At 40.8% G+C, this 72,089-nt stretch overlaps 3 protein-coding genes and 1 long non-coding RNA gene across 8 annotated transcripts; 1 reads left to right on the plus strand and 3 right to left on the minus strand.

Moving 5' to 3' along the window:
• Positions 1-6,236: 6,236 nt before the first annotated feature.
• On the minus strand, positions 6,237-20,570 carry gmeb1 (glucocorticoid modulatory element binding protein 1). 5 transcript variants are annotated; one of them, XM_084379050.1, is made up of 10 exons: positions 20,424-20,570; positions 18,014-18,206; positions 17,731-17,786; positions 17,510-17,625; positions 15,816-15,919; positions 14,536-14,684; positions 13,122-13,247; positions 12,859-12,996; positions 12,413-12,535; positions 6,237-9,637 (listed from the first exon to the last, which is right to left on the minus strand). In XM_084379050.1, exons 2-10 carry the CDS (start codon positions 18,139-18,141, stop codon positions 8,793-8,795), a joined length of 1,785 nt encoding a protein of 594 aa, XP_084235176.1. In that variant the 5' UTR covers positions 18,142-18,206; positions 20,424-20,570; the 3' UTR covers positions 6,237-8,792. The 5 variants fall into 5 exon arrangements, with proteins under 5 accessions (XP_084235176.1, XP_084235172.1, XP_084235173.1 ...); XM_084379046.1 differs by having other exon boundaries at positions 12,413-12,550; XM_084379047.1 differs by lacking the exon at positions 20,424-20,570 and adding an exon at positions 20,239-20,370 and having other exon boundaries at positions 12,413-12,550.
• Positions 20,571-25,811: 5,241 nt separating this feature from the next.
• Positions 25,812-31,296, minus strand: rab42a (RAB42, member RAS oncogene family a). The gene is made up of 2 exons (XM_084379044.1): positions 30,425-31,296; positions 25,812-27,867 (listed from the first exon to the last, which is right to left on the minus strand). Exons 1-2 carry the CDS (start codon positions 30,637-30,639, stop codon positions 27,426-27,428), a joined length of 657 nt encoding a protein of 218 aa, XP_084235170.1. The 5' UTR covers positions 30,640-31,296; the 3' UTR covers positions 25,812-27,425.
• Positions 31,297-31,517: 221 nt separating this feature from the next.
• Positions 31,518-33,724, plus strand: LOC311272468. The gene is made up of 6 exons (XR_014624567.1): positions 31,518-31,582; positions 32,361-32,419; positions 32,678-32,733; positions 32,913-32,967; positions 33,204-33,274; positions 33,457-33,724. It is a non-coding gene; the product is annotated as an uncharacterized lncRNA (long non-coding RNA).
• On the minus strand, positions 33,723-44,374 carry ctps1a (CTP synthase 1a). Its single transcript, XM_084378896.1, has 18 exons — positions 44,174-44,374; positions 42,853-43,034; positions 42,583-42,753; positions 42,387-42,487; positions 42,134-42,250; positions 40,665-40,748; positions 38,992-39,072; positions 38,747-38,898; positions 38,476-38,608; positions 37,290-37,378; positions 37,107-37,201; positions 36,902-36,964; positions 35,139-35,182; positions 34,950-35,046; positions 34,809-34,864; positions 34,617-34,713; positions 34,356-34,500; positions 33,723-34,159 (listed from the first exon to the last, which is right to left on the minus strand). Exons 2-18 carry the CDS (start codon positions 43,019-43,021, stop codon positions 34,075-34,077), a joined length of 1,779 nt encoding a protein of 592 aa, XP_084235022.1. The 5' UTR covers positions 43,022-43,034; positions 44,174-44,374; the 3' UTR covers positions 33,723-34,074.
• Between the last annotated feature and the right edge of the window lie 27,715 nt (positions 44,375-72,089).

Here is a 72,089-nt window from a genome sequence, read left to right on the forward strand (position 1 = left end):
TCTCTGCTGATCTCACCCCCTCAGTCCTTGAAATCTATATCTAGAATAACTGTCCATCACCACCGCAGTACATCCACGCTGCCTCTTCACGTCCTCAGGCTCTGTCAACCCTCCTTATGCATTGTGTGCTTCGTTTACTCCGGCGTGCCTCCTTAGTGCAGGGCTTTATTTTAATTCATGTTAACCTGTCTGGTGCATTCCTGTAGCCAGCTCACATTGTAGCTAACAAATGTTTTAATTGTCACACAATAGCCGTATTTCCTACCGGAGTGTTCAGTATCCTTCAGAACTTGTATCAATTAAACAATCAAGATCCATTATGCTGCTGTGAGAATATTCTCTGTGCAAGGTCGCAGCATTTAAACTGTCTAAATACTTCATAGAGATTAACAATCAGCACATTTTAATAGCAAAAAGGACATTTATGACATGGCTTGATGAATCGGCTGCACACTTCTCAACAAAGACCAAAAATGCTTATGACCCCAGTGTTGTAAGTTTTCATCTCACGGAGCAGCTTTTATGGAAATGTATACACTTCAGTGCCTCATGGGTGCACTGGGGCACAGGGTCATTGTCAAGCAATACTGGAGAGTGCATAAGAGGGGAAGCCATTTAAGGATAGTGGAGCAGTATCTGGAGTGGTGAAGGGAAAAATAACATGAAAAGCAACAATGGTATGGCTGAGGGAAATGATTTATGGTGATGTGAGGCTTCAGCTGATCTCCCCAACAGAGTAGCTGGCTGTCTCCCGCCGAGATAAGAGGAGGCAGATAGGATGTTTCCCTGACAGACAAGGTGACAATCCGGCCTCGGTGTGTGTAAACAAGAACGCCGCTATCTCCCCCTGCCCGACGATGGGGTTAACACCTCTGTCCATCAGGCGGGCTCCCTCCATCGCTCACAGGGGCCCTCCCCCTCCCCGTCTGCTTGTCAAGGCCCCGGAGAAGGGAAGTTGCACCTTCTGCTGCTGGCTCGCGAGCCAACATGGCTGGCAGAGCGAGGAGATGGGGTGGCACATGGTGGCACAGGCTGCCAGAGTTTTATTAGTTCTCTTCACAGACTCAGTTGCCCAAAAAAAATCAGACAAGGTCGACAATCCTCTTTGTCTGCGCTGTAAACACAGCGGTCCTCAGAGCCAGAAATCCCTTCAAGCAAGACCGACTGGAGTGTTTGGGATGATGCAGTAGTTTGGATTAGCGGCCCACCAACAGCTCAGCTTCTTGTGTCAGTAGTTTTAGTAGTGTCACGCTGGCACTGAGGGTCCCTTTTAGAATAAATGGATATTTATTTAAACATATATTTTGACTTTGGTCTCTTATGTTTCCGATTCAGTAGTTATTATTATTTAATGGCTATATCACCTTCACATTACTGTAGAAAATACTAAACAGGTGTTCAGACCAAAAACAGTACTGTGTGGGAGTGTGGTATTTCAGTACCAGTGTGACTTTGAGATACAATCCAGGAAGGCTGTTTGAGTCACAGATCCATGAGTTTGAAAGCTTCTCAGATGAAAAGACATGGCACAGGAGTTTATATAATACTGTGATGGATTTAGCACATCCTCGTGCCTAAACCACTGACTATAGGTTGATTGCCAGTAACTCCCAAAACGACATGAGCCCAAAATTTGCAGGTTGGTTAGGTTGAGGGGAAATCTCCACAGCCCTGTGTCGGCACTGGGGGAAAGGTCTGGCCAGGATGTGGCGACGGCGTCCCTGCAAAATAGCGTTGGGAACAAAACATTCAAATTAAAGTCGCTGCAATAGAAAAGGTAAGTGCAAATCAAATTATCTGTGTCCATACACATACTCAGAATGGGCGGGGCATAACCGGAAGTTGTTGATTCACGCCTGAAATTGATATGGGAGTAACAGAACTATTTACAGAACTTAGTCCACTAACAGGCTTTTATAAAATTGCATCTCCCTTTTTTATTTCTACACAAAGTAGAATACAATGTCAACCAATTATGTGGTTCTAAGCGCTATATTGTAGTTTAATTTTCTGGTATGTGTTATGTAATTATGTCTAGGCTATGTAACAGTTCAACAAATATCCATGACGTTTAAAAGTGCAGTACGTAAAATGGCAGCCCAACCTACCAACCCAAAGCATCATTTGATTATTATTATTATTATTTGATTATCTGCAAATGACACTCAACAGTTTAACAACAATCGAGCTGGAACTCGTGACTGCTCCACGGCCGATACCAGCCAAGTTCTCCAAGTTAGTCAGCTGAAGTTCTTCTAGAGACTGGAGAAGGAGCGTGCTGGTGGAAGAAGAAGTGACCTGGTGTAGAGGCAAAGGAGAGAGGATGGACTTTTTGCGGTGCTTTAGTCTTTCTGAATAACATCCCCTGCCTTACCAAGGTGTATATCAAGTTAAGCTCAGGTATTTGTGTTCCCCGCTGGATAAATCTGCTGACTATCTGTCCTCTTGTTTAGTGCCACCATCAGGTCCCCTTAATTGACATTTTAACGATTGAAATCTGACTTTATATTGAAAACATATGGCCTGACTTCCATTACATTCGGTGTGGATGGTCATGGTCGGCAAAGAAAGAATTATAATGCTTTTGGATTCTGAATCAAGCCAGAATATGCACTCATTCTCAGACTGGGCAGAGTGCCATGAAATACACTGATCTTTCCTCTAGCACAACCATCATGTCCACTTACATAGATGAAATGCCAACTGAGCACTTTGATGATTCTCAGAGGATGACCTCTTTCCATTTTGGTCTGCATGTGCCATCTTTGGGAGAAACGTTAAGGAAAAATCCACTGCTTGTGTCTTATTTCCATAGTTTTTGCCATTGTCCTATCAGTTATAATAACATTGTGGACAACGATAATTGCTGGGGTCGCCAGGTTGTACTCTGCACCGAAGGATTGATATTAATGTTTTGTCATTTCAGTTTTATTTATTTAAGTGGTTCATAATCTGGATAAACTGTTGTCGTGTTTCCGTGTTGTTGTTATAGCAACGTAGGCATGTAGAGTACAATGTCATCTTTACTGATAAATAATGGTCAGAAACACAAAACTAAACCCAAGTTGTTGTTTCACCAGAATTAACCTTTAACATTTTCATTTCGAGGCACTCCTGCAGGTTTCTGGTTCTAGCAAAATCTACAGCATATTTTTTAACTGGTATGTGGAACATTTCATTCTCTTGGGGCCACAAGTGACTTGTGTTATTTTACTTGACAGAGGCAAAGGTTTTTTATTCTTCAAATTCCATTTGCCTCGCTGTGCCCTACAGCTGCACCTGGCAACTTTGTGATCTGGCAACCCCGAGAGGCAGTGAGGAGCTGTCTATATATATTTTTTAAACCTGCAAGATTTTGTTACCCAGAAATGGTGTAATGTTACATCAGTAAATTGTATACCACAGGGAATAAAAGCGGGGTGAAGATGGTCCATAAAATCTATTGGCAGCAGCTCCAGCCATTACAGCTACTCTATAATTGCCATTTATGGCTGATAAGAAAGGTTTAAATCCTGCTTTGTTAAGCTTTAAAGAGCTGCTCGTGCACTGTTAAAAGAAAAACAGGCCTGGGTAACCACAGTTCTTGTTTCATGGGGTCTAAATTTGGGCAGGAGCTAATAATTATTAGCTTTCTTTGTTTGAAGATTATTTCTCGAACAAATCGAGCAAAAATCTTACATTTTTATGTTTATCTAAAATGTATTAAAAAACAGTGAACATTTTAAAAAACACTAGGTTCACAGTCCCAAGATGGTGCCTTCAGATCGCTTGTTTTCTCAGTCCAAAATTGGATAATCATGACATCGAAGAGTCTAGAGGTATTTTCGGGTTCTGCACCATAGAGAGCCGAAGTCACACCCCTTCCTGTCTGCTTCATGGGACTCTATTTCAGAAAATCTTTGTACGGTAGTGAATGCTGTAAGACAAATAATGTTTGGTCCCACTTGAACTGTGCCATGAACCACACGTATGATGTTTGTCAATTTAAAAGATAACTTTCCAAGTCAAGAAAGTAAAATATCATCTAGTATTGTGTGAAACCACTCAGTGGACTACATGGTTTCAGTATACGCCACCAACACCAACATGGCTGCCAACTCGACACAGAAAAAGCATTAACAAAGGTTCAAATCTATGGAACCCGGGAGGTGACATGGATGTGTGATTTTTTTTGTTTTGTTTTTCAAACACGCGTGCGCAAACTACTACATCACATGGGCAGTTTAGTAATTCACATGTGCAATTGTTATTTGCATGCTTGTTTTGTGCACATGATGCACTTGTGCTCCGCTCCATCAGTCGACTCTCGTCTGTCCACTGCAGTTTGGGGCTTCAGGACGAAGACTGAAGGAAGTTAACATGTGTTTAGTGCCACTGTGAGAGCCAAGATAATGTGGTCTGTGTGAGAATCTCCTGGAAGGTCATTTACTAAATGTACATTTTCTGTCACAACTTTCATATGGATATAATAAAATATGCACTTGCATCCATTGTTAATTGTTTGTCCTGATTGGCAGTAGTCACTGCTGCAACGTTATTTCATAAACCTATATTTAATCAACTGCTACTTTTTTGGCTTTCCACTCTCACATACGGATTTTAGGATATCCATACATTAGTATCCATAAGCATTTTAATAAAAAAACACATCCATGTCACCCCGGGCTCCGTAACAATCACAACAAATTTGGACATATTGACAACTGCAGTTATGTAAATGGGTATATTGTTAGTTCTGCGAGCAAGTTAACATACAGAACCAGTTCTACAAGGTTAAAGTTACGGGTTTTAGTCCCATGGGGCAAACCGGACGGGGCGTGACTTCGGCTCTTTATGATGTCAAATAATGATCCACAAAGTTATGGCTGTTTTGGTGACTTTGTAAACAGCAGCTACCTCACTCTACAACCACAACTAATCTGAAGACTCAGCTGCTAGCTGCGACCAAAGTGAGGCAGCAGAGACCAGAAACATGTGGAGCACTGTGGACCTTACTGACGGGTACCACACTCTCTTACCACATTCGAGTGAAATTGCTGGCCACACACTTCTGTGACAGTCTCGGCTCACTGTATCTCAGACTCACACATGGTCCGGGTTATTTTCTAATTAATTTGAACAAATGACATGTTCGTTCAAATTCGTCTGAACTTGTCTTTTTTGAAAAACTCACAGCAGTAGTGGATAACGCTTAAAGAGCCTCATTATGATGGGTTTAACAGTCCCAGTTCATTAGCAGACTTTCTTATCTTGTATAAATTATATACATATTGTATATACAGTATATGATCCTGGAAATTGGAAAAGAATATGATTTAAGACCAGATGAAACCCTTTGTTTACCCAACACATGGTTTGACACCGTCACTCCTTTTTTATGTCAAGCGTATGTGTTTAACCTGCTGGGATATGATGATATTCATGAGCCTGTTTTCCTGCTCTCATGCTATAGATATAGAGCTCAATGCCACCCTGCCTATAAGACATAGTACTGACTACAACATGTCATGCTCTTGCATCTATATTCTCAGCGAAAGGTTCCGTAGCCGAGGTGATACTGACAAACCTCAGCGTGTTGGCCTCTCTTTTAACAGCCTTCCAAACCCTCAGGAGTCTTTGAGACATGTAACCAATGCTTCTGCTGCTGCTCCTGTTGTTCTTTGTCTTGTGCGCAACATGTGAGGAAACACAATCCACAGTCTACGAAACTACCTCTGTAATTTACTCAGACAGCATATCCTCTCTTCCTACACCACACAATGACCCCTGCGGTTCAGTTTCCCAACCTTTTAGCACTCACCTGGCCCCCAGTGGCTTCGCATTCAGCTGCTGATGTCAGGATGTTTTTTCTTTTGTACTCCACAGCCACTCCTATGAATGTGCCTGTTTTTGTGCTTGTATAACCCAAATCCTCATGCCATTCCCCTCATACAGCCTGTCTCGGAGTATTAGGCGCTATGAGAAGAGCGAAATGTAATAACCAGCGAGCCCTGGTGCCCTGTCAGCACGGCTCAGCCTCCAGAGTAGGCCTGCCCATCACGGACAGCACCCATGACAGTGCAGATTATACCACAGACTGCAATAAGCCTGACACATGGAGAAGTCAGAGATTACAGCATTAGACTATTTCCACCATCTATAAATGCAGCTGTAAACCGTCCGTCTCCAGTTTCAGCCCGTAGTGGAGTGAGCACACAGCACTCTCTGGTGGACAAACACGGACATAACCACTCAAACTTGTTTTTTCAGTTTTAATCCGATATTAAAACACATTACAAAGTCAGTATGCAAATACCCTCATTTGTTAAATTAAATTACTGAAAATGCACAAGTCTTGAACAGGTCTTTGTCGATGTGAACTACAGCCAGGAGCATAAATTAATCCATGTTTGCACCTTTAACAGAGGCCCATCTCTTCGGTTTGGAAACTAATAAATATGACACTACTTTACAAGTGTAAAATACAGGCATACCAAGTTTGACATTAAGTTTATATATATATGGTTTTATATATTGACTTAAACAATCAGCCCAGCAGCTCACACTACCTATCATACTGAGATAAAGCAATAGATGAACACATTAAAGAAAATAAATGGAGTTTCTGAATAAAATCAGTAAGAAAACCACTGAGAAAATAAGTGCATGAGCGATGCATTTCCAGTGAGGAGTCTCCATTCAACTATGCACAGAAAAAAAACACTGCACAGCCAACAGTGTGGCCACATTCTTAAAGACATGTTAAGAGAGCAGGCATTGTTGCAAACATCTTCCTGTAGTCCTAAAAGGACGACGCACAGTGCAAAAACAATACAGCTTCGATGCGATACTACGACACAATAGACAGTGCAATTAATCCCAGCCCCGAGTGACGTCAACACTGTTACTGGTAATAAGTCGGATCAGCAGCCTGCTGCTGCTGGGTCCGTATGAGAGGACGTGAAGTGACGAACCGTCAGCACCATTAAAGCCCTGCATGTAGACTTTATTGTTACAGTGCATTCTCTTGTCCTCAGGTTGTTCACGGAGGCTTGAAGGATAAATACAGGTAATTACAGGTCAGGTATCTTTGTAGCTTTGGCCATCGTTTCTGTCGGTTTTAATGACAATGTACTGACCGAGGTCGTTGCTGGTATCTGGGATGACAGGGACGTCTCTTTAATGAAATCAGATTGGGTGAGATACACAAGCAGTCAGACAATCAGACAATGTGTACACTAGAGCTGCAGCAATGAGCCAATGAGCCAAAGAAGAAAAATAATTGCCAACTATGTTTTTTATCAATTAATCATGTCAGCCATTTTTCATGAAAGAATGTCAAATCTAGCAAATATTTGACATTCTTCAACATTCTACAAGTATTTGTTGTTTTTTTTCTTGACTTTTCTTTTGAGTCTTTGACTTTTGGACTGTAGGTTGGACAACAGAAGCAGTGTCACTAAGCAGGTTTTCTTTTTTAGACTGAACTGTGACGCTTCATAATAACCATAATCTAGTTAATTAACTTTAATTAATAGCTATTTCTGTTACCAAACAATAAAATGTTTTACAAACCATTTATTAAGCTATTGTTTTTTGTAACATTGCAACTGGTGTCTATAATACTTTGTAAATGGTTAATAAATACTGTATAGTTGGTCTATAAACATCGTTTGTATGATCATTGTAAAGTTGGAACTGATGTTTATAAACCTTACAATAACGTAATAAATGGTTTATAAGCATTTCATTGTATAACAGTGAAATAGTTTTTGACTGAAGTTGAATTAACTTTAAATTTACCATTTATAAATGATGGTTATTGTGAAGTGTTAATGACAAAATGATCAATCGAACAATTGTTAAATCATGGAAATAATCAGATGAATCAACAATAAAAATAATCGTTAGTTGCAGCCCTTTTGTAAACAAGGCAGAGTAGCTACAGCATGGGTTCTTAACGGTTTCTTTTGCACTACAGTTCATTTTATATTGACAACATTGTTATAAAGCACCACTGTGACCGGAAATGAAGGTTAGACTTGATGTATATTGAACATCTGAATTAAAAAAACATAACTATATCGAATTCATAGTATTTAAGATCAGAATCAGAATCAGAATCCTCAGACTCAAGGTTATTACACTTTAAAAGTTAAATAATCATTATATTTGGGGGTAACACCAAAAGTGAGTACACTTAAACTGTTAGTAATAATGCATCTTTGTACAGGAACACTGTGTGCACACGGTTATGTTAGGATCAAACTGTGATAGATGTTTATAATTGATGCTTTCTTTCCAAATAGATCTGGAGATATATAAAAACTGGTCCCATTGTCTGACTACTCTTATTTCAGGCACCGCCCAACTTTTTTATTTTTTTTAGAAACACTGACACATCCTCACATCACAGTAATTAACTCGGTGAATGCAATTTTATTACTACAGCTAGAAACGATAGCCAGCATTACAATTATTAATATTGACCCAAGTTGTAATAAACTGAATTTATCCTTTGTATACATAACAATCAGAAGCATACAGTGTGGTCTATGTTGTGATGCCTCTTTGTTTTAATGAAAATCATCAAGGACTTGACAGAGCATGTACACACACAGACACACACTCACACATACACACACACATACACACACACACACACCAAAAAAGGAAAAATGGCTACCCTAGTTCTTGGTCTTAGGCCAAGGCAATTTGTGGATTTGGAAATTCTGTGTATTTACAGTTTATGAGTCTGTGGCAGCTCAGTACGAGTCCATACCTGCTCTGCTGGATAAAACAGGAGGTGTGTCTCATTTCACCTTGGCTTCTTCCTGAGTTTCACCTATCACCACTATCTGTACACCTGCCAACTGTCCGCTTTCATCCAGCTGCAGCCCCTGAACCCCTTCAGTCTGCACCTCCTGCACTTGCGTCTCCTCCTCTCCTGAAGCCATCGTCACCTCCATTCCGCTCTGGACCATCATGGTGTCCCCGTCCCTGCCCGACTCCCCGGTCAGCTGCAGTTCCATCACACCCACCGTCTGCTCCATCGGAGCAGGGTTGATCTCAATGACCGTGTGCTCCTGGCCGGCCTCCACTTCACCCTGCATCACCTCCTGCTGCACCAGCATGGTGCCATCCACCACGTGGCCTTCTATGGGCACCACCTCTGCCCCGCCAGCCTGCTGGCTGAGGTGCACCAGCTCTAAGGGGCTCATCATCGTGCCCAGCTGGCTGGAGTCTTGCATGGCGGTGGTGCCCACTAACGTAAGGCCCGAGGAGGGGTGCAAGGTGATGGTGTCCGCCTTTCCGTCTCCAGTCACCATGTAGCGGGTGAAGAGCTGCGAGCCAGCGGGGAGCAGGGTGACCGTGTTGGAGGACTGGGCAAGGGTGGCCATTGGCAGGCCTGCCATGGTGAACGGCTGACCCACAGAGGACAGAGAGATGGGGGAAAGTACGGTGAACTGCTGGGGCTGCAGGGTGGCCTGCTGGTTGATGGGGGAGGTCAGGAGGGTGGTGGTGGAGGCTGGCCGCTGGAGACGAGGTCGCTTGGTCTGTCGCTTGGTGGGAGTTTTGTTTTTGGCAGGCTGCGGGCAGGACAGGAGAGCTCGCACCTGCTGCTGCTTCCTCTGTTCCTCCAACTGCACCTCCAGGTCTACACACAACACATAACACAGGATGAGGGCTGAGTGTGACCAACAACTGAGAACAACTATTTCACATTCATTTTTGTCTAGCTTCTTTCTTTTGTAAAATTACATTTTGCACGTTCTAATATTGACATGTTACATCAATATTTATCAGAGGTTTTTCATTCATTTTTCATACTTTCATGAGTCATTTCAGGTCATTGCGGCATACAGTGACGCATAATCACATTGAATATGACTAATTAACAGGAATTAAGACACTGAAAATAGTTTTTTTCTAAAAAGATATTCACAGATGATGCATGTCATGTGTATGTGTGTATGAATACCTCATGAGGTATACAAAATACATCTTATTTCAAGGCATCCTTAAAATGATGCATCCCAAATTTAAGAAGGTGGAACTTGTTAGAAATGGCCAGACTTTGAAGGTTTCTCCAAAACTATAGGGGGCAGCATAACTGCTATCTGCTCACTATACTCTTTGGTGTAGCTACTAGCTGCTATTAGCAAGTAGCTCAGTTAGCCGTGAGGCTGCCTGGACCATGACCTCAGATCATGGGGGGACTCGCTGTGGTTAACAAGGCTCAGCTCGACCACGCTCAGTCAACAGGCCTCCTAGTGAACACAGCTGGACACCAGACTGGCGCTGAACACAGCGTCTGAGACCGACAGATGCAGAGAGGATACATATCTGTGATATACAGAGGCTGATGTGGAGGTGGAATGTTTTCACATCTTACACGGTGAATTGAGGATTTTTTTTTTGTTTTATGTTGAGTTTGAATGGAGTGTGTTTAACGAGGCAATTGCTTTGTCTTTAATCGGTTAAAGAGAGAAACTTGACTTTAGGTACCAAAGTGGTATCATGAGACAGGACAGGCTAGCTGGTTAGCATGCTAACTTCAGTGGACATCTCTGCAACACAATACAGACATCTTTGACAGAACGTCAACAATGTTGTGTCTTCATACTCTGTTGATAATTTTAGTTAATTTTTTTAACCTTTCAAACTAAAATTCTGGCCATCTCCTACAAGTTGCTCCTCCAAGGCAAACTTTATGCACAGCAGTCTCACAGTGAGAATTGGGTTGAGAAGCTGGTTGGGAAAGTATTTTTCCCTATTTGTTATTTCCATTGGAGAGTTTTCTTAATGATATCCTCATTGGTACTTAACAATGTGGTATTCTAAATACTACAAATGCTACATATACTGCAATGCTCATGTGCCTCAGCCATTTAAGAAGCCAGTCAGAGAAGCAATTTTTTAGTTGTAGTGAATTTAAACTGCTTCACTGTTGAATTTGTGAACAAAACACCACAACGTAGTGGCTACAAAAGTAAATTGATTTTAAAAGTCAGTTTTCTCAACACTAATCTGTAGTTTCTTCCTGCTGTTACTGGTGCGTTTGGTGGTTTATTGCATAAATGAACCCTGGGAGTTGTAGTTAACTCCTCCCCCAAAGTTATTATGGTTTTGTAACTTATTTCCTGGTTTTAAATATCTTGGCAGCGTTTTGTCACACTGGGGGAAAAAAATGCTCTCACCTTTGATCTGTGACAGACAGTCATTAGTCTAGTGCTGACAGAAGGTGTTGATGAGTGCAGGAATATTAGAGGTGAAAAAAGAATATTAGGTGGACTTGTTTTTCATGAAATGAGGTAATTATGTGTGTGAAGCGCATATTATAACCAGAACTGAAGACAAAGCTAACTGGGCTGGTAAACAACAGGTGTGTTTTCTCCTGATTAACGGTGAGCTGGACGTGATACTGTATTTATTACTTACACTGTAGCGTCGACATTGTTACTGTAAATTATCGCATCCATCCGAATTTCTCTGCCTCAAATACACACACAGAAATACAGAGCCTATTTTACTTTGCAAGAGGTTGTTAAAAGTTTTTGGTGTGCATCGGACCTGTTCAGCTGGTGGTGCCAAATGCAACCCTTGAACAACCTCCTCTCAATTTGGGCCCTTTGATCATTTTATTAGGAGGCAAATTGGCCAATTCATTACTTCTGTCTGGTGGTGAGCACAAAAACTCTCAGAAGTTTTCACCCAGGCTGTTTAAGCAGAGGGCGTGTATGAGAATCAAACTGACAACCTACTTCTAAGGATAAAAAGGTGCTTTTTTCTTCTTCTTGCGATTTCATATAGATAATGTTTCTTTTTCAATTGTGAGAACTAATGAACAAAACAAGTACATTGTTTTAACACGTTTAAATGCTGAGCTTTACAGGAAATGTTAAAGTCCGGCCCCATGGCGCTTCAATTCTATATATGGCCCGTCTTAATAAGTAGCTGAAAAGGGCTGGTATACATGTTGCAGAAACCAGTCCTGTTCCTCAGGTCTTTCCATTACATCATTATTTATCATGCACTTCTCTGTTGCTTCTGAGCTGTGTGTCATGAGCACAAAAGTACATTATTTACACTGAAAAGAAAAAAGAAAAAGACCTCACACAAGAAGGCCATGAGTGGATGAGAGCTCCACAAAAAAAGCTAGTAAGTGGACCTTGATTTGAGATTTTCTTTGTAAAACTGTATGTCATGTTTGTATATTGCTGTGGAAACTAAAGCAACTTGTGTGACTTTTCATCATCATTACTTCTACGGTCATTAGTGATTTATAGCATCTAATTAAAAGCCCCCTGGCATTTAGACTTCCATTAGAAATAAAAAATAATAAAAATAAACGATAATGACAGTGATGATGATAATGTTTGCACATAAAAAGTCCAACCAAAGAAAGCTGACTGTGACTGTCTGTACTCACTGCTGATGGTGCTGAGGATCTGCTCCTGGCAGGGATCCGTCTGCTGCCTCCTCCTCTCCAGGATCCTCTTGACTGAGTCGAGCAGGCCGAACACCTGGGCGAGGTTACTGAGCACCGCCACCTCTACCAGACAGGAATCTGGGATCAGTGCGGCAATCAATCAAAGGGTCACTTGGTCAGTCAGAAAGGAGGAACAAATTCAGCTGTTGTAAAACAATCAATCATGAAGTATTCAGTCATTATTATTAGAGAAACCAACAGCAGCCATTTCTAAAAGCTTTCTCGTGTTGGTTTTTCAGCCATCAGCATCCAACAGCAGCTGAATTTGTTCTTTCTTTCCATTATTTTCTTGTTTATGCACCCTCAAGCGAGGCCTAAGTCTTGCATATGCTCTGCTTTGATGATGCATTTCCCAGCAGCCACTACACATTAGCGTTGTTCTGTACCTGTATCCTGTAAGGCAGCCGGCTCCCTGCGCTGCTGCACGCCGTTCAGCAGCTCCAGGAGCTCTGTGCTGATGTTGGTCACCACTTCACCCAGCAAACCCACGTCAGCAATGCCCTTCCAGAAGTTCAGCGTGTCCTCTGTGGACAGACAGACAGCACACACAAGTGTCAGTCACTGCTGTGCTGTGTGTGTATGATCTCCAATAAAAATCATCATTATTGTAAAAGTAATGATCTGTGTTGGGATGTGCGCTCTCTGTGACCTGAGATCTCATTAGATTCCTTCTTGTCTGCAGACTCCAGTGTGATTGAGCTCCAGTCCGCCTTCCCACTCAGAATGTCTGCCCGGTCCTCGCCCACCACCCCGCCATTACCCAGGACCACCTGAGCTGCAATTTACAGAGGAGAACACAAATTATGCCTGTTACATGGGCATTCCAACGACTGGGCTTTGGGGGTCAGCAGTCTATAGCACTGCACTGACACCCACGATCATGTGAATTTGGCAGCAAACTTTTGGCAGTTGACCCTTTAACTTTTGAAAGTCAGAGCGTCTTTTCAATGTAGAGTTTTGCCAACTTTGACTCCAACATAAGGTCAATGAAAGTTTCAGTATGATTGATTTCCCTTATTTCATGTCTCTGGAAACTGAATTTCTGAATTATGATCCACTATTAAGTCAAGGTTAGGATAGGATAGCATACTGTAGCTAAAGGGCTTGCAGCTAAGGTTGTTGTATGACAATATTATAAATACAATAAACAGCTGCTCGTTGAGAAACGTGAACATATTATTTCAAGTGTGATGATGCTTTTCGATCAAGGGAAGTACAGTTTGTTATTTTGGCTTGAATCAATGAGCTTGTGTAGTGTACAACATCATGAAAAAGGAGCTGGGGCTAACGTGAAGCTACACTTAAAGCTGGGATTGGTGAGATTGTAGAAACCAACAGGAGCAAGCTACATTTTGAAAGTATCCAACTGAAAAAAGATCCCACCTCCTCTCTCCAAGCCACTCCTTCAAAACACATGAACGCACACTGCCTGACACACCACCATCGACCGCACTGTAGCTCTTTCTTGCCAGCCAGGAGATATGTGTTAGCGGCTAGTTTGCTACATTCCAAAAGCGCTCTATTTATTAGACTAATAAATAAAACAACTCTGACAAATGCCACAATCATATAAACACAAGTGTTTGATTAGAGAGTGTGACAGCCACAGATGCTGGATGTTTTTCTTTTGTCAGAGCATTTTATTTATCGATTGCTGGGATCTTAAGAGATTTTCTACAAATATAACAAAAAATGCTTCTAGAATATCTTACAGACCCTATCTTTAAAGAAAGGCCGTAGTGATACAGGTACATGTGATCAAAGTGACAGAGGTTCATGCAGGGAGGGGATTTTTCTAACATGATGACGCCTGAATTCCTACTGCTGGCATAAGAATGCGGCATTTCTGAATCTCTAATTGTTGTCATAATGTCACCAAAATTACAATGAAGAATCACAAAGTACCTCATCATTCAGGACAGATGACTCATGACAAATTGTGGCACAAGCTTGATAAAGAAAAATCAGAATCACTCAAATCCAAACAATGCACAACCTGACAGTTTGACATCAGATTTGTAAAAACTGGCCTCTGTCGAGCCGTGACCTTACGGTGTTCTCACCTTGAGAGGACGTGGGCGTGGTGAGTCCAGTGCCGTCAGGAGGAAACCGCGCGTTGTTGATTAAAAGGTCAAACTTGGTGCTGCGACACGTGTTGGTGCACAGTGTGCTGTGCTGGTAGAAGTCCAGCTGACCTGAATCCATCATTTTTCTGAAGGGCAGAAATAAAGAGTACCAGACAGAACGGAAAGACAAAGAGAAGAAGAAAAGTTTAGTTTGATCGGCCATCATGGAACCCATCAGTGCTCACAAATATACGTGCATCCTTCATAACTGATATTCCACTTTATATATGTCAATTTCTGGCTGGACATGTAATGCCTTTATTTACTTGTTCATTTATTTGAAATGTTTTATTTCACTCTTTATATACTTGGTACAATTATTCTGTTTGCAACAATAAGTCAACGATAATTATTATATAAGACACATTTGCTGGTTCAGCTTTTCTTTGTCATGTCTGACGGTGAATGAAGAGTCTTTGGGGTTTGGACTGTGATAGAAGTGATGTGAGGACGTCACTTTGTGCTCTGGGACATTGCGATGAGCATTTTTCAACATTATTGACATTTTAAGACTAAATGATTCATCGTGAAAATAATTAGCAGATTAATCAATAATGAAAATGTTCATTAGTTGCAGCTCTAATGCCAGTTACATTAATCTTGAATTAATCTTAAAAGCTGTAGAGTGGTGTGATAATTCTCTGTGGGTTCGTCACTAAAAGAAACACCATTTACGTTTAATATAATCATTTTTTTACATTGTTTATATAAAATTGTTGAGTAGTGCACCTTTAAACTGGAGAGAAACTTGTTAGGTAGGGATAACTGTTCACCACTGTGTCTTTAATAGCTCCATTTCCATTTTTACAATATTCTGTTTAATAAAGAATGCATGAGTAGCTACACTATTTGTTGTATCCCTGATGTGATTAAACATTTCTTCCAGAATATTCCATATGTATTAGACTTTGACATCAGTCAAAGAGACAGGAGGTTTAATGAAAAGCCAAGCTTCATTATTATCATTGTGTTCACAGCTCAGCAGTGATGGAATAATGTCAGTTAGTTAGTTCACAGAATATGTAATTTTGTCATCACTTGGATATTTATTTAAAATGTGTGAGTCATATCCCTGCTCATTACTTCAGCAGCAATACATATGTATGTTTGCACGCAGAGTGCAATGATGACTAATTATAATGTTGTGTGTTGTGCAACAAAGCAGCATTCAGAATATTGAGATGTTGGCTCGCTGATCCAAACATACGTCCCCTCACCTTAGCATGACTCCACCCATCCTGATGGCTCTCTTCCAGTCCTTCAGAGTGGCTTTTCCAGAAATGTGCACAAACTGCTTTGGGCTGATCAGCTGGTCTTCATACTAGTGGAGAGAATTAGTAAAGTAACCACATTGACCACTCATTTTAAAATCATCAGAGTACCTTTATTCGTTCCATCATGTCTGCACACTGATTAGTGTTACACTGCCTACCAAACTTAGTCTACTATATTGAGGCATAATGGGGGCTGTGGGGGTCAGTTAAATGTATTGACTACTTTCTGCTCAATCACTTTCAGTTTCATTATAAATATTAAATGATGTTCAGAGCTAAATTAAAGTCACTCCCAGACTGTAAAAGAGTTTTAGTTTTTCAATACAGGAGAGCAAATATGATCGGAGAGGTGTTTGTAAGTTTGCCATATAAATAGATAAAAAGGTATTAAAAGGAGATGTATGTGTATTGTAAAATATACAATTCACTTTTAGTTTTTAATAGAATGGTTTCCAAAGCTATTGTTTAGGGTTACAAGTGTGATTAACTTTTCTACTGTTGTTTTTATTAAGACAGGCAAACTGTATAAAAGCAATTTGCCTCTGCCTCAGCCTATTCAGTCCCTTCTTCATACATAGACTGCTGTCTGTACTGTGTATATTCATTGTATTATGTGTGATGACTGGATACAAATACTACTATCACTACTACTACTACTACTACCACTACTACTTTTTTCAGTTACAAACACGGTCGAATTGTCAGACATGGGCCAATCAACATCAACAATTTTAAAATCAAGTGATATCCATGAGTCCAGAAGCCAGATGGTTCAGACACACACAATACAACAATATAACATTCCTGGTTAATTTCTGGCGCTCTTTGTGTCACGTCGTACCGCCTCTGTCTCCCTGCAATTCCTCTCTGTATCTCAACTGGTACTATTTATTAAAGACAAAATGACAGCAATTTCCAAAAGGTTTTTTGAGTCTATAGCCTACTGTCATTACAAATATGCTAAGAATGGAATTTAAGCTGTCAATGTCCAACATCCTGTTAGTCACACTTAGAGCAGCAATAATTAGCCAAATAATCCAAGAAGTTGATTGAAAGAAAACTGGTTGCCAACTATTTTGATAGTAATTATCTGTTTCAGTCAAATTCCAAACGAAAATGTCAGACATGTATAGTATGAATGTAAGAATTTGCTGCTTGTCTTTGTTAATGTTAATGAACACTCTCTGGGTTTGGTTGGACAAAATAAATAATAAGTAGTTTTTACATTTTGTTGACTGCACATTTAATCATGATATAATAGGCAGACTAATCAATAATACTCAGAATACTAGTGTATGTAAGCATTTGTGACACAGTTTAATATTTACTGTTGGTACTAACAGAGCAACAACAATTGACAATAAATAAAACAGGAAATGTCTGTAGTGTGGTATGTTCTGGTCCACCAAGTGCACCAATTTTATAAATCTGTGCATACAGTTAGCCTTTTTTTATTTTGTCATTTAGCTATGTACAGTAATATTTCAGTTTTCTTCACGTTATTGTTTTTAATTATAAGTTTCTTGGTCTGTCAACAGTATATGGATATAAGCCTTTGAAGACCAGTAGTGAAACCCTGGTGCAGTAGTTACTTTGCTTCAATGTGGATTTTTTTTTAAAACAAGATGAAAACCTACCTTCACACATTTTACATTGATTCCTGGGCACACAAATTTCTTCACTAGCAACACAGCTTTACAGTCGCCGCATGTTATGGGACAGCCGATCTCAACATCATCTCCTTCAGTTTGTTCTGTGGGAACGAAATATACATTTGAACACGAGGAGACCAGCTTTTTGTAATCTAATCTGCTAAATGTTTCCAAATGTTCCGAGCATCATTCTGACAACTTCTTACCTGGTTGTGCTTCAACAGCCATGACAGCTGCATCTGTTTCAGCAGCAGATTCATCTCTGAAAAGAAAACATTTGGCATTTTTTACATTTCTTCTTGAAAGCACACAGGATACTGTCTATGTATTGTCCATCTACTTACTGTATCTACTTAAGGAGTAGCACTCTTTGTCCCATTGTAATCAAAACCTAATGATAGCTTTTCATGAGGCATCACTGTGGGTTATGTTATGTGATACTGTTTTGAAGTGAGCCTCAGTTAGGTTACACCTGGCTTCAGTACATACCCAGCGGTGATTGGCTGAAGCTGTAGGATGACCTGAGTCTTATTTGGGTCATCTGGGTCTCCGTCACCATCAGTCTTCACCATCACCACTTCCCCCATGGAGACCGTGACCTCCTCGGTGGTTGCCATCACACTCAGAGTAGACTACAGAGGGGGGCAGCTTTCATGGAACAGCTATCCAGGAGTGTGTTCATCTGAAAAAGGATGAATGCATTTTAAAAACACATGCCATAGACGATGATATGAATCATTTTTCAGCTTCTCATGTAACATTAGTATTATTAATGTTAAGATGCAAAGAGTCACTCCTGTTTTTTTAGTTTGATAAATAAATAACTACATTTATAAAGGTTATATGTCATTAAAATAATAACCGGTTCGAGACAAGGCCTAGCGAGCATGCCAAGCGACCAAAATCGGACAACCCCCGCAACTCTTGGCTGACCGACAGGTGCATGCTGGGTCTGGTTAAATGCTAAAATGGTCATGGTGGATTCCTCCAGCAGTGACCTCTAACTTCACTGGGGAACATCTACCTTCGAAGAGGTGTTTGAGGCCTTTCTGCTGTTTCTGACCATCCCTGTCACAGTTGTGCCTTCAAAGCGTTCATTCAACTCAACATGTTTGAAAACTGAGAGGCTGAGTGGACTGGTTATATTACATTTAAATTGAATGAGAAATTGATGAGAAAAGGAATTTATTGTTGGTTTGGAAATGAGGGCTCAGTGGCCTGATGTTGTTCCAGTAGTTAGGGGAATAATTTTCTTTCTACCAGATTACTGGGCAGAAGAAAGCTTGCATCTACTCATAGACAAGAGGCTCACGCCCATGACAGCATGGGATGCAAACAGTTGCTTCCTCCTCTGCTGAGGTTAGTAAACTAGCCTGTAGTCAAAGAGTAGATGCAGGTTACCTTCTGCGTGGTAATCCAGTAGAAAGAAAATAGTTCCTCCATGAAACCGCAAACAATAAAGTCTGTGGATTATTTTGAGTTACCGGCTCATGATTTCGGCCAATATCTCCAAACCTCAGCAACTCACACCAAAATATAGATGGATACATAGCACTAGAGGAAAGACATGTAAAAGTGATTTTGGGGTGAACTGTCCCTTTAATGCAATTTATTTTGTTGAATAAGAACCGTTATAATTCACCATTTTAACATTAAAAATGCAGTTAAGTTTGTCAAAGTAGGATTGGGATAGCTAACACTAGGTAGCTAGCTAGCTAACATTAACTGACAACGTTTTAACCCATGTCGGAACAGGTGTAGTGGAAGTAAACGTATTACCATCTGCTGTAGAGGTTGTTAACGTTAACCAGACATGCTCCCTCTGCCTAACATGAAAAACATGAACCAAACTTCACTCAGAAATGTGTCATTTTAATGTTAACGTCTCGCTCGTCACATTAGCAACATCAAATTTTCCAATTCGTCCGACTAATTTAAGGATATATCAATCTCGTATAACGTTACGTTACATCCACTGATCCGATGCTAAAAGTTTGATCACTTTTTTCAGTAAATTTCATACTTTCATGACTCGCCTGGTCCAAAAACGTCTCCATGTCTTTGAACTAATGTGATTCATTTTAACCTTAAAAAAGTCATTTTTTTAACCAAGTGTCTCATGTTGTGCACATGGAGCTACGTTCATCACAAGACCATAACGAATGCTAATGTGTCATAAACGTGTTCCGTCGGCGGTGCAAGCTGCCGGTGAAACAACTGCTCTTAACACTGTCTGACTTATAGTCAATGTAACGTTAACGTTGCTTTCCCCCCGCAAATTATGGATTGAATCCGCAATTGTGCGTGATTTCGAGAGATGCTAACTGCCGTGGGGTTTGCAGCCCGTTCGCAGAAACACTGGCCCAACAACCATCAGTTCGGTCGGAGGTGAAGCCCGCTATTTCTTCAAAGTTAGATGGGTTATCACCGCCGCAGTAAGTTGGCCACCTGACTGCTTTTCGCTATTGAGACCCACACAGCTATACAGCTACTAGGGCTCGACGGTAGCCATTATGGCTAACACAAGGGCGTAACTTGACGTGTGGCAAACTGGACAATGCTGTGAACTATACAGTCCGAGACGGGTAAAGCTTTGCATTTACAGTGTGACGGTTACGTGCCGCTTGTCTCTGAACCGTACGTCCCTTCGTAACTCTGCATTTTAACTCTCCGCTCCCCCTCAAAATGACGTCTCCCTGTGCGGCGGCACGTACAGCAAACAACGGCACGGCGACGGCGTTGCCCCTCCATTCTGTACGAGCCTGGCTGGGCTGAACCCCCTCCGCAACACAGCCCGAGCCCCCCGGCTCAAACTACCCGTCAGTGTCGGACGCACGGGTGATGATCTCCAGCCAAGTCTATTTAAAAGCACATAGTTAAAATATTAGCTTGTCCTTACCGTTTTATGAAGGGAAACGCAGCCTTAGATTGTGGAGAGCTGCGGCGCATGCGCACTCCACTGATATATCTTGACTTCCTGCTGAACAGCGCTCGCCTTGTTATCACGCTCTCACAAACCCCTGAAAATCAGCGGCCACCGATAGTGTGACCCTGAATAAAGAGACCGTGTGGCTCGTTTGGTGTCACCCTCTGTTTTATAGGTTTGATCCATCGGATTACATCTCGTCGATTTGGCCGATTCTGCTCGCATCCTTAGTGTTGGCATTGGTGCATTATTGGCAATGCCATATAGCGTGTGAATGAACTGAATGACGTTTTGACTAGTGGAGCATTGAACAGTGTGGTTATAGCTTCAGAGTTTCACACCACGCAGTGCAATGGGCCCCTCTCATGTGCAGTGCTCAGGACTGGGAATCATGCTCACTAACAGCACAGTAATAACACACACATTCAAACGATATCATACAGTTGAACCCTGTTCAGATGAGAGACAAGAGTGAGGAAGGTCGTTGTAGTATTAAACACAGTCCGACTGGTTGTCAGATGGTGATTATGAGTGTAGCATGGACATTTAGCTCGATTTAAAGGCATAGCACCCAACAGATTAATAGTCTGCAGCCAAAAGCCTTATAAGTATGTGATCCTCTGTGTCAAAGGTTGTCACTGCTGTGTCGTCCCTAAAACTGAAGGCTAGAAGGCTAACGCCTAAAGCCGGGTCTAACATCTAGGTTGTTCAATTTTGGATTAGACATGATCATTTCCATCATTTTAAAGTAGGTAGTATCACATATGAGTGTCGTCTGCTCGTTTAACGTCATAGAATTAAGACAGTTTGTCGTGGAAGGTTGTTTGAGGCCACTGCTTCTAGTGAAGTAATAGCAAGTTCCCGATAAACTAATGTTGCACATCCGCATATGTTCGATGACTAGTATTCTATTATAGTTTTTGCTTTTCACAGTTGCATGCGGGGCGCCGGGACTAGAGATCACCAGCCGCCCCTGATTTAAAAATTGTGCTTCCGAAATCTCTTGATGGCGATTCCGCGGGTGGAGTGGTTATCCCCACCCCACCCGTGCTAAGCACAGCAGAAGCCCTTTTTAACGGTATCTTTGAACGTCCCACTGCCTGGCCACCGGCAACATGTTTCTCACTCAGGGGTGCAGGGACTGTAACTGTCCCTCTGTATGTGAGTGTTTTATTGTGTATTATATTACAACGATGTACGATAGCAACTATTATTTTAAATATGTAGTCATTAGTGAATTGTAATCGACAATTTAGCGCATTTGTATATGTGAGTTAGACCGGAGAAGAGCATGATGGGTAATAGTAAAGGCGGGGCAACAAACTATTGTCGGCTCTCATTGGTTTGTGTGTGCGCGCTCTCAACTAGTGTTGCGTTCAGTTAATGTGGGGAAATCGACGAGTGTTGAGAAAAATCTTGTAAAATGTTTGCTGTGGGTTGGCAGAGGTTTGATTCATCTTGACAGCTGTTCTCTGTAAATTCGACCGCTCTCTCTCAGTCAGCCTTACACATTTAAACCGTATAAAGGATAATTAAAATAAAAACAGGTACATGGCCAGGTTGTTTCAGCTTAATTAGGACTAGAGAGACTTGCTTTGGCTAAAAGGTGGCGTGGGAGTTTTGGCTCGGCCCCTGTGATAACATGGCCTTGTTCATCACCATTAATATATCAGAGCAACCAATCTAGGTCATGATTGTCCTCCTTCAGTCTGCCAGAAGAGGGCGCCAAACCCCAGTTAAAAAAACAACAAACCATGAGACCAAACTTTATTTATTGTACATCTATTTATTTTTTTAACCAATCAGTAAAATCACATCAAATAAAAGGCGGATCCCTTATACATAATATATAAAATAAATAACATTTATTCAATAAAGCTGTGAAATGTGGCCATGGGGTTCAGGAGAATGAATAGTTTTGGACTATGTACCACTGTGCAGGCTTAACAGCTGCTGATGTTTTCTGGTACAGAAGCCCAGTCAGTGGGTTAGTTTGTTCATCCCTGTGGACAACATAAAAAAACAACAACACACCATTAAAGACAGAACTCAACATTTTCAGAAATGATCTATTTTCTTTTGTTGAGATGAGAAGATTAATATCAGACTCATGCTTATGAGGTAGTTCACATTTGGTATCAACATGTGTCCTGAGTGATCCGAGCCCAAGTGGACAGTTTTATGCCCTTCACTTCACACCTGTCATTAACATGCATCTCAACATATGTCTCTGCTCTATATGCAATTAAACACTTACATCAATGGAACAAACAGATGCAATGTTTTACACACCTATAAAGAAATGTCTTCATGCATAACGTTTGCTGAATTAACAAGAAGGCCCAAATAAGAATTTCTCGTAAGCAGTTCTTTTGGTTTATACACAACTCACAAAACGGAGTGATTTTTTAAGGGAGTCTGGGGACTTTCACCACAGGCATCAAATATGTTGCTATTATTTGTTCACTGTTTACTAAACATTTACTGTACTGCACTGCACTGTACTTAGAGCTGTCCTCTGGTGAACACTCAGCTGCATGTTGATACCAAATGTGAACAGCCTCATAGCAGAGCAACAGCCAAACTGTGGTTACCCGAGCTAACATTCAGACTGGAAGCAGTAATTTGACAGTCAAAAGTTGAAAAATATGCTATCCAAAGCTCACTTTGACTCATTGTCACTTGTTTGTTGAACCTGAACACAAACAAAAATGTAAAAACTTTAGTTTGTAACCGTGTTGGGTTACATGGTGGAACAGTTTCTTGGCAAAAACAGTTTCTCTGTCTGTCAACAGGGACAATGGTCGGTACAATTTGGCAACCTCACTGTGATGACAAGATCCTGGGAAGTCATTGTGTTGGTCGGCAAGAAATAGTTGCAGTTTGTAGCTCACTCAACAACCTCTTTTTACTTTTTTTTTTATTATTACACAAATAAGATACAAGATGTTCTCAGGCATATTTTAAAATGTATACAGTCAGGCTTGCTGTTCCCTCTGCTTCCAGTCTTTACGCTAAAGCCTCTCATTGTCTATCAATCTTTTTATCTAATTCTCAGACTTAAAGTCAAAAGTGTACTTTCAAAAAATGTTGAACTGCTTCTTTAAGATGACAGTAAGAGAGGTTGGAACTGGACTGCAGACTGGCCACCATCATTATCATCATGATTACACAGGATGGTCACTGTTTGTAAGATTACAAATACTATTGTAAATCTTATCATTTATTTTTTTAACTATGCAACATTGGTGGATATAGAGGCATTTAGTAGCCTAATGGTTGATGAGAGGTACATGTAAGCTTATTTCATCCCAGAGTCAGTATTTCAGAAGTCCATTCCTCTTCTGTGTCTTTCCAGGCTTGTCCTTCATATTTAACCGGTGCTTTCTAAAGCTCTGAGGCTGCCATCTTCACACCACGCAGTGCAATGGGCCCTTCTCATGTGCAGTGCTCAGGAATGGGAATCATGCTCACTAACAGCACAGTAATAACACACAAATTCAAACGATATCATACAGTTGAACCCTGTTCAGATGAGAGACAAGAGTGAGGAAGGTCGTTGTAGTATTAAACACAGTCCGACTGGTTGTCAGATGGTGATTATGAGAGTAGCATGGACATTTAGCTCGATTTAAAGGCATAGCACCCCTGTGATGAAGTCCTCATCTGCACCAGGAACACAATATGTTAACATGTGATTGTCAAACAAACAAAAACATACAGTGTGTGTACTGTTGTACATTGTATGTGAACCTGGCTACAACAGGAAGCATACAGTTTAAAATAAAGGGATGGTGCAAATGTATTAGAATACATTCCTTACAAATACCAAGCTGCAGCCACATACTGTACAGTATATCTACTGGATCACCCATACAGCCATTATCAGCTCAGAGAAAATATGAGTTTGGTCACATGAAAGTGACGTTAAAACTATATAATGCATAACCTCGTGCTGTTTACAGTGTGTGCGTGTGTGTGTGTGAACAGGTTAGTGGGTGAGATGCCTGTGGAAGATGAACAAACAGTTGGAGTGGAGGTGAGTTCACAGGCAAAGTGTAATGTAGTCTATTGTAGACTCCAGGCCTGTAAACAACAGGTTAATAGAGTCTGTGGTCAGAAGCCTTAAGAAATGTATAAGTATGTGATCCTCTGTGTTGCTGCTGTGTCGTAAAGTTGAGCGTGCAGACACGCATTCATTATAAATGCAGCTCAGAACAGCAAGCTGATCGTGACAGGCTCCATTACGATTGGTATGATTAGCATCACAGGAATGTAAATCCAAAATACTCTCTCCCATGTGGAGGCTGAGTTATGTCAATGCTACTTAGTAAACAAAGAATTTCAGCAACTTTAAGTCCAGGCGTTAAACTGGAGATTTATATTACGGTTGGTGCAGAATCCTGGCCTTGATATTCAATTTGAATAGTTTTAAGGACATAGTTCAATGTTTTGGGAGACACACTTTGCTTTCTTCATGAGAGCTAGATGAGAAGATTGACACCAGTTGTGAGTATATCTGTTAAATGTGGAGCTGGAGTCAGAAGTGGTGGGATACAGCTACAGTAGCTCAGTAGTAAGTAAAAAAAAAAAGCTCATACCAACACCTCTAAAGCTTACTAAGTAACCCAACGTATGTAATCTGTTTAAACGGGTACTATGTAGTCGTGGAGAAGAAATTCAAACTCAGAATTTGAATAGTTACAATATAAATGAGGAACTAAAACAGACCTAAAAATATTTATTTTTTCCATAACTGATAAACAAGCTGTTCTCAGAGGAAAATAATGTCCCCAGAACAGTTTAAAGACAGGTGGCAGGGTCTGCCAAATAGGAACAAGGTAAAACAGTATGAGATTGTGTTGTCCTTGAAGATCAGTTTGTTTATTCAGTCATTTATTTAGTTGTGAAGGCATAAAAATAAACAAAAATCAGTCAGTGAAATTTTTTTTACTTCTGATTTCTTCCCCAAAACGTCACAGTGCCCCTTTAATTTGTACCCACAGGCATGGTTATGTGCTGTACCATTTTCTTCACAACAAACACTTTTGTTAGTTCTAACAATCATCTCAGGCTAGCATGGGACAGCAAATAGTCAGTGACCACAGGTTTAAGCCTCTTCACCGGCACAAATTCACGACACTTGGCAACCTCACAAACCACTGAGGAGACACCGAGAGGCCGGCTCGTCCTCATCAAGAAATACTGACAACACGCAACTCCCACTAAAACCACATTTTAAGATATCTGTTTGTGTAAAAATTAAAAACACAAGATAAAATCTGTTAAAGGTCCCATATTGTAGAGAGGGAAATTTCCATGTCTTTTTTGATTATAAAGCAGGTGTGACAGATGCTGCGTGACAAACAGTGTTTTAGACTCATTAAAGCACGTGAACATTTCCTAGTAGATGCCTTAAATTAAGGTATGAGCCTGAAAATGAGCCTAAAATGGGACCTTTGACTCTTAAGCTGTATCTTTGAACCATGTAGGGCTGCCTTTAGTCTTAATGCTAAGCTAGGCTAATTGCCTTCTGCATCCAGCTCTGTATTTACACAGAAATGAAAAAACATTTTCTCATTTAACTCTTGGAAAGACAACAAAAACACTGTTCCCAAAACATTGAACAAATATTCTAAGGTCCTGCAAATGTCTACTCAAGAATGTTGTCAGGCAGGAAATTGGTGCTAGGATTTACTGTATGAGTGAGAGGGGCCATGACATGCAGCGAAGCTCCAAAACCTGGTCCAGGGTGCTGCGGTTTACTGGCCTGTTACCTGAACTGCTGCTCGGAGGACTGTAAAAACCATGTTAAAACAAATGCTAATTAGCTTTTGCAGTGTATGCAGCCATGATTGTGGCATCTTCAGGGTTGACACATCTTATTCTACTAGGAGGCCTGACTTTCTTCCAGACTGAAACACACCATTAAGTCTAACACATAAGCAGCATATATTATATATCCACAGCAATGGACCGAATGAGTTGGCATCCGTCATCCTAAGGGCTAAATGTAATATTATTCTAGTGTGTTGGGCTTTGAATACATGAAAACAGCTGTTTGCCACAGATACAAACAGCTGCAGGTAAAAATCAAACTCCCTTTTGTTCTTAATCAAACAGATCTTTTCCTACTGCTGACGAGGTCTACAAAGGTGTGATGACTGAGAGCTGTGGCCCTGGATGTCTTGCTCCTGTTTATGCTACGATACAAATACCTAAACGGGACCACCTTCCCTAATTACAGTGGCCTACACACCTTAGCTAGAAATAATCTTTTTTTAAATTTTTTTTTTACAAAAACATTACTCATCTATTCACAAGATGATCAAAGGTTTAAGTCAGTTTGGCGTTAGTGCACACATAGCTTACAGAAGCAGGAGGAGCACAATGATTTAATATGGTGACACTGTGTCTCTTCACACTATCAATTAAATAGCTTTCAGTGACCTTTCAGCTTAAATCTATATAGATTTCACTATTATTTACAAGGTTACAGTCACAGAAGATTTCAGGCAAAGCATCGCACAAACTTTGACAGGTAGAAACCGACAATATGTTGCCAGACTACAGTGAGTCATAGTCCATGGATTGATCTGCACCTTCAGTATACTCAGTAGTCCTTCAACTCCACACTGGCATCACACTACACTCCAAGACCTGATCACCTCTGCACGCTTTCTGTGTGTTAACAGGGCCCGGTACAGGTTGGCTCATGCTACACCACATGAATTTAGAGATACAACTTGCTTATAAGGTACACATTGGGATATACATTAGCCCCCTGTTAGAAAAGAATCCCAGATGTCAGAAGAACCCACACACACAGAGAGGGCACGAAGCACAAGGTGAGGAAGTGATGGATGGTGATATCACAGGGTGCTGAGCCTGAGTGACTTGGTTTCGATGGACAGCTGTGAGACGAGGTGAGCTCTTGGTGAGACAAGACAGTGTTTGGGCACAGAGAGTTCTCAGTCAGCAGTGACAGCCCTTTTCAGCGGTTGCGGTAGCGAGTTCCTCTTCATCCTCGGCCGGGTAGAGGACCTTGGCGGTGAGGCCGCTCTTCACCCCGTCCCAGCCGTCTCGGGTGACGATCTCCCCCATCTTCATCAGCTCGTAGATGTCTCTGGTCAGCAGCTCGAAGGCCCGGTCCACGTTGCTGTTGCACTTGGCCGACGTCTCCACATAGCGGATGCCCAGCTCGGCTGCCAGCTGCTCCGCCTCGTCCCGGCTCACCTTGCGGTCCTTGTTGAGATCGCTTTTGTGGCCGATGAGGATGTAGACCATGTGGTGAGGCAGGATGTGCTCACTCACTTCCTTGTGCCACTCCCTCACATGGTCAAAGGTCTTGCGATTGGTGAGATCAAAGACTAGTAGCCCGCCCACAGAGTTGCGGTAGTAAGATGTTGTGATGGACCTGGTGGGTAGATAGATTAATGACATGTGAGTAATTCAAAGCAAAATTCTCTTGACATAGCACATCTGAACATTCTGGACACAACCATGACCTGCCAGCAAAGGCTGTGCACTATCCTGATTTCACTTTATGTAATGTGATCCAGAGCTATTTTTAGTTCATCTAATGTACCAGGTGGTTTGTTACAAAGAACCATCTGGGAAGGCACCATTAGAAACCATTTGGAACAGGGCAGGACCTTTCAGAAAATACTTGGCAGGTGATTGACATGCCATCTGTCTTTCACTGTCGATCACGGGCTAACTTCAACCAATCAGATCAACAGTAGGAGGGTGTTACCAGCAGAGTCCGAGAGAAGAGCAAAAACATATTTTCGACTGAGAAAAGCTTCAGTCTCTCTGCAGGGTGAGGTTTCTCTCTAGTTCTAGTATAACTGATGCTATAGCAGCATCTACACTAACCTCTGTTGCTGACCGTGACACCTAAACCATGCATAGCTGCCATACTCTGCTGGGATAATTGGATTTTCCGCTGCCATTGTTATAATATTGTTTAAATGTCCTGGATGCAAAGCAGGTCTTTTCTCTGAGCATTGTCTGTTTGCAGATGGTGGCTTTAATACATTTTGCAAAGTGCCCCACAAACCAAACACTCCTCTGCTAGACAATCAGGTTTGCTGTGTCAGTTTGTGTGTGCAAATTGAAGTGTATTTAGGTTTATACAGTATGTGTGAACAATGTGAATTGAATCAACAAATGTATTAGAACTAGATTTGGACTTGAGTTACCTTAAAAGGTAAAATATGTAAGAATTTTAGTTGAAAACATTCACAAATGGAGTGAAATCATCAACAGAATGTGAAGAAATAACATTTTTGACTTTATGTCGAAGTCTTCTATGTATCATGGTACAGAGATATCTACTGAGGTTAGCATGCTATACAGCCAGCTCCTATCCACTTCATGAGGTGACAGTCCGATGGTAAACTAAACCAACATTCCCCCGGTGCTCTGAGCTCCTGGTTCACTGAGCTAACTGTACCCGAGTCCTAAAACCCAGAAATAAGTTTAGCATTTTAGCACTTCTGGTTCCCTCATCTATAAGTCAATGGGTTTTTGCCTGAAATAAGGTCTTAAGATATTTTCACGTCTTGTTCTACAACATGAAACACGTCAGTATATACCTCACTTGTGAATTTTTTTGTGTTTTCTTGTCTTTCAAAAGGCGGTTGCTAGCAAATGGGTAAATGAGACTACATAAGTGGTACGGACATTGAAAGTCATCACGCTGAAAATGGGGACTAGTCCGTCATTACAGGCAGACTAATTCTAACTTTACAACTTGTAGATTGATCAATTTATAGTAAAGTGTGTGTAGTATAGTGTAGTAAGAAGCTTAGTGCTGGTGACGTTGAAGTCAAGCGACCGCTAGTTCGTTCATAGCCTAATGTTAGCGTTGTATTTCTGGCAGCATCATTTAAGTTTAAAAAATCATAAAGGTGGTGTTCATCTGCGAGGATTATCTTGCTGAACAAAACGTGAAAGTATCGTAGGCTTTTCGTCGAGGGAACCAGTGCGATGGTAACTTCCACGTTAGCCTGCTAAAATACTGTACATCATCTCTGCAACACTCAGTAGTTGCCAGCTACTCTGGTGTTATGCTGCCCCCTATTGCTTTGGAGTATGAATTTGACAGGTGGCCAATTCTTACATATTGCACCTTTAAAAGGGGCCCTTATCTGTGGTGGAAAATACTAAACTCTGAATATTATGGCTGGGTATGAGTGCCGGTATTGAACTGAACTGAATCAACCACAAACAGACAGTAAACATGGCATCCTTGGGGACCCCTAAAGGTCTGGGGCCCTGGATCCATTTATACACATACACAAGCACATCCTCATCTATGAACCTGATGGAATTTCACAAACACTTCTCATATTCGGTTAAGACAGAAACGAAAGACTCCAGTGTGGTGAAGCCTGACAGGAAAACACCCTCTGATGCTTGGGCTTCAAAAGAGAAAGCAGATCTAAGAGCAGAGCAGCAGCTTCTTCACACAGAGGAGAGCTTTAAAGGAAATTATCCATGACAGCAGGGACACATGAAACAGAACGAGCAACAGGGTAGATGAATGCAAAAAGCTAGATTCAGGGTGTGGAGTTGTCATCCTTGTGTTGCTCTGGAGACTGCAGGCTGCACCTCATGGAATCAAGCCGGGGCCTAAATATGAGGATGCTGCCCATCATCCATGAATGAATCCAATGATGCAACTCCAATGCACAGCTTTTATATAGGCCAGCACGAAGATCGAGGCCTGTGTAATCTTCCCCTGACCCTTTTTCTCCACTGTCTACACTCACTTCATTACATCATAATGAAAGAGGAAATGGCCTTCATTTAATTTACAGGGATCATTTTTATAATAGCATCCCAGACACGACAGCGAACCAAGGCCCCTCCATTATTTAACGACAAATCTGCTCGGTGAAGGATGCCCGTTACATTAGATACGGCGACATTTCATTGAAGCTACATTATTATTTCATTTTCAGTACCTGAATCGCTCCTGGCCAGCCGTGTCCCACAGCTGAAGCTTGATTTTCACCCCGGGCTCGATATCAAGAGAACGCGCATAAAAATCCACCCCGACCGTCGGATCCGCCACATCGCTGTAGATTCCGTCCGTGAAGCGTTTCAGCAACGACGACTTCCCCACCGTGGAGTCCCCGAGTAAGATGATTCTGAACTGGTATTGCCACAAAATATCCATGGCATGACTAGATGGGGGATCCCAGCGGTGTGTGTGTGTGTGTGAGAGAGAGTGAGTGAGTGTGTGTGAAACAAAGCCCTGAGCGCGGCGTGTTTACATGAAGCCCCGGCTGCTGCTGCTGCTCCTGCTGCTCCTGCGGCTCCTGCTGCTGCTGCCTTGCCCTCTGCTCAGGAAGAGACGCGGAGCACAGAGCAACCGCAGCAATCATGTGATAGATTTACCTATGCTCCACTACCACGGCACATTACAACTATAAACCCTGCTGCAGCCGTCAATGAGACGACTGTTTGTTAGTGGGGGAGATTAGCCGGAGTGGCTTTTTCAGCCGTTACAAAACAAAGGTCAGGTTTTCACAGCGTTAGCTCCGATTTTCATCGAGGACTGGCGATAATACTAGTAAGAAAATGTTTACATTGTGGGACATTCTGTCAGTTTCTTTCAGTGGACATAAAATACCGCCATGGCCATGTAAGAGCAACATTTATCATATTTAAAAACTCTTAATTTGAAGTGTGACGCTGCACTGTGCTCACAGAACCGCAGGCATCAGGTCAGTGGTGGAGCAGGCTGCTGTCCGTGGTTCTGAAGTAGGTTAAACAGCCATGTCCGGACTGTGTACAGTGTATTTATCAGTTAATAAACAATTTGTTGGCTTATATCTTTCTCTGTGGGCGATACGTGTTCAGTGGAACCTCAAAGTATCTGTCTGCGTTGGTATTCATGAGTCTACATGTGACAATACAGAGAAAACACAGGAAGGGCTCCGAAAGCGTATAGAGAAATACATATCCCGTCATGCAAAGGGGTCCACGTGAGCTATGCGGGCCAATCGCTGAGCTGCTGCTGCTCGGCGCGAGCGTATATAACAGCACGAGACGCCCTACTCTCTCTCTTCATCTTCGCCTCTTCCATGAGAAGGAAGTCCAGCTAGCTCAAGATTTCGGTAAGGCCTTAACAATCCGTTTTCACTCATACATGTGTGCTATGAGTAACTCACGCGTTCATTGTAGACTTGAAGAGTGAAATTTATTAATGTGAATGCCAAGTTGTTTTTAGTCTGTGCCACACCAAATGCACTAATACCGGCTAACGTTAGCGTATGTAGCTACTTGGTCATGTGGAGTCAGGAAACGTTAACGCTTAAAGCTAACACTGGCACCACGTTACCTTCATCTAATAGCGCACATGGCGGCAGCCTCTTCTGCAATTCATTTGATGCTTGACATACTGTTAAGACTGGCAGCTAAGCTCAATTTTAGCATAATGCTAATGCGTGTTGACCACGTGGTTAAGTCCATTTCACCGCTCCAGATGAACTTTTCCGTCATGTAAAAGTTGGCTCAATGTCGGATTTTGACTTTGTGGCAGTTCACCATGGTTGGTCAGACTCGTTCAGCATTAACACCTCGGCTCTCTGCAAGCTTAAACCAAATGATTCGTTGAAGTGCTCCCTCACATCACCGACGCCAGGGATAAAATTAGTGCTGCATCACAGCAAAACTTGAGCGATTAAACTCGGTATCAACAAACTACTTTTAATTAAAAGAAACATACATGTACAATGGAGGCAACCATTTAGTTACACTATTCAATGAGCTGTAGATTTGTTCTAGTGCCTTCTATCTTAACAAGTCAAATTATCATTTTTAAAGTCAATTTCTGTTACTGGACCATGTGCAGCACTATGGCACATGCACTGACTTTTCCTTTTCTCTCTACAGGGTCAACCAGTAATGGGTGAAATTGGAGCATCAAGCATGGACAGCTGTGTAGAATGCAGGCAAGTTCTCTTTTCTCTCAAAGGAAGTTCCTACGTCAGGCTCCCATCGAAGCCGTTCATGCTCTATACGTAGCAGTGAACGGTCAACAGGAAGCCGAGATGAAGACTTTCACCGACGGTCGCTGTTCAGTTTGAAAATAACTGCTCAAGCAACATTAAGGGGAAGGACAACATGACTTAATTATTGCCTTGTAGACTGTTCAAGCCTGTGTGTGTGTGTGTGTGAATGGTTTTTCAAATATTCTACTTATGTTGCAGGTGTTGGACAACTTTGACAATAGGACGAAACATGAAGATGGCAGAGTCAATTGCAGGTAAGTTCTGAGAAATGTCTTTATAGACAAACTGTTCTGGCTGTGATGACACACTTGCCCTCACTGAGATAAGGCTTGACTGAGATAATTTGTACTCCTGAGCCACACTGCTAAGATGACGTTTATAAGAAATCCAGGAAGGATGATTGATAAAACTGACCAAATTCTTCTGTTTTTAGGTGATCCCCATGGCTGACCCTCAAATGTGACGGGATGAGGACATCTCCTGTTGAGGTAATTCTATTTCTAGAGTGAATTCACTCCACATTAAAGCATGCTATCCTAAGGACCAGAGCTTGTTCTGTAGCTCTAGGTTCTCCAAGTGCATGCAAGAACATGGGGTGGTCTTTGACTGTTGTGGCCCCCTGTGCCATCACCAGCCACTCAACTGTCCTACAGTCGCCATGTTTGCTTTTACAAGTGACCACAAGATGTTTTCATGATTTTTAACGTAATCTCTTTTACTGTAGATAACGATCTGCTCATGCTCTTTGGTCTGCCTGGGCTGTACAGGCTTACGCCTTCTGTCTGGACTGCAAAGGTATGTAAACACTTGGTGTCTAGTATACTTTTTTGGGTTCTGATCCATGATGATCACATACAATACAATGAGGACTGTTGGATGAAGCTAGCGGATATGGGACTGAGATCAGCCTTTTTTGTAAATTTAGTGTTAAGGCCTTGCTGAATTGTATTAATTTTTCTTTTTCCTTCAAATTCCAGGTCCAGTGTGACATGTTGGCGAGCAGCCCAGTAAACTGGATTGTTGGGAATGAGCCTGCCAGGGTTCACGGCTCCAAGTGTCCACAAGGATGTGGAAACGGCAGAATTCACTGAAAGACTGACTTAACTCTGATGTGCACGTTTTCTTGGAAGGTGTCTAAATGTCTCTGTAATCTTCTGTAGTTCTGTCAAAGCAATAAAATCTGCAAGTGATGAAATTAATGGAAAACACTTTGCTGTTTGGATCCAATAAAAACAAAGGAAACTACTTTGAATCAGTTTATTTAATTTTCCATTAACATTGTCAAGGGAATTTAAAGACATGTTTGAACAAGCTGCAAAGGGGTTGAAGCTGTACTTATTTACAATAAGGCCACAATAGTTAAGTAACATCTGATAGTGGTATTACAGCTGCATATCAGAGAGGCAGACTCCTGAGCTTCAATGCAGGCAATGAGTGTTTAAACTATTTATTCTAGACCTGGAACTCAAACATCATTCAGAGCTACAATGAAAACGTCAGTCTTGGTCAGCGGTTGAGTCCAAAATCCCCATCCCACCTGCAACATGGGAAGGGGATTAAATTGTCAATTTATCAGTAACTAGTGTAACTCCAGGTCATTCGTTTGTGATGGAAGGTAATTTCAAATCCGATATCTCTGAGTCTGGGGTGCTGCTCCCGCTCCGATCACTGTATGTGTCCCTGTGTGAAGACAAAGTGTAACAGTCAGACTGCTGGGAAAACAGCCTGTATACACTAGTCACAAGGCGACTGTGCAATATTATGCTAGGAAACCTGCAGTCCCGGCATTCATATAATTGCTAGTTGACACACCGTCCAGAGAAAACACTGTTTAAGTAAACTCCATGCCACCCGTTTGTCCCTTTAACATGTTTACCGTGGAGACAGACGGCAGCCCTTCTGTAAGTAGCTCTGCAGCTTCCCTGCGGAGGCCAGCAGCAAACCAAGATAAGGGGGTGATGGCTTGATGGGGCGAGAGGTGAACTCAGGATGGTACTGTACCCCAACAAAATATGGATGGTCTGAAACACAGAATTCAATTTGAAAAAAATATAGTAAGCAGAAGGTTGCAGAGGAATTCTAACCCTAGCAGTAAACACTGTTATCCACAAGATAAAAAGCAATTCAGTTTCCGTACCATCCAGCTCTATGACCTCCATTCTTTCTCCTTCAACGTCTTGACCTACGAAGCGGAAGCCCTTTTCTTCAAAGTGACTCTTGAGCTCAGGATTAACCTGCACAAGGACAACATTCAAAGTTAAAACACACACCATCTTCTCCCATCAACACCGCGTTTTAATGCTGCTAATGACCCTAGAGGTCGACATACCTCAAAGCGATGTCTGTGCCTTTCATCCACATACTCTGCATCTCCATAAAGCTTGCCTGGAATACAGAAAAGCTGTAAGCGCAGGGCAGATGCAACAACATGTCAATACTGTGCTGAAGGTGAATTTGAAATTTTTCTTACGCAATACACTGTTGTTAGTCTTGAAAATGGTCCGTCTCTTCCCTAGCCTCATGGTTCCGCCCATCTGCCCGGGGTTGTGTTCTGGCATATCGATCACCTGCAAAAATCAAACATGACAATTTCAACTCAAATCACTTCTTAGGTTTGAATTCACGACTAGATCATTTATGAATTTAAAAACAAACCTACCACAGGATGCTTTGATTCTGGGTCAAATTCAGTTGAGTTGGCATCTGAAACAGGGAAAGACATGCAATCAGTTCTATTAAGTATGAAATCACTAACCCTGGCTGCCAAACTTTTGGAAGTTAAACACTTAAACAATATGGGTGTCTTACAATTATCTAGGTAATGCCTTGGGTTATTCAGTTCCCTTCTACACACAAGTAGTCTTCAGGTAGAACAAATCCAGTATTGTACTGACACTAAATGTACAATAATTCATCACATTTAATTATTTGTCATTTCATCTGTGAGGTATACCTGAGCACCTAAATGTCCAAATTCACGCCTTTACATGATCTTTGAAAACCCCTTACAGCCACAGCCTGTGATTTACTCGCAATAGATAAGAGTGTAAATGCAACGCAAGTGTCAACTTTAAAGCTCTTTAACTACAGTAATGTGTTGAGTGCTGCCAAAACAGAGGTGACCTACGCTCCTGACACAGATGGAGGCCTGAAGCTGCTACACTGCTATCTTGACTTGTGTATACTGTGTGAAAACAACAACCTTATAAGTTCACTGCATGTCAAACTGTTCAAGATCACTGATAAAATCTTACTCACAGACTGTGAAAGATTGTACAATATCAATTTTGGTGGCATGTTGGAATATATGATCAATGCTTAATGAACTGTAATGTGTTAATTGCTAAATGGACACTTACAATGTTGCATTGGTCAGCATTCAAAGTCTGATTGGTTTGGAGACTTGGGTCGTAGCAGCAGCCATATTGCGAGAATTGGGTCCTAAATTTCTGATATGGTCAGAATTCGGCTGCAAGCTGTCTTTGGTTTCTAAATTTGTTAAGTAGCTGTCAGCTGACGTGACACAGTATGATTGAGGACCACTGTTTTGGACTGACGGCCAAAGAGTTCATCACTTTTCTTTCTCAATTCTCAAAATTTTTCTTTTCTCTGGGAGGGCCCTGAATCACACAGTGATCAGCATTAATAGACTCTACTATCGCAGTTAAAACACCCTCATTTATATCATTTAAATATGACTACTGTTCTAATGCAGACTAAAGTTGTCAAAAGTATCCATACTTTGACACTCTTTTTTGATATCAGATGTTTGACAGATTTACAATCAGATTTTCAACCCAAGACTGCACAGATAAACATGATTTCAGATGTGGTTGGTATATTGGTTAATTGGTGTATGAAAAGAAGAAATAAAAAATCATAATATATCGAGTGCCTAGGACTTTCCCCCTATTTGCTGTGGTATCAAAAGAGGTATCGAGTATGTTTTTAAAAAACTAGTATTGTATCAAAGTTTAAAATTTAGTATTGTGCCAAATATAAAACAAACAAACAAACAAACTCTAGGCCCATTTACCATCTTTCTCTGGACCAGTAAAAGCCAGCAATGGACCTAGAGTTGTGATCATTTTCTCAAACCGCTACCCCAAGGCCAAGAATGAACTTCTGCACTCTTTTCAGTTTGGGAAATCAAACTGAAAGAATTCAGCAGCCTAATTCAACAAGTCTGACAATGAAGCCTCTGATTCCAGCACTGCATAGACACAGAGGTGAATGCACACTCGTACTCAGTCTGTGACATCCGTTAGTGATAGTAAAATTAGGAAACTGGCTTAACAACTTCAGAGCAAGTTTAACATGATAACTCTCTTCAGTCTTGGTGGCGTTCAGCTATTCAGAAACGGTTTTCTTTCACGTGAATACAAACAACACACCAGTACAGTGTGGGAGAATTAATGTTACCTGTCCAGCCGAGCGTGTTCCTGGCAAATTCACATACAGCCAGCTGCATTCCAAGACACACACCTACAGGAAAACACACATTAGTCCAGTCCTGGCTTTACTGTTAATGATTTGGCTATTAATTTCTATTTGACACACTTGAAAAAGAGTTATCATAGCATTACGTATGTAAGATAATGTGGTTTTCCTGACAGTTATCCTGTACCTAGAAAAGGTTTCTTCTGGTTCCTGGCCCAGTTGATGGCATGGATCTTTCCTTCAGTTCCTCTCACACCAAAACCTCCAGGAACCAGGATGCCACTGAGGACAGATGGGGGACACAGTTGATGAAACTACAGATCTAATGTCCAGGTTGTATTACTTGGAATAATATTGTCTCAGCACTCACTCAGCACTGCACAGTTTCTGCCATGCCTCATGGTATTTCACTGGTTCCTCCTGCAGAGTGCTTGGCTCCAAATACGCTGAGTCTATATACTGAAGAGAAGAGACATGCAGTGTAAACTTTAGGTGCCAGGTGTATTTTACATCTCAGAGTTTCTGCTTTTTACATCTGTGTCCCTCTTTAAATAGATGACAAGCTGCCACTGTGATGCACACTGAATAATTTATGTAGTGGATGGAAGACTCTCGTCCCCGCCCACTCTTCCTCCAACATCCCATGTGTCACGAGCAGTGAGAGGTGTGAGTATGTAGACCCTCTTTAAAGAGCAGCTCTACACTGAATCTGTGTAGAGAAAACACAACACTAACCGCTGTGGGGTCACAGGTTTAAGTACTACAGGTGTCCCAGCTACTAGTATAGTATAAAGTATAAAAGTACTTGTTGTGCAGAATGGCCTACCTTTCAGAAGGTTAAATTATGGATCTCAACTCGAGCAGGTCTAATCAATCAGTCAAATGAAAACACCTGTGTGGGTTTCAGGGTCTTTCATTTCTAATACAACAAAAATGATAAGCTGATCATATTTTTTGTATGTACAATATATATTCTAAATATACTTAATTATTCTTCCACCACTGTGTAACGGTGCATTTTGAAGGACTGAATATTACAATGTGGAGACAGAGCATGGAGCAACCACAAGATGGCAGTTTAACACCTCACTAGCAACAGAACAGTGGTCGGGTTTTTTGGTTCATTTTTCTCCAAACTGCATGGAAACAGTTTATTTCTGTAATAGGTCATGAGATAAACATGACAGTGCCCTTTAACTTTTGTGTATGTAGTAACCAGCGACATTACAGAGTTTTATTTTATCCAAAAGGACAGAATGACTGGATTTCCTCTGGAAAAAGGCAAACATTTTCTGTTTCAATGACAGTAACAATTGGTGTGTAACAGAAGTTCAAACTAGAAGCAAAAAAGACGTGAGGTAAAGAAGGTGCATGAGGAGAGAGAGAGAGACAGGAACACATGTAACACTACACTAAAGGCTCCATATGAGGGGAGGTCCTAATGCTCCATCTATATTGTGAATACAGCTACAGTGTAGCTGATATTAAGAATAAAATGAAGACATTAGTAAAAATGTGATAATGAGCAGTGTGGGTTAACGACACTGTGTACATACCTTAACCTCCAATTTATGGCTAATGGCCAGTGCTGAGTGCTCCAGGGCCTTGATGACAGAAGCATAGGAGTCAGAAAACTTGGTGTACTTCCCAACCAGCGCTATAGAGCAGTGCTCTAACAGCCTGTCTGACCTGTAAAGACAGCATATGATCCATTTGAAACAAGACCTCTGGGGTAAAATCAAATCATGTAGGTCAGAAGAAAGTTTTCAGCCCTACTTCAACTTCTACTAGAAAGGATGATTTTCTCTCTGATGTTTGAGGTCTCACCTGTCAGACATCTCCTTCCATTTAGTCAGCATTTTCCTGGGTTTAGTCTCTATGGGCATATTGAGTCTCCTGCTCAGGTAGCCCACCACACCCTGGTTCTCCAGCAGTAACGGTACTCTATAGATGGACGACACGTCGTGCACACAGATGACCTGGGACGACAAAGTTCAGTGAGTTCAGAGTAGCTGATAGAGTCGCGAGTGTGCTTAATCAAAGATGACGAGACTTCAATGTCAGTGACGTACCTGTTCAGGTTCTACATGGCAGAACATTGAGATCTTTTCTTTGACAGAGTTCTCCAGAGCAGTGGAGCAGCGACACATGATCTGTTGGCACAGACGAGGTGAGACTTTATTGATCACTGAGAGTGAAATAGGTCATCTCAACAAAATACAGAGACAAGTAAGAATGTGGTTTAGCCTTGATAACAGAGCCCTTAGACGACCTGATGGTGCTGTGGCAGCAGCATTTCTGTCCAACACTCAAAGTAACATGAATCCAACGTCAGACTAAGTTCAATATATACATGTTCTGCTCTGTATGTGAGGGTTAGCTATTGGAGTTTTATTGCAACTGAATGAAAATCTACACCGTGTGGAAGAATTTCCTCATTACTGTATTTCATGATTAATTTGGCTTCATTTCTCAATGTGCAAAGCACTGAACATAAATTTCTGAAGTCCTATTTCTGTGCTCACATTGCATGCAAAATGAAAACATCTGTTCCAAATTAGGTAAACTAGGTACAACCACAGAAAATGTGTTTTACACCAAACTGTCTAACTTTTTCTTCAAAACGTTGGTTTTGTTTGCTACATTCACACTATTACTGTGAATATTGATCACTTCACAGACTGACTTTACACCTCCTCGCCACAGCCCACTGTCACTATAATGCTACTTTGCTACTATGTATGAAATAACAGAATTCAGTGATTTGCATATTAAAATGATGTACAGTCAGGATGATTTCAAAGGCTACCGTTATCACAAACAAAATTTAATACAAACTTATTACATAGGTTCTACATGAGGGATGAATGCACTTGATCCACTGAAAGTCAGTTTCTATTGTGACTTGATGGTGGGGTCAGGATGGAGTCAGAGGTTGGTAGTGGTGCTTTTTTTCTCACATTAGTGCCTTTATACTAACTGAGCACCATTTGAATGCCACTGTATACCTGTGAAATGTCTGTAGCTGTGTTTTCATCTAATGTCAAGCTAATTCAAACAAGATGTTTTGAAAAGTCGCAAAAATAAAGAAAAAGGGAGTGAGAAGGCACATTTCCATCAACTGGTTTGGGTGAACAAAGTAAGCTAAGTAGTAGTAGTTACATCATGAGTTAAAGTTAAACAGAGCTGGTACATAAAAGAAGTGGCAGTTGTATGCCAATCACCACTGATTGGTCATGTTACATTTTCACAATGTCAGAAATTATTGGAAAAGCTGGTTCCATCTCCTACTGAGCTCATTAACTCTTTTTCAAATAAGGTAAAAACAACATAAATGAGCATTAGCTTTTTGTTTTCTTTTGCCAATTACGTCAACTTTTTCTTAAGCGTTACCTCAAAATGTGCATCAAATACACTGATGGACCCACGGCTAATGTCAGTACCACTCAATGTCGCTTTGACCTTGACATCTTGTGTCACTATGATACAAGTCACCATGGACCTGAATCCTACAAAGCATTTCAACCTTCCTGCTGAGTTCATGCTTCAAAAGGTTTCAGGGGGTTCAAATGACCTTCCACATCTGGAACATACAACTCAAAACTCCATGATATTGAAGACATTTTGAGAACAAGAATGATTCATGAAATAAACTGGTGACTAAAGTCACAGCCAACAGAAAATACACACACACAGACAAATGGAGCATTTATAGAGGGATGAGTGTGTTTAGCAGGTGACTCACCAGATCAGGAGACAAACCGAGTCCTCTCAGCTCTCTGACACTGTTCTGGGTTGGTTTGGTCTTTTGCTCTCCTGTTGCACTGGGCTAGAAAGAACAACGGAGATATTAAATGGTTTAAACTGACAGAACGTATCTGATGCTAACCGCATGTCAGTGCTTCTGTAATATCTGACATGAACACTGAACATGGAGTCCTGTTTCATAATAATCCAAGATGATTTATTAAACTCTGTTGTGCAAAGGTTCTGCGATCAGTAGGACAGATCTAATGTTATAATTAGGGGGGTACGGGATTATTGTCTTTCCAAATACTAGTCTTGTAAAGTCAATTTACAATGATGTAAAATACAGAAAAGTAGTATTTATGTTGGATGTTAGAAGCTGGAACAGATATATAATATTTGATCGAAGACACAAAGCAGTTGAATATGAATATGTATCTTGTGGCACCCGCAGTTAAAATGACCCTGCCTACAGAGCTACAGAGAGACTGTAGCTGTCAGCTTTGACATGAGAGAAAAACAAAATTCTTTTCACAAACTACTCCTGCAGCATTACTCAGTGTCTCCCCATGATGCAAACAACATTTTTACTAAATTGTGACTGCATTCTCCTCATACCTTTTCTAATGTTTCAATCCTTTCACGTGCCCTGTGGAGCTCACAAGCAAACGTGTGCTGGTTTAAGCATATTTGCACCTGCTTCCTAAAACACTATACTTTACTTCACAAAACTAAAAATACACCCCTAAATGTTCAGGAATCTTTTACATGGCTGGGCCTGTTGTCTCAAGTTGTCAAAAAGCTTATGAAAGGATACAAAAAAGGAGAGAAAAACAGAAATGATGTCCCGACTGCTGGCGCAGAGAACAAATGCCGTCTTTGCAGAAAGGCTTTTTTGGAATGAGGACAACGCAGCTTTGCAGCAGTGATGATTGTGTCAGAACTGTTTCTGCAGTCATAAATAAAACTCTTACCACTCTTACAGCACCTCATAAAGACACACGACTGTCCAGCCAGAGTGACAAAAACTTTCAGTGAGAACACTTCGTCCCTATGGCAGGATGTTCCCTGCTATGCTGTTGTAACTTCATTACAACAGGCAGAATCTGGTATAGGGTCTGATATATTGAGGCTATGTACTGGCCATAAATTGGGCTATAGCATTTGAAAGAACTGTTCATATTGTTACGGTTATTTCTTGACTGGCTGTCATTATATAATAATAAAATGTCTCTGTCTCTAGGAGACAACATACAAAATTCCACATTGTCCATGTAAAAGGTGCCCTGCAGCCCACAGAAGGTTAATAACAATACTGCTGCATGGTATGCAAAATCTTGTATGTAAATTTAGTTTTTTTTGTTCTGTACCTCCAGAGGAGGAGACACACTGCTGTGGTGGAGGGTGAATGAGTGTGTGTATTTACAGTGATGTGTCAGATGAGGCCCGGAGGTGTTGCTCCCTTACCTGTGGGATCAGACTGACGTGAATGTTACAGAAGTTCTCCCGCTTCACTTTAAACTGGAACTGCCTGAAGGCCTCAATGAAAGGCATACTCTCGATGTCTCCAACAGTGCCTCCCAACTGCAAACACACACACACACACACACACAGTCACACATTATCAGTTACAATCATGGCAGCCTTTTTCTCAGCAAGACCTTGATGCAGCTGTACAATATAACATAGAACAGAAGCCACATTATGCTGCTCAGCTTACCTCGATTACACAGACTTGAGGTTCTACATCGTCGTCATCAACGGGCACTTTGGCCTGTTTCACCACCCATTCCTGGATGGCATCTGTGATGTGTGGCACAACTGGAAAAGAGAGAGAAAACACAAACTCAATCATGGTTAACCATTTCTCTTGGCACCATGGCACCCTCTTCCAAAGATAATCAGCAGTCGTTTACCCTGCACAGTCTTGCCCAGGTAGTCTCCCCTCCTCTCTTTGTTGATCACCGACTGATAGATCTTGCCGGTGGTCAGGTTGTTGTCTCTGGTTAGTCGGATGTCGAGGAAACGTTCGTAATTGCCCAGATCCAAATCCACCTCGCCCCCATCGTCTAGCACGAACACTTCCCCTGCACAGTGAGGGTATGACACAATTGTAACACATACATAACATGTGGCTCTTTAATCATGAACCTTTTAAATGAGAACAAGTGCTTCCTCTGACGTACCATGCTCATAGGGGGAAAATGTGCCTGCATCTATGTTGATGTAAGGGTCGATCTTGATAGCAGTCACATGCAGGCCGCAGGACTTCAGGATTGTGCCCACGCTGCTTGCGATGATACCCTTGCCGATACCTGAGATGACTCCTCCGGTTACCAGAATGTACTTCATCATTGTGCTCTGGTACCTGGAGAGGGATGACTGATTAAAATCAAATGAAACAAACACCGTGCAAACGTATTCACTGAGAGCATTCGAGCCATTATAAACATTAGGGGGAAACTGTTCATGTTTTTGGCTTCACTGTATTTGAGATGGTAGAGAATACCTCAACTATATCAGTACAAAATACAAAACGTAAAACACAGACAGGAAGACAGTAAAAGGAAGGAGGGTGGGGGTGTGGGGGGGGGGACAGGATCAGCTGTAATACGCAATTATGCTTTCAGCTAAACAAAGCAATGGCTAAAGTTAAGCCTCCATGTCATTGTTCTACAACGTGGACCCAGTGACGTCAATAACGTTATAATTAACGTTACAAAATGTCGGCGGTCACCAGATTGTACAGGTTTATGCATACAGGTGGAAGCTAAACGTTTTCCATCCTTCTCACAACAGTCACCATATCAAGCATGGCACATTTGAAGCGCTCGGTTACACACACAGCATGGGCCGGGCGGGTGGGGGAGTTCACAATTCTATTACGCTCGGAGCCTACAAGAGAACGAGCCGCCCATCCAAGTTGCCACCGTCAACAAAGTCAACGAGACCAAACTAATCCCGCCAGCGCTATTAGCTTTTTGCTAACTATTCGAGGTAGTACCGGTGTGACGTTAGGAGAACTACTACCAGACACACACAACCAAGGCCTCTGTTAGTGTCTGCAGCGGAAAAGTGCCAACTGTAACGTTTGCTGAACAGAGCACCACGGCTGATTTATCTAACTCGCTGTCTTTAAATACAAAGGGTAGCTAACATGTTGTCTTTTTTTAACAATTGCATCAAGCTCGCCAAATTAAATGTCACAAAAATGCCCGACACCGCATTCAAAATAAAAGCGAAGGGAGCTATCTATTAGCTTTCATTTAACGAGCATGGCAACACAACAGCAACACAGCTCAACATAACCATCTGTAGCATTATTTTATGGTCTATCTTGGGTTATGAGGCAACGGCTGAATTATTACAGTCGTTACAGCTTAGTGTATTTCCAACAGTATTTTATTTTGATTTTGTAACCGGAAGTCATGCTTTTTTAGCTTGTAGCTTCACAGTGTTTGCTAGCTAGCCAGCAGCCTCAGTTAACAGCATCAAATTTCAACTCACCAAAATATTCTTCAGCCAGAGCAGCCCTTCAAAACAAATCGTTGACGACAAAAACAGTTCACAAGACCTCTTGCCTGAGACGAAATTTCGATTCAAAAAGCGATGCTCTTGCTTGTTCTGGTGCTTCCCTACAGACCCATCTATCCCCAGATTGTCTCGACACGTGTATGGACCACGACTCTGGCCTGCAGTACATCATTCATTACAATCCACACTTACAACGCTGTGTGACGTTCAGGAACGGCTCGTAAACTGCTGTTGCCCACTGTGGAACGTTGCATTCAACTTTGATGTGTAATGTTTACGCTTACAAGACGCACATCACAGATTTAAGATGTATTTGGGTACAATCCGTATTTAACACCTGGGCTTCATAAGCTAAAGCTAACTTTGTTTTGTGGTGACATTAACCTGTATGTATGAAATATGTCTTTGTGACGATATAATCACTTGCAGCAAAGTTTCTTTAACACCCTCCAAACTTAAATGCATCAAGACCAGGAACTGGACAATGTTTGATTTAAGAAAATACAAAATCATATTATTCACTAACTTATTAATGTTAGGGGCTGAGCCTCTGCAGAAAACAGCTCAAAAATGTAGACTTACAACAGTAATAATCCTATAGACAGTAACATGTGAACATGTGTGAACATCTGTTTACATATTACAATGTACAGTAGATGCACAGCATGTCAAAAATAATATTTAAAAAAGTAAAACTACTTGTGATTAATCCCTATCAGTGAGTTATATATTATATTATATATTACACTGATGGAAAGGCGGGTGACTTTCTCTTTGCCCTTTATGTTGTGGCTGGTCAAGGTGAAGATCATTTTACCTGCTTTAGTAGTGACTACTGTAGTAATACAAATTGTAGTAAAGTAAAAATACAGTATTTTCTTTTGAACTGAGATGAGATGAGATAGATCTTTGTACAACGAACAACTGTTGTAGCATATAAGTATAAAGTAGATAGTACAAGTACATTAAAATTGTACTACACTGCAGTACCTGGATAGATGTACTTTGTTACCATTCACCACTGTCTTCATGTATCTTGGCTATCACAAGTTCCTCACTGGCTGTCTACTTGTCATGAGCACCTGAAGGCAGCACACTTCATCTTTAAATCAGCAGGGGGAGCTCATGTTCCACGTTTGAAAGCTCAGGTTGGACAAGCAATGAAAAAAAAGTTGCATTTTCTCATGAAGACTGGCTTTCAGCCAGCTGATAAAGAATGCTAGGTGTTTGGTTTAGCTTTACAGATTGCACTAGGTGTTTATCAGCATTAGGTTATTTAGCCGAGAGCTCATTCATCGTTTATAGCTTATTTCCAAGTGGAAGAGAATGGAAATGTCACAAGTTTTGCACATTTTATCTGAGTGACAATTCATTTGTTCACATCTTTTATTTTAATCCACAAAGAATAACTAGAATACATTAACATTAGTCAATGAATAGAATAAGCTTAAATGCTACTGTCAGAGCCATTTTGTCCTGACAATAGATGTAACAATGTATCAGTGTGACTCCAGTGATAATGTAAGCTGCTGCTCAGAGGCGACAAAGCGAGACCGAATTGATCCTGCGGCAGAAACACTTTAGTGGTCGCAGGCACAGAGATGTTTTCCTGTGGGGTTACAACACACAGGTTCCTCTTCCTTCCCCTGACACAAAACAACACTTTCTGCTGCCCGGCTCCATATAATAAATGGCCACAGTCCAAAGTGGTTAGTTACAGTGTACTGTGGAAAGGTCAATGGTCCTGTGATGTGGATCGCAGTGTATTATCCTCATTGTGCTCAGTGAGATATTAAGTCCAGGCAGGGAGCACTGCGGTCTCAATTTTGTCAAACTGTGACTCGCTCAGATTAAACGACAAGACGTCCACATAGCCTACTGTTGTTTGGATCATCTGCAACTGGGTTCATTGGGCTCACTGTGTGGGTGAGCACGAGCACTGCAAATTAAAATAACAAAATGATGGAGTTAGTGACTGATGGCTGACTCACAGACAGATAACTGCAGCGCTGACTGATGCTTCTATGTAACACCCAAATCTCTACTTGTGAGCCTTAGCAGCCAGCTTAGTCTCTGGAACACAGGAGGGGGGTTTAATGAGAGTTTTAATTCATTTTTGACCGGAGCTGTGATTGAATTAAACTCCCACAGAAGGGCTGGATCCTCTCCTCACCACAAGCCATTTCCTCCTATTAGAGATGTAACAGAAGCAGCAGGCAGGGAGGCAGGTCGCTCTGAGATAAAAACTCACTCTTGTTCCTTCATTTTACGGAAACACTATCTTACTCGGTGAATGTGTCCTCTAGTCTGCTGATGGTTTGACACACCTGCATTGTGCTCTTTTGTACATTTTTAAAGATATGTCTCAACATTCAGAGAAATATGCTTATTTGTTTTCTTTCCCAGAGTCAGAGGAGGTGATTGATCCCACTTTTGTATGTGCATAATACAGAGCTGGAGTCAGGACTGGACACGAGGCAAAACAGCTAGTCTGGCTCTGTCCATACTGAAAAAATATGCCTAATGTTTTTTTAATTATTTTTTATAATATTTACATTTTGCATCTCATAATAGAATAGCTAGAATTGGGATATGATTAGCCTAGCTTAGCACAATGACTGAATGCAGGAGAAACCGGCTGCTCTTGAAGATGTAATATGTTTAGATTTAACAGTATCCCAAATATTTCCAACAATGTTCAAATCCAAATCCACAAGTTTATTCAGGGTAACAGTGTGTTTCATTTGGCCGCCTTTGAAATGAATGAAAAATTAAAGCATTAGCTCATCTATGAACATTTGTGCCATGTCAGCAGTGGTGGTTGTTTAAGGATGTATTCACCACCAGCTAAGCGAGTTTGACTGCAGGATCATTTGTGTTTATTCATGTTACTTGTGTTACATGTGTTAAGCCGCCCCAAACAGCCAGATTACTTTACTGTACATTAGCTGTAAACTAGTGAGCTACGGCACACATCCAGGGTGTGTGTGTCTGTGTGTTTAAATTCAGGTCAACTCTCACTGCATTCAGCACCCAATTTTTAATCCCCAAAGTTAAAAAGTAATCTCGGAGCTCTCCTCCCACTGGGGAGTGGTTCTGGATATGACCAGAATATGATGTGACTCCGGGTGTTTATTCCTCCAGAAGGTCTGACTCTGCACCTGACTCTCTCCTCGCTGCAGCTGGAATGTTACACAGGTTTGTTACAGAGAACCATCTGAAAAGCTGCCACTAGAAACTCTATACTTGGCAGTCTATCATATCACAGGCTCACTTCAACCAAACAGATCAACAGTGGGAGAGCTCGTTGGTAAATCATCTCTTACCAAAGTCAGTCGAGAGAAGAGCGAAAACATCTTTTTCCTGAGAAAGGGCTTCAGCGCCGTTCTTTGCTCTTCTTTTCGATAACATATTTTCTCCACTTCAGATATAACAGATACTATGGCCATTGTTGTTGTTTCAAACAAAGACTCGGATGCTGATTGGTTAAACAATTGTGCATAGCACAAGTGCAAAACTTTAAGCTTGATCACATTTTCACCTGATCTCACAAATCCAGCTGCTTTGCAAGGTAAGCCTCCTCTGTCCACAGCGGAAAAATATAAATACCCACAATAATTTCATTCTACATTTTACTACTTAATCTATTTATTGCTGTCTTTCTTTGAACCAAATCCTCATGCACAAATGAAATAGCATATCTTCTACATCATGGGTTCAGAGCCTGGGTGGGCAGACCTCTATACTTTATGTAAGACATGTGATAAATGTTTACCTTTTACCATGTGCATCACCTCTGCTTTGGCTCCCTGTGGAAGACTTGGGTGGTATAAGCAGCAAAAGCATGTATGGCTAGCTACACAGACAGAGAAAACATACACAAACTCAAATTTCATGAACAATAATGTTCATATTGATTCACATCTGTTGAGGAGGGAGCGGGGCAGGAACACTGTGTGCTTGGCAGCAAAAATGGAAACGAGGGTGATTGTATTGTTATGTCACTGAAGTAGAGTTGGCTGCTGTCTCGTCTGTCATTAAGAGACAACAGAAGACGGATGGGTGGAAGAATGGACACATATACAGTTATTGAAGGCTTATATAGACTACAATACATTTATACTGACATGGCTAATGGGCGAGACTGTCGTCCCAAGAAAAATGACAGCATTAGTCATTTCAGCAAAAGCCCCGAGAATGACAATTGTTTGCATTCAGGTGACAAAACCCTCTAGTGGCAATTATCTAATAGGAGTTATGACACTTGTCCATTGTGTGCAAAGGAAGAAGGAGTGTGATGTGATTGTCCACACAGGGACAGGGCTGGGACGGATGAATGGATGGTCAAAAAGTGTCAGACTTCCAGGGGAGACTTTGGCAGGTTGCTTATCATTTTCCACTGACAATCAGCATTAGTTTATTTTAACCATGACCAAGTGGTTATAACTGTAACAATGATGATGAGATAGAGTTGATCTTATACCAAAAAACAGTATTGGAAATGCCTCATACTGCCTAAAATGCTAGAATTGGTTTTGGCAGGTACACAGGTCCAAGACCCAATCCGATACCACATATTGTATTTATTAGAAACAGGACTCAGCTACTTACATTACCAGTGGATTGTTGAGTCTCATTCCCACCGTGGCACAAAAAAATTAACAAAGGTGAAACTCACAATAAATTTTGCCATATTGACAACTGCAGTTATGTGAAAGGGTAGTTCGTCAGTTCTGTGAGCAAGCTGATATACAGGACCAGCTCTACAATGTGTACGCTTAGGGTGTTAGTGACCGTTCAAGGAGATGATGTCACCAACATGACGAGTGGGATCTACAGCACATAGTCACATAGTCGTAAATATTAACAATAAACACCCTTAAAACAGAAGGATAATGAAACCATTTACCTACTGTATGTAACCTACTAAACCACAGTAGAGGCACAAAAATTAATGAGCAATGATGAAATAAACACAATCCGAGCAAGTCAGCAACATCAGGAAGTTATAATGCTCTGCCCTCTGAAACGCTCCCAGTTGAATATGAAGATGAGAAAGACCGAACAAAACAGCATCGCCAGGTAGCAGGGACATGCCCAGTGGAATCAAGTGGTCCCAGTAAGGAAAGAAGCTGCTCTGTAGTCTGGTGGTACGGCAGCAGATACTTCTGTATCTTTTGCCAGATGGCAGCAGGGTGAACAGACTGTGGCTGGGTTGGGTTTTGTTCTTTAGTATCCTCCAGACATCTCACTACACTGATATCACCAATGCTCCTGGGCAGTTTTAATTAACTGCTGTTGAGCCTTCCTGTTCTGGGTCGTGCACAAACCATACCGATTTTTGATGTTTCCAGTCAGGATGATGTATTTTGCTCCTTTGTACAATGTGTTAAATCTCCCTAATTAACATGTGCGTCATTTGCTAGGACCAGCATGCTTAACCTACAGTGGCAGAGCCATGACGGCAGATCATAAGCGAGTAGAGCATGTCAGCAGCAGATCACAGTATTTAGCATGGCTAAATGCTACAGAGGGAACACAACAGACATTTCTTTGTGTAGCGTTATGTTTCACTCTGGTCAGTCGGTTTGGTCTTGTGCCCCAGTTTCAAACACACCATAGTGGTATGTCCTGCATCAAGGTCGTTTACTGTCATTCTCAATCTGTTAAAGTGGACGAACAATCACCAGTTGAACCAGCATGCTAGTAGCATAACAACATAGCAGCTTCTCCTTTTGGCAAACTGGTTGGCGGGGGTGAAAGTTCACAACATGATGTCACACACTAGGGCCATGGAGCGACAATCCCACTCTGCCGCACCAGAGCTGTTTAGCTGCAATGCCAGATTAGGTCTGAATACAGCCTTAGACAGAGCCAGCCTAGCTGTTTCCCCCTGCCTACAGTCTTGCGCTAAGCTCGGCTGAACACATCCCGAAGCACCATACTTAACCCATGGACGTGACTTCTTACTCTGTTTCCTTAAGGCAAGGTGAGACAAATTTCCCTGATGATTTCCTCTGCTGAAGTCAAGTTAAATGTAGAAAATCTCACATTGAAAGCATGAAAGTGACAGCCGAATTAAAGACCAGTCAATCTGTCCAATGATGGCGTCTAATTCATCACATTTGTCGTGCGTTGTACAAGCGTTATCCCCCTCAGCCACTGTGAAAAAATGTAGGCAAGCTTCAGTAATGATGTGGGGGTTAAACACCATGCTGGAGCAGTTTAGTGCTGAGGACAGCCTTTCCATGTGAGCCCACAGCAGAGTGGAGTGGAGCTGTGAAGGGGGATGGGCAGATTGCAATGTCTTACACCATGGTGATGAAGCCTCACTCTCATGCACACTGACTCTTTTCCTGCTCTCAACCTCTCTCCATTTAGACACTGTTAATGTAATGGGCTGATATCAGATACTAGCATTCGGCTGAATCCTCCAGCGCTGACACAAAAGAGGTTTTTCACCTACCAAATACACATATTTTTTGCATTTTGAAAATATTTTAATGGTTCAACATGCTTTTACAAATACAGTACATTCTTTTCTGACAGCCATATCTCACAAAGCTGTGAAAACGTTTGGTTTTGCTCCCATAATGTGAAAAGTTGAAACCAGAACCCTTTCAAATGCTAATTGCTTTCAATGCTAAAAAATCCAGGTAAAAAATGTTTTAATCCCAACATTGTCCAGATATTAAGGTGACCTACAACCCAGGTTTGGGTTAAATTAGTGGGTAAATTAATGCACTATAACATATTAAGGGGGTTTCACTGAATTATCTGCATTGTTTAGGGATGTGTAAGGGAAACTCTCCTTAAAATGTACACAGTAATATTATGTGTTTTTTATTACGTCTTAATTTGTACCATGAAAGATCTGTCATTATAGTTATGTCAGGGCTTAATCTACTGATAGATAAATACATGGATTGCTCTGTTTTCTTTGTGTAATAAGGGGTTTTAAGTTGTCTAACAGCATTAAAATGTAACAAATAACATGAAATTCATCCTTGAAATCTTACCTTAACTGAAAAATTAAGATTCTTTAAAGGTTCCACATTACAGGCCCTGCACTCCCACACACATTTCCACTCATTCTGTCTGTTTTGAGTTGTATAACTGTCCTGAGCCCCTTACACACATGCACTGCCACCCTGATATTGTCAGGACATTACCCAAACAGCATGAAGTCAAAGCTAATCCCCCTCAGAGCTATCATGCCTGAGTAATCTCAAACCCCTTTCACATATGAACTCCAGACAATATCCAGTGAATCAGATCAGGATATTGTCCACATTAGCTTGTTAACAAATGTAGCACACAGCAGGAGATTGTCCATGTCAGGCATGATGGCTCGGGCGAGGGGCAGCGCCTGGGTAGGATGTTATGGACTTCTCCATAATGACTGTTTTTGGATTGATATCAACACTACATGTATTTGGACATATCCACAATATCGCCAAAAGACTGGAAAGTAATATACTGGCAAGCAAAGAAGAGTATGAAGCAGCTACACTTTGTGCACAAACATCCTGCTGTAGATAGAAATCTGCAGCAGTTTGGATCTGTGTCCAGCAGCAGCGTGGACAGGCTATATGGAAGCCAAGAGTCTGAGCGAGGAAGTACTCTGGGCTGGTGTTTTGGAGAACTTTGACAAAGAGCAGTTTAAACACTATTTTCGCATGTCCCAGTGTACGTTTGAGTATGTGTTACAGCTGATTAAACCAGCATTAACACAGATTACACATCCTTATCACGCACACTCGCTGGCTGTGAATTCACTCCGGACAATTGTCTGCTCTATTCCCACATGTGGCTCCCCCTGATTTAGGACCAGGGAGCTGGCAGGGTAAAGTACGGGGCGAAGAATGCAGACATTTGTGTTCACACATTCAGCTCCTCTGGGTAAATCCAACGTTACAGTGCGTGTGTGAAAGGAGCTTCAGACAGCAGACAGGGTGTCAGTTGATAGGACTATCGTCAGAAGTAAATTAACTTTGAGGGTTATTAACTAAGGCTGTGGTGCTTAATACACAGCACTTTTAACTTAATTTATTAATTAAAGTTGATTCGATAATTTCATTATTTCTAAAGGCCTGATCTAAAGAGAAAAAAAAAAAATCAGTACATTCAGCTGTTCTCAGCTACTAGCTAAGAAAAGTCGTACCTTGTTGTCACGTTATAGCCATGTTATATTCATCCTTTAGTAAGGATCTAACATTTTATGATCTCAATATTTATGTCAGTTTTTCTGACAGTGGTATTAGAAATGGTATCGATTATAGATATTTTTAAAGGTCCTGTTTCAAAGTTAGAAATTCCAGTCTTGTGACAACACCATCACCAAAATCCATGCATTATTGATATCAACACAACAACAGTCATCATTTTGGATGTGTCCTACTCCTCTATGGTTGCTCTTCTCAGGAGCCACCACTCACCTAAACCAAATGTATGACCATCGTGGACATGGACATGGCAATCTCCTGTAAAGTGCTACATGTGTAAAAGGGCTCGGGTTTATAAGTGAAAACGGCTCTTGATTCCATTTACCAATAAAGATTTTTCAAACATGGAATATACCAAACACTGCTGGCTTCATCAAGCTCAATCACACAGACGCATATGTTAATGTTATGTAAATGTCTGTAATGGCTTCACTCAGACAGACACCATGAGTTGGAAAGTCATTACATGAAGAAAGAAATGTTGTCTCTCAGGCTGCATCAGTGATGGATTTTAAAACTTATTTCACAATTGAAGCATTAATATTAATGGCCATCATAAGCATAAAGGACACTCATCCCTCTTCTCACAGCGAGTCCTTTAATAGATTCATCAGTTTCATCATTTAGTGACATGGCATCAAAATGTTACTTATTGCTGTTTCTTTTATAGACTGATCCAGCATTGTAAGAATCTTTCAAACATATTGAAATAGACCCATTCACTGTGTGTTGTGCTCTATTAAAGGGTTTTTACTTTTCTTTTCTGCACAGGAGATGATCATTGAGTCATTTGTTTAAAGAGATGCTGGTACTTTAATCATACAGTTCACCTCACTAACATGTTTGTCTATGCTTCAATAAATCAATTATGAAATTATCGGTATCTGTATTAGCTCGGGGGCAGCACGGCATCACAGTGGCTGTCACTGTTGCCCCACAGCAAGAAGGACTTGGGTTGGAGACCGGGCAGGGCCTTTCTATGTGGACTGTGCCTGTTCTGCCCGTGTCTGCGTGGGTTTTCTCCGGGTGCTCCGGCTTCCTCCCACAATCCAATGACATGCAAATGTTAGGTTAATCGGTGACTCTAAATTGTCCGTAGGTGTGATTGTGAGCGTGAATGGTTGTTTGTCACTATATGTGAGCCCTATGATGAACTGCCGACTTATCCAGGGCGTATGCCGCCGTCGCCCAATGTCATATGGGATCGGCTCCAGCCCCCCCGTGACCCTGAAAAAGGATAAGCGGTTTCAGATAATGTATGGATGGATGGTATTAGCTTGGTCATTGTTTTGGCTATATCTTCATGGTGATGACTGGAAATAGAGAGTATTCCTTTAAAGTGTGAAGGAATGTTCGTTTAGTTAAAAAAAAAAGAAAGTTAAAACTCCCTTTGGGGATGCCTTTAAGGGATGGCTTTCTGTTTATACGTTCAATTTTAACCTCTGGTGGTTTTTTACCCCTGAACTGTGTGGATAATCCTTTCAAATTACCACACTACATTTGTTCTTTATTCAATCCATTTGTTCGGTTCACTCTACCTTAAAAAGCTGCTGATCCACCTAAAGAAACTGCATTTTTCTGGGTTTCAAACTAAGGAGTGTGTACACCAAGGGAAATCAATGTACACAATTCTGTGGAGTCACTGTTGAGAATGTAGTGCTGTGTACACCAGTACACATTGATTTTGTTTGTTGACCTCTCCTCTAGACCGAGGAGCTTGTGAGCAGCACATTTATTACATGACATCATTAACCACTTAATTGGCGACAGTGTACTGAGGAGTGGTGAGGAGGCTGCACGTGCACATTTTTATGTCATGCTCTGCAAAGATCCAATACGTTTTTTTATTTTTACAAGTACCATATGCAGAAATAAATTCATTTTGATGTGTGCTGCCAAATGTGATATCTTGTGACAGTCTTAACATGCAGTGGTTTGAGTTTGTGGTTGAGTTATTTCCTGTTTTATTTTGTGAGTCATGTTTCACTCTGTACTTCCTCTCTTTGTCTGTTTTCCCGCCCTTTTTGCTCCTCACCTGTGTTCCATTAGTTCATCACTCCCTGTTTATTTAAAGCCTGTGCTTTTTTAATGTCTCTTTGTCAGTTTGTCTGTTGTTGTTATGTGTCACCCTGTTCCTGTTCTGTATCCCTGCGTCAGTCCTGTTCCTTGTGTTTGTGTGCATTTTCCTGCTTCCTGTGTTTTTTGACACCTACCTTTTGTTCTTGCATTTTGACTTTTGAATTATATATTGTTTGAGTTTGGAATTAGGATTTTCATGTCAATAAAACCCGCATTTTGTTCTGTTACCTGCCTGTGTGTCTTGCATTTGGGTCCCTTTTTGTTTAACCTTGACATAAAAGCTGTTTTCTTACACTGATAAGACAATATATCACAATTTCTCAGATGCTGAAGTTATCAGTTCTTATGATAATCTTAAAGCTAAAACCTTAAATGATTTGAATTGATAGATTGCTGTTATCTTAAGTGTGGAGTGCAAACACGCTTATGTATTAGTGCCACAACAAAGTTGTCGTTTGGCAAAAGCCTAGAGTCTAGTGGGTGTATCATCAAACCCTATTAAAATGGGCCCAGAGAAGTCATCAGCTATTATCAATCATAATCACTCAGAAGAAGTTAAGAGGCCATGATACAAAGAACATTTGATTCACACCACTTTCTATAATCACCAAAAATGGATTGTTCAAGTGACTGTATGTATATTTTTGATCCAGCAGTTTTAGTCACATTTTCAGAAGACCTATAATAAATTCATTATTGAACCAAACTTCATTAATGCTTTTTTTTTGTGGCAAAGTAATTTGTGTTCCTCTCATTCATCACAGAAACATGAGAGCTGTAGAAATCATTGGAACTCCAAGACTGCCAAAATATACGTTGTCTTTATAAGTGTATGTAAACATTTTACAGCGACTGTATGCTCCAATAATTGAATATTCTTTTAACACACATTAACCCTCCTATGGTGTTTAGGTCAAATAAACCTCACCCTAGATCTGGGGAATATAGGACCCATAGGACCTTGGGGAACATAGGTCCCTGGGAATATGGGAACATAGGTTGCCACAACAGTTTTGGACACTGTAATGAAAAATATGTACATATATATGAAAAGTTGGCTGGTCGGAAAATTACAAGTACGAAACTCAGATTCCTATTGCAAGTGAATACAGCAAATATGGCCGCAAGAGGTCACAGGGTTGGTAACATACCAATTTTACCCAGCTGCCACAAGACATCCCTGAAGCAGGCGGCACACACAATGACTGCATAATGTATGCAGTTGGATAGTTAAGGGCTGTTCTGTTATTAACCTATTCCTGTACACATGTATATACACATATACAATTACGCTTATTTCAGTGAGAAAATACATTTATTTGGAAAAAGTCTGAGGACTTGGAAATAATACAATGTATTGATGTCTGTTGCTACATTTAGATATTTCTGTTCAATGTTCTTCTCATATGTCACAATAATGTAATGTCTTTGAGTAATCCTCCGCAAATATTGATATATGTGATTGTTTGCAATTAAATCAGCATTTATATTTCTGCCATCCCTTGTCTCCATGCATTTTAAATCTTGATGTGTCAGGCTTTACCACCACTCAGTGACCACAAATGGACTGTGTGTTTGTTGTTCAACAAGACAACGGAAGAGCAGACTATTTTTAGAGAAGTAGCTGATTGTGTCATGTCCATTTCAGAATCTCAGTTAAGTGTTTATGTACGTATACAATGACAATATTCTAAGCTTCACAAATCATTTTTAGACCATGTCGCTAATGTAAGATAGGGTGTAAAAGTAAGTAGTCTACACCTGTTATTTCAGTGTGTCAGATACATTCAGCGGACATGTCAGAGCGAGCTGCTCATCTCATTTTCAGGTAGCAATTCAAAGCTGTTTCTACCTTCGAAGCCAATAAAAAGTCATTCCAGATTAAGACTGAATCTTTTAATTTGAGTTATCTATAATGTTAGTTCATTTTAAATGTTGACAGCTGAACCTAATTTGACTTGATGAGGGATTAAAAATAATTTATACTGGATTATGATCACTGAAGGCAATCGAACCCCACTAAATGATAGATTTACAATGAAGTGTTCCTTTAATTTATAATATTTTCACAAAATCAGGTTTTGGCAGCTGAAGCTCAGTACTGGTACTCGCCTGTATTGGTCTCCTCTGCTTCATACTCACTGCCCATCTGTTAATGCTCCAGCACGAGCTGTTGAGCTGCCCCAGCAGAGATGTAACTGCACATGTTTATATCACAGAAACATGAACCCACTCTATAGAGTAGCATCACACTGATGCAGCCGTCAGGCTTTAAGGCTCACTCCTCTGCTGCAACTTTTATCTCATTTAATTATGCTGAGAGGATGACATTGGAGCAGGGCTTTTGTACACACTGAGATATGGCTCTGTCCTGTGGGAACATCAGTGGGCAACTGTATCCCCATGCCTGGCCCCCCTCAGACTGATCTCTCCATCTTCCTCCTTTCATTCATTGGTTAATGACATTACTTATGTCTCTGCTGGCCTCGGCCGTGTCAATGGAACAGCTGGGGTTATTCCTGGAGCACAGATCCTGGGAAACATAAATCAAATCTCGTCCTGCTGCCATTGGTTGAGAGAGAAGGAAGCGAAGGGCAAGCCCTCCTCCGGTCCCCTGCTTTATTTTTTTAAGATCTCATTCATATAAGTTATCAGATAAATGGGATGGGGAGTTCAAAGGTCATACACACTGTCTTTGGTTCCTACATGAGCTTGCTCTACAGAAAAGTTTACCTTGGTGTCCTTTTTGATTTAATGTTTTTTTCCCACTTGGACCGATCTGACCATGATGAACATCCAGAGCCAGCCGTCCTCTTGTTCAGCTGCTGAGGGGCAGGCTGGAAGATATCAGTTAAACAAACAAACAAACAAACAAACAAACAAACAAACAACAGCCATAAATTTGTTTCAACATTTTAGCTGAAATATTAAGAAAAATGCAAAAGATTAAGTGTGTCTTTCATTGGCTTCATTGGATCATGTTTTGCACACTAGACTAAACTGAAGGTGACCCACAAGAACCTCACATTTTTAAAGATTAAGCTAGCAAGACTTAAAGTGTGCAAAAGCAAAAGCACACTTTAACTCATGGCTCTAAGGCTAACTCATTGTTCGCAAAACCCATTCTTCAAATCAGAAGCTTATAGCTTAAGAAATGAAGGTTTGCATAACTGGTACCTGTCTTACTATCAAACTCTCCCCACTTGCTCCCTTACAATACATTAGCAATGCTGTTTCGTTATTTCAATAGATTTTACATGGATCACCAATGCTTTAGGGTGCTGACTTTTTGCAGGGACATGCAGCAATAGCCACAGCTTTTTAGCATGGCATTTTGTACTGTATGATGCTAGCAGTGGCAGCTTGTCAATAGGGCGTCCTAGGGCACCGCCCCACCGGTCCCACATGAAGAAGAATCATGTAGATTTTCATTGAACAAGACTTTATATTTTTAAATGAGCAACCTAAATATCATATGGTTAATGAGTAACATGTATAATCTGCAATAAAAACGTAGATTACAAATGTCCTGCGTTGTGTAAAGTTACTGAGTAACATGCACAATTCACTCACTGTAATACAAGAGCTAGCTGGGTGCTGACTTTGAGAATTTGTAAAGAAAATGTTTCTTGAGTTTTTAATGAAAGCAATTTTAATGGGGTAATTATACTTTAAAAAAAAAAAAAAAAAAACTAAACAAAAAACGCCACCAGCCGCCACTGGTAGCTAGCCATCTATTTACAGTAAGACCATTTTACAGGCTTTTAATGCAAGTCAATGTGAATTAGTTCAGCAGCTGAAAAATTGATGGTCACTGTTTAAAACTGATAAGCCTGCTTCTATCTTTATTTGTTAAAAATTGTTTTTAAAAAATAAGAAATTTGAATGATAGGTTGGCTCAAGTTACCTTGACAGGTGTACAAACACTTACTTAGTTACAAGAGTCAATTAACTCATCATAGGTTCACAGTATTTGCACAAATCAAATTTAGTCACCACATGAGGTGATGAATCGTTTCTGATAAGTACAATGTAAATTGTCTCTTTCACAGCATTAAATCATCAACTTCCTATTATGAAAAAACTATGTTCTTTCTCTTCCATTTAAAGAGACCCAAAACCACCCAGGTTGGGAAATTAATGTTACATTTTTTAAAACCTTTCAGTGTTACTGCCAAGTCAACTGTAAAACTCAAAGCCAATATTGCGCCGACATATAGTTAAGTCCTTATCAAATTAAACCCATGACCACCTCAAGAACAAACATTATGGAAAATATTTGTGCTATTAAATTGTGTGTTCTCTTGTTCCACAAAACACATTTGACCATGGTTTGTGTTGAGGAAAGCAGAAAGTCTGAGGAGGTACTGACTATTGCCTGCACGGTCCAGCCCCACCCTAAAGGTCCAGCCCGACCCACATTACCATATTAAGAGTCAATGTCATGATTAGATAGAAAGAAGTGGCTCCTGCTCATGGAAGGAATTGATGATGAAAGGTAAAAGTTGGCATTGTGTTAGTTTTGTTGTATTAATTTGCTTGCTAAATTGATCCAAAAACCTCATTCAATTCTCTTGAGTCAAGAGAGGTTTTATTATAATGAAATGTTGTGTTAGTATTGCATTAGAAAGTGCAGCTGTAGCTTAGTTTTTAAAACCTGTAACACTGCACTTTGAATGTGGCGTGTGTAGTACACTACTTGACGTGAGCTAATGAGCCATCAAGAAACATTATGTCAATTGCCGCAGTGCTGAAGATGCCCGCAATGAACGGTGTAATTCTTTTCAATTTACAGAGTACAATATATATGTGTGTGTATAAAACAGTTTACCAGTACAGTACTTGTCGGTAAATAAATGCCAAAACCACTGCAATCATCTTTCTGTACAAGCCATCTCTAGAGTGTCAGCAGGAAGATTGTACAACGCGAGCTATAATAAATGAAGCTTTACCCCAATTACTGGCAATTGGGCTGTCACGGTAATAGAGCAAATCTTTTTTGAAGAAAGATTCATTTTAATTGTGTTGCTTTATCAGTGAAGTCAGCTGCTGTGGCTTTCTACAATCAACAAACTATACTATTCACAGAAACTGAAGGTGATGCAGGTCCTCTAACAAGGACTATGTTTTTATTTACACACAGGTGTGGGAAGGTCAAGGTAATCATTAGGAGAACTCGCACTCTTGCCTGTGCAGTATTTTTGAATGAATGGGTTATAGATGGCAGAGCATCTTTCTCCCAGTAAAATAAATGTTCAAAAGATAGTCTGGTCTTGGATTCTTTACCGTAATGCGACTGAAAATATAGTGTATTCAAGCTTCTTTATTGAAGTGTAACATGCTGTATTATATAGGCCTATACAGTATGTGTGATAATTAGGGCTGAGTTATTTTATAGTTTTACTACACTCACATTAGTTATTAGTTCAGTGTTTCTCAGCTGCTGAGGCATTATTTACAAAGCACTGTATGGAATTTCAACCTATAGCCAGTGGTGGAAGTAGTAGGCTACTTATGATTTATGATTTGCTTTAGTACAACTGTAAAAATGCTCATCACAAGTCAAAGTCCTGCATTTAAAATTTGACTTAAGTACAAGTAGCCAACAAAATAATTACCAAAAGTAAAAGCACTATCTTGTTGGATTTTAGAATAATGTATATTATTGTATTATAATTATTGATGTATTAATACAGTATGTACATTACTTAATGTGTTCGTGAAGGTGGAGCTAATTTTAATTACTTTATATAGCACCAGCTTGTATGTTTAGCTCTCTGGGATCAATCAAGTCTCATCTTAATGTAACTAGTAGCTCAAGCTTGAAAGGAGTAGAAGTACAAAGCCACAGAAAATGGAAATACTTAAGTAAAGTACCTCAAACTGTATTAAAGTACGTTTCTTGAGTAAACCTAGTTACTTTCCAACACTGTAGCCAATTTTAACTTTCTTATTTGTTGTTTAAGATTTTAAGAATGATTAATAAAACTTCTATCATATTATCCTATGATAAATGGCCGAGGTTCTGGATGTGGGTGGGTCTGGCCCGTCCGATCCTGCCTTTCCACAGGCCACAGCAAATACTACTTGGAAAATCTAGAAGATTATTCCTATTCTTATTTGGTAATATTTTTCCAAGTTGATCTAGTAGTGGGCTGGTATATCATTTTTTCTCTGAGAAGCAGATGTGTGGCTATGTTTTTACAGCTGGCTGGAGCGTTGGCTGGTAACGTTCTTGGATGTGTTGGATAGAACATGATTGCAGTGCGGTGCACCACAGCTGTTTCATTTTGGCTAAGAGTGATGCAGACTGTCCCATCCCATCCAGCAACTCTTACATCCATCTGGATGAATGGCCTCCAGTTGTTATTGTGTCTTATTTCTTTTTTATAGTAATATAAGTGTAAGAACAGCAATAATAGATGTTCAGTAGCAGCAGTAGATATCATATAGCACTAGTAGTAGCAGTACCTGTGATGGTAGAAGTAATGGTATTACAAGCAGTTGTAGTAGTGTTAGGGGTTAGGGGTTGCATATGTAGCATGGTAGCAGGAACCATAACAGCATTAACATAAATAGAATGTATGTAGTCTAACACTATGTTAGTTCTACTATGAACTAAGTTAAATAAACTAAAGATGTGTAACTACATATTTTTCAGTCATCATTGTGCATACCCACTTCTAAATCCCCTCTGATGCGCATCTGCATTACATTGTTTGAGAGAACTATAGGTAACTGCATCCTTGTGGACGCAACCATTACTAAAGCTAATGTAGCTCCTCAAGGATTTAAGCTGTTATTTTTCTAATTTTGACAATCTAACACATTAGTTAGGGTTGTAAGGACTATGGCTGTTGGTAACTGTTGTTGATTTTGTTCAAATACGCCAAATGGTAATTTTAATGGTTATTGTTCTTTAGACGATGGGGCTAAATTAGCTAATATGTGCTAGAGGTGGCTGCCACTTGTTGCCATAGCAACGGTAAACATCACATAATGTGAATACTGTAGACTGCAAATTCAGGCTACGTTGTAAATACAGATCAGAGCCCTTGTATTCAGCACTGTATGCAAGGCTCTTGCTCTCACTGCGTCAATGCACCTTGTGGGGGCTGGAAGACCTGTTGGACAATGGCCCATTAAGTGAACAAATATGTCCACTGTAATGCTAATTCCCACTGCGCAGGCAACGTCTGTGGACGTCCAAAACAGGTTTATATCATGTCCGTCGGGCCAGGCCATGATCTGGACGTCCATTGATAGCCAGAATTAGTCGATAAATGACGTTGAAAGAAGACGTCCAGTCAGGCCATAATCTAGACATCCACTGACATCCAGAATTAGTTGAGAATAGACGTTCATACTGGTTATGATCTGGACGTCCACGGACAGCCAGAATTAGTCGATAAACGACATTGACATAAGACGTCTGGCCAGCTCATAATCAGTTGATAAAAAACACTGATAAAAGACCAAAGAGAAAATATGCCAGTTAGGTTGGAGAGACAGCATGGCTAAGAGACAGTGTATGCATTTTCCCATGGCCATCTAAACGTCTATACAACGTCCAGAAAAGACGTATAAAAAACTTTCACTCTGGCTCCCCAGAGGACGTCTTTTAGAGGTCTTGGATGTCCATAAATGACGTCTAAAAGACGTGATCTAGACCACTCTTTGCTCACTGGGTTAGGTATGTAGTCACAGTAGCCCTCCTGGCCCAGCCCTACTGCTGCTGTCTGCCACACACACACACACACACACACACACACACACACACACACACACACACACACACACACTCCTGTCCCTGGGGAAACGGATCGAGGGGAAAACCCCTCTCCCCAACTTACAACATTTCACAAGCTCAAACAGTTCTTAGTTTTAGTCTAAGCTGTGTATTATGTCTTTGATTCTTATTCTACTTTCATGTGTTGTGAAGCAATAAAGGACATTGAAATCTTGAAACAGTTTAAATTGTAAGAAATGCTCTATTTAACTGGAGCAGGAGGAGCACTGCAGTGCATAATGTGGTCCACAGATCTCAGTCCTCTGATTGGACCTGACATGTCATAAGAGCTATCATTCTGATTAATAGGAGATGGGGTGTGGGTGGGTGAAATAATTCATTTTGATTGGGAACATATTATAATAATTATAGTATAAAAATTCACTCCTGTACAGTTGTCATTAACTGGGAAATTACAATACATTTATATACAGTATGTTTATTTCTGCTATAAATTTGGGCATTTTAACATGGGGTCTCATGGGGATTGACTCACTTTTGGAGCCAGTGTTAAGTGGCCATTTGAAGGACTGCAGTTCATTCTTCAGCCACAGAGGTTGCCATAGCAGCAGTAGTAATAGTAGCACTGATAGTATTAACAGAAGCAGTAGTATGTAGCAGTAACAATAGGAAAACTTGTGGTAGTAGTGGTAGTAATAGTAGTTATAGTAGTAGCAGCAGAAGCAATGATTGTATTGATTTTAGAAAAAGTAATAGTTGTAGTTAAATAGTAGCATCAACTGTTGGAGTGGTATTAGGTGGTAGTACTGGTGAAAGTTGGAGTACTTGTAGCTGCAGTGGTGGAAGTACGAGCACAAATAGCAGTAGCAACAGCAGAGCAGCAGCAGTAAAGTGGTAGTTCAGTATAAGCGGTACAACGTTATCAGAAACCATTAAGCACATTCTATTGTGAGTTGCTCTCCCTGCAGTTGCAGGCCCCTAGCTGCCTGGTAGGGCTGTTTTCCATGGAGTAACAGCTCTGTGGTCACGTGTCTGGGAGGTCAGGGAGGTGGGAGGCAGGGAAGGGAAGCAGAGGGGAAAATCACATGTTCTCAGGAATGTTAGGCTCTGTTGTGGGTGAGCAGTGGGAAGCTCATGGCCATCAGCATGAAAACAGTGGAGGAGCTCGGTTAATGTCAGGATGGAGAGGAAAAGGTTTCAGGAGTATTTATGTTGCTTACAAGAGAGCAGCCAAGCAGCCATAAATAATACAGATATTTATTCATTTGATCTGAATTTCTGAAGGTCAAAGCCAATACCAGTATTTTTAGACTGAAGCTGTCAGTTGCCAAAAAGTTGGAAACAAGTCTTCAAATCTTAAAGTAGTATAGATTTGGCCAGAATTTTAGTTTAAAACATATATTTTTTAATATAATACAGAGAGTGTGAAGAAACAACAGTGTTGACAGTATGTCAAAGATGCCCATGTATACAAGAGCTGAAAGCCTGATAGTATAGACCGTTTAATTTCAGCTGGGAGATATTTGTGAGCAGCAAAATCTGCTTTCTTAAATAGAATAAACTAAAATGATAATACAATGAAGAAAATGTGATATTTTTTACACCATTTATCCTTACTAAACAAAGAAAAGAAATAGAATTCAAATTTTTCTCCTTTACCAAAGGAAAGTGATCGCCTGGTTAATTCGTCGTAAAACACACTTCTGTGGGGATTACCTCATGCCAAAAGGGCCGCACATGAAAACCAGGCACGCGCACATGAAATGAGCTCACAGAACAGTATCCGCAAGCAGCAAGCCATCCTGCAAGTCATAAAACACACTTCAGGATTACCTAATGCCAGAGTAGAAGTATAAAAGTTGCACAAAATCAAATGCTCAAGTCAAATATAGTACCTAGAATTTGTACTTAAGTACAGTACTTGAGTAAATGTACTTTGTAACCTACCACTACTGCTGACAGATGAGAACACCTGCACGAGGAATGCTATCTGTCCTACCATATTAGCATGATTAGAAGTAGAAACTGAGCAATGAGCTAATTAGCTAACAGGAGCTAGCTACAGCCAAGAACAGCAAGCAAAGAGCAGCAGTTGAAGTAAGAAGACAATAGTTTAAGACCCCAGTTAACTGTGTGGATTTTTCACACAAAATTTTCACTGAGGAGCAAAAAGCCTCAAACAAGAAATAATGATTTGATATTTATCAATATCAAACTGATAAGACAGGTAGCAAACGGTAGCTAGCTACAGTCAAGGAAAGCTATCGAGTGCTGCCCCCCATGTTTTTGGAGTTACCTTCGAATTTGAATTCTGGCCATCGTTATAACATTTTTAAAGTTTTTCAGTGTTAGAATATGTGTGTGTGAATGCATGGAAGCATGGATATATGTGTGTACATGGTTGGCTGGCCGCAGCTATTGGGACATTCTTAAAGTATGATAACTGTCACTAGAAAAATAAAAGTATTTCCACATTCCACCTCAATCATATTCCAAAACTCTTGGAAAAATAGCGATGTCACAGGCCAGAAGTGGTTAAGCAACCTTAGACTACACTTGAAATGTGATCAAAAGGTGCCATTAGAGTCAATTTGGATGTGATTTGCAAATACACCAAAAAATCCTAATAAGTCTGTCATCAGTTAAACTGCAGAGGTGGATGACACTAACTGGATAATAAAAAAAAAAACACCTCCTCCACTAGCACTTCACTGCGTTTATTAAAGCTGATCTTATAATCTGCAGTTTGCCTTCAGCTTGTAGAGCTTCGGCTCACATAGCGAGGGAGAAACAGGCCTCTGTGATCTCCATATAGCGGTCTGCTATTGCCTCTGGCTTATTGAATTCCCTCTAGTCACCACAGGAAGAAAATCCTAATTGACAATTTCACACCGGCTCCTTCCCTCCCCCGTTATTCATTTCCTATCATTAGTCCATGATGGGTCTTAACTGTATTCCATCTCTTTATTAAAATTACTTACACATTTCCTCCTCTTCCCCCTATCACCAGTGCCCTGCTTACCGCTGCGCTTGGAGTGCCCTTGTGAGGCTAGTCTTTGAGGAGCGTGCTGAATTGGTTGTATAATTGTCTGTTATGTAACTGAGTGAATTAGGCAGGAGATATGTTTAAAATGAGGGCAGGGATTGGTGGCAGTGAAGAATACTGTGTTCTAGCTTTTTGCCTCGCAGAATAAAGGGGGAGGAGAGTTTGTCCATAAATGTGTGTGTGTGTGTGTGTGTGTGTGTGACAACAGCAGTGAGGGATGGAAAGGGAAAGACAGAAACAGATAAAGCTGGTGTGCAGCAGAGGGATAGATGCGTAGGCATGGTGTAACAGCATGAGTCATCACAACTTAGCTGATGGACGTGTGGCCTGAATCCAGAGAGGCCCCCCTCCTGGAAAACTACTGTTTATCTAAAAAATGTTCCTGTTAAACCGTTTAAAGTTAGTAATCCCAACAAACTGTTTATATTTAGCTCCTATCTTTGGCGCTAAGGCTCATTGCTGATGTGTTTTTGCACTGCAATACCCAGAGATCACCTGTCAATCAATGTATGGGCAGTACTGTGAATTCTGTTCCTGGACTTTCTATAATTACTGCTTTTATCTGCTTCTATTGGCCCATCGCTGGGTATTGACTATCTAGTCCAAACAAACTGGAGATAGAAAATATATCATTTCCTGCATGTAAGACTGTTTAAATGAGGTGAGGTTTTAAGTGAAGTGAAGCTGAGTCAAATGTATCTTAAAATAATGGGGAAGAATAGCATTCAGAGAATAGTACAAGTTGTACAAAGTTGAAGGTTCCAAGTGAACTACGCCAGCAACAAATTGAGGTGGATCAGACAAGGATGGTGTATCTGCATTGTTCGACAGCTGTATGTGAGTGGAAACATGCCCAACATGCTAACACTAATATGTGTCAGCATGCGTGTGTCCACATAGGAAGCGTTGCTGCTGCAGCGCGACTACTCCCAGACCTGTCCTTTCACACTGACTTTCATAATTATAAATAAAAATAATGACATAATTTTTTTTACCCCCGCTGATAGAGCGAGAAAGCAGTAGGGAGAAAGAGATGGAGGGAGGGAGAGAAAGAAAAGAGAGTGCACAGGAAAAAACTGTCCTTCACCTGTTGTTGTGTGTTCTCCTCATGTCTGTAGTGAAACGCTGGTGTGATGTCAATATGGCTGTCCACAGGTCATTTTCAGGTCTATTTCAGCCGACAACCACACCTTTGTTTGTGAAAAAAAATAATAGGTGAGACTGAATCTCTTGACGATGCTCCGCTGTAGCCTGGCATGACACGCGTGTGCACCACTTGTGTTCTCTCTTTGTGGCGCAGAACTTCAAATCCCCCCAGAAATCTAATGCCGGATATAAAAGTAAGTGAGAAGTGTGTGCATGAATTGACTTGTCTTTAATGTTGGGAGTTTGATCATTGAAAATAAACTGCTTGTGGTTCTAATTCTGCAGCCAGGTGCCATTAAATCATTGCAGAAGAAGAATGAAGGAGACAAGAGCAGCACTCAAACCTCAACTAGTGGAAAAGGTTGTGGAAAACATGATGGAAATTTGACATTTATGTATTATTTTATGAATTAATGTGATGAACATTACAGTCGCCCCATCACTCCACACAGATCTAGTGATTCATCTGCCGCTATGCTTCGTGTGTGTCATGATTTCCATTGCGTTCCATTATCACATTTAGCTTTTATTGATACACATACTTTCACACCACAGACAAGTGAAATTTTTAAAATGTTCTGCGTTACCACTGACCTCACCGTTTTATTACGTCAGGCGTGCAGTGGCTGTGTCCTTTTCCTGACCCATACAGACATGTTTATTGACTGCATCTGCGTCAACATAATAACATTTTAAGAAATCAATTTAATTAGTCTTTTGAAATGACGTGGGTATTTAACTCAAGACAGGACTGTTTTTTATGTGAATATCACAAAAACCAAGCCAACAACACCGAGGTGGTGGACTGTTTCTTTTTCTGTGGTAACAATGAGATAAAGATCCTCCTCTGCAGTGAGAACTAGATGACCAATTCAAATGTGCATGATTGCATACTTGTCAGGTAACATTAGCTAAGTCTGCTAGCTTAGCTGCCCTCTCCATATGGCAGCTTTTATATTTGGTATCAATCTTCTGATCGAGTCCAAGTGTCAGCAAGACTTCATTTAAAATGTTACACTTCAAAGTCAAGTCATAACAGAATGAGTTATAGTCATTTCATTTACTCTTTTAATTAAAGCAAAGTCAATTCATTTGCAAATGTATTATCTTTACATTTTGCCATATGCTTTTGTGCCCTTGTGAAATGGCACTGAAGAGCTACGCCTTGTCACTGAGGTTAATGTGGCACTTACAGTTTATGAGAAGTTGACTCTGCCTTTGATTTATTCAGTGGACAGAATGTGAGTGGGCACTAAACAGGTGACGAATGCAATCTGCCCACTACATTACAAAGCACCTACATGGACGTGCACCACAGGAGAACCGAGCAGTACCTGGCACTGACAGGCAGCCGTGGAGTCTAGCATGTAGATAACAGAGTTTGTTGTCCGGTCACATTTGCAAAAAAAATGTGTTGTAAAAGATCAGTAATGACAGTAAAATGTACTGTAACTACTTTGACAACGTAAAGTGAATCATAGCTAGTTGTTACAATACATGTTTAACAATAAGGCTAATAATTAAAGCTGCACCAATCATAGATGATGTGACTGTTATGTGAAAGGGGTTGCTCACAGTAACAAACCCACAGGGAATTTGTACCTGACTCTACAGTTCACATCAGATCTTCTAAGCATTTTAGCACCTTTCAGCTCATTGTTTTGGTTTCACGGCCCAAAGTTTTACTGTTTTGATTCAGTCTCATACTTCCAGCATCAAGTGGTGGTTCTGATAAACCTTATATATGCTACCAGTCCATCACCAAATGACAAACACAGCCAGCCAAAGAGCCAAGAGACTGCTCTCAAAAGAAAATCTACAGCATCTTTCGTGGAGCAAATGTTCAAAAACAACTTATGTTCAAAAGACAAGGTCCTCCAGCAGCTGTATTAATGTTTGAGTCTTGTTCGCCAGGAGCAGAGCAGGGTGACAGGTGACGTTACTAATGAGTGACAAAGTCCACACAGGGACAAGGTCAAGGTGGATGGATGGCTCAATGAAACATCAGGCTATAACACAGAAGACTGCTGTTTGCACCCCTTGTCCAACTGATTTCTTTCAAGTATGACCACGATCATTCCGTAAAAATAACCAAGCAAGTTCGTGTGCTTAAAAGTCCAATTTTATGCTAATTTTTAGTGTTTGTTGCTGGAGCACCTCCATTCACACTGAGAATGAGTAGGCACTGCCCATAATGTTTCCACATCAGCTCCACTGTAGGCACAGTTTCTGAATATGAGCTGTGTGCATTTCTCAGTAAACAAAGCCTTTTTAATACTTTCACAGTGTAGTTCACACATGGAAATCTCACTTTATACAATATGGAACCTTTAAACCTAACCAAAGCTTAACCGTAGTGTTGTCACATCATAAAAAAGATTTATTTTTATTTTTAACGTTTTTGGAAGAAACAGACACTTCTGATGCCAGAAAGCTTGACTGCAAATATCCAAAGTGTATGATTTATAGCTTGTTGTGGACCAAATGCACCCAAGTAGCCAAAAAACAAAACAACAAAACCTGATTAATGCAGCTTTAAATCAGTCGATGTGTAAGAGGCCCTTCTCTTTTGTTTTGTTCTGGAAACTAAACAGTTCAGGTTTAGCTTTAAACTGATTTCTGCCATTTTTATCCAGTGTCTGAAAATCTGTTGTCTTTGTTTATATTCTGTGACTGGGCCTTTCAGTAAGTTGTGTACTATAGGTTTCAATAAGGGTGTTTGTTTTTGTGTGAGAATTCCTGCTTGTGTGAGTCAGTTTTGTTTACCACCTCTAAATCCACTCTGTGGCTCGGTGAAATCCCTCAGCTTGGTCAGAGTGGTTATCAGAGCTGTGGCAAAGGAAACACAATTGGGTCCTCTGAGAAGAAAGGGATAAAGTACTTGAGTTCTTGAGAAAGTTCTGGGGACAGTTCTCCTTCTTCAGAAAGGACTAAGTTTGGTTGAATTGTGCTGAACAAACAAGGAACGTGCTGAAGGCAGAGAATCAAACACAGTAGCTAATTGTATTGACGTTTTCTTCTGGTGTAACCTGTGAGATAACAGCTAATGTTGATTACAAGGGAATTAAATCGTAAAGCTTTTGACTATCCACACTATTGGTCTGGCTCAAAATGATGACATTACTGAATAAAATAGGCTAATCAAAAGCATTAGGGTGCTGATATGCTGTAGCATATTTTCCCAAGGCAAACCTCATGTGTAAAGTACATAAAACATGAAGAACACATTCAGCCATTATTAATTTACTGCAGGGAATTCTCAGCACATATGTTTGTGCAGGAAGCGTCTCCCTTTTCCTCTTATTCCCAGTAGTAGCTCACAAAGACTATAAGTTGATATGTCAACACAACAAGCTCAGTCCATCAAGTTCTTCCTGGAATGTGTCTGTGTGCACATGCTCTCTGCCTTTATTCCTCTGACCCACAGTTAACACATGAGTGTTTGTGGTCTACATGTTTTTCTGCTGCTCTTCACACTCTGTCCTTTTGCTCCTTGAGCACTCGGGTGATGAGAACTGTGTGTCTTTTCTCAGGTGGGGAGAGAACAAGTGATGATGAAGCTTAAGATTGCTGCTGCTTTTTTTTTTTTTTATGTCATTAATGGCATTTACAGTAATTGGTAAACACATATATACACACACAGGGTGGAAATCTATTGCTCTCTAACCTAACTAAAGACTATGCTGATGCAGAAAACACATTAATGAGCTTCGAACTACATCGATGTAGCGCAGTTAACATGAAAAGAATCTGCATCACAACATTGGACGTTTCCCTTTCCCCTCTCACATCTCTCCCCCTCACTAATGAGCCCATTAGCAATTACACATTGAATCAGGCTTCTATGGCAACACAGCATGAGAACACCATTTGAGGTGGAAAAATTTACACAGCATCTCCTCTCATTGCTGTTTTTTCTTTTTTTTACTTGTTTGAAAAAGAACATTTTGATAGTGAATATTTAAATAGGACTTATAACAGTTTTGTCATGTGACATGTCAAATCATATATGCAGTATATACAGAACATAACATACTGATATCAGAAAAGATTGTTACCTAAGCTACAGAGAGGCCTTTATTTGAAACAGGCTTAACGACAGTGACCTGTGCATTTTATATTTTAATAAAGACTTTTCCTGTTTTTAAAACAGGAAACATCCTAATAAAGGTTCCAATTACTGTCAAGGAACCAGTTTACACTGAGTGTCATCTGAGCAATGACTGCACTCAAAGGCAAACAAAAAGCCCACAGTCATTGGTAGAGACAAAAATAAATCCAACAGGATGACACTTCTTCAAGATTCAAGATTCAATTCTTTAAGATCATACAACATAAGATTGTATCATGAAAAGATATGTGTAGTCCCTATGTGCTACTTATTAAAACAAAATTGTGTAACTGGGCAAGAAAAAAAATCAGTAATCATTATGGTGGAGTATTGCGGCCTGAGGAAAGAAGCTGCTCTCTGGTCTGGTGGTACAGCAGCAGATACTTCTGTATCTTTTGCCTGTGGCCTCGGTGGGTGTCGTCTTGTAGTATCGTTTGGGCTCTGTGCACACATTTCACTTCATTGATACAGTACCACTGATGCTCTGTAGCTGGGTATCAGTGATTTTTCTGGGCAGTTTCAAATCACCCGCTGTGAAGCCTTTCTGTCCTTGGGCCGTGCCAGTTTGTGATGTTTCTAGTAGGAACGTTCGAATTGCAGATCTGCAGAACAGTAAATATTAATTACACATATGTACAATATACAGTATACTTAATAAGAAATCTATTTTTCTAGTCTATTTTGTAGAAAAATAGTGTAACCATAGCAGTGTAACATAAGAAAACCAATGTCATCAATAGTGATAGTATGTTCTGGAGCACATGGACAAATGAAACATTTTGAATTTTAAATTAGAAGACTGTTGTTGTTATTAATAATGTATGTGCAATGCTGGACACAGTGCCTTACTGTGATGATTGAAGCAAAACAAACATTTATTTCTATGAAAATGTCGAAAAGATTATTCCTGGATTCCACTGAGGAGCAACTCACATTTGATTGTGTTTTTGGAACAAAATCACACATACAGCACATAAAAATAGCATATGTCAGGAGTCATAAAGTGATGTGAGGATTTTAGTTGCAATTTACTGATGTGGGAGTTGTCAGGGGAGAGCTGGGCTGTTTCATCCTGATCCTGCACTGATTGCAAGGCCATAGGGGAAAATCAGTAAGTGCTCTCCACAGTCTAATCAGGACCAAGCATGGGTTTTTGTCAAACAACTTGGCTCAGTGGAGAGGTACAGCCTAATGAATAAACAAATTGTTTCAGCCTATTGAAATCTGTTGATTGCACCAAAAACACCTCACGCCACAATTAAATGCTGTGTAGATGTGTTATACAGCTCAGATGCATAAGCAGATGTATGAATGCACTGTTGACTCATCTGTGCTACTTCTGGCTGCCTGGTTGGGGAAATAAGGACGGTGAGGATGCTGTTGCAGAGAGTTGTTGTGAATGAGCCCAGGGGCCTAGGCAGTGACCTCAATGGAGGCGGCTGAGAGTCAGGAATGTAGAGAATGTTTCATTTCCAAACAGCTGCCTGAGGAAGAGAAGGTGTAAAGGAAAACATTAGACTGTTCAGCGATAA

This window comes from Pagrus pagrus (assembly GCF_965226575.1).
Source record: "Pagrus pagrus genome assembly, chromosome: 17".
Classification (NCBI taxonomy): domain Eukaryota; kingdom Metazoa; phylum Chordata; class Actinopteri; order Spariformes; family Sparidae; genus Pagrus; species Pagrus pagrus.

Bases quoted from the DNA above. Each gene is read 5' to 3' on its own strand.
- rab42a (XM_084379044.1), bottom strand. From the start codon at position 30,639: ATGGATATTTTGTGGCAATACCAGTTCAGAATCATCTTACTCGGGGAC. The intron at 27,868-30,424 runs GTACTGAAAATG...TCTACCCACCAG, and splicing joins GCTGGCCAGGAGCGATTCAG to GTCCATCACAACATCTTACT.
- ctps1a (XM_084378896.1), bottom strand. From the start codon at position 43,021: ATGATGAAGTACATTCTGGTAACCGGAGGAGTCATCTCAGGTATCGGC. The intron at 42,488-42,582 runs GTAAACGACTGC...TCTCTTTTCCAG, and splicing joins CCTGGGCAAGACTGTGCAGG to TTGTGCCACACATCACAGAT. The intron at 40,749-42,133 runs GTAAGGGAGCAA...TGTTCTTTCTAG, and splicing joins ACGTCAGTCTGATCCCACAG to CCCAGTGCAACAGGAGAGCA.
- gmeb1 (XM_084379046.1), bottom strand. From the start codon at position 18,141: ATGGCAACCACCGAGGAGGTCACGGTCTCCATGGGGGAAGTGGTGATG. The intron at 17,787-18,013 runs GTATGTACTGAA...TTTTCTTTTCAG, and splicing joins CTTCAGCCAATCACCGCTGG to AGATGAATCTGCTGCTGAAA. The intron at 12,551-12,858 runs GTACAGAACAAC...CACTGATCCCAG, and splicing joins GGCTGCCTTACAGGATACAG to ATTCCTGTCTGGTAGAGGTG.